This window comes from Talpa europaea (genome assembly GCF_964194135.1).
Source record: "Talpa europaea genome assembly, chromosome: 7".
Lineage (NCBI taxonomy): Eukaryota > Metazoa > Chordata > Mammalia > Eulipotyphla > Talpidae > Talpa > Talpa europaea.
In genome coordinates, this window is record NC_140074.1 from 121113355 (window position 1) to 121179141 (window position 65787).

General features: G+C 49.4%; 7 protein-coding genes across 7 annotated transcripts; 4 read left to right on the top strand and 3 right to left on the bottom strand.

Moving 5' to 3' along the window:
* Window positions 1-2445: 2445 nt before the first annotated feature.
* LOC311174286 (alanyl-tRNA editing protein Aarsd1) lies at window positions 2446-11614 on the bottom strand. The gene is made up of 12 exons (XM_084238535.1): window positions 11570-11614; window positions 11305-11436; window positions 9561-9720; window positions 8803-8860; window positions 7397-7553; window positions 7187-7303; window positions 6839-6969; window positions 6448-6514; window positions 6181-6272; window positions 5680-5734; window positions 4604-4698; window positions 2446-2618 (listed from the first exon to the last, which is right to left on the bottom strand). Exons 1-12 carry the CDS (start codon window positions 11606-11608, stop codon window positions 2483-2485), a joined length of 1239 nt encoding a protein of 412 aa, XP_084094661.1. The 5' UTR covers window positions 11609-11614; the 3' UTR covers window positions 2446-2482.
* A 3228-nt stretch (window positions 11615-14842) lies between these two features.
* On the bottom strand, window positions 14843-18940 carry PTGES3L (prostaglandin E synthase 3 like; the record flags this gene model as incomplete). The annotated part of the gene is made up of 7 exons (XM_084238011.1): window positions 14843-14878; window positions 15375-15428; window positions 16702-16791; window positions 18081-18179; window positions 18285-18351; window positions 18451-18564; window positions 18933-18940. The coding sequence occupies 7 exons, from the start codon at window positions 18938-18940 to the stop codon at window positions 14843-14845; spliced, it is 468 nt and encodes a 155-aa protein (XP_084094137.1).
* A 490-nt stretch (window positions 18941-19430) lies between these two features.
* RUNDC1 (RUN domain containing 1) lies at window positions 19431-27136 on the top strand (the record flags this gene model as incomplete). The annotated part of the gene is made up of 5 exons (XM_084236212.1): window positions 19431-19931; window positions 23620-23778; window positions 25168-25366; window positions 25793-25912; window positions 26271-27136. The coding sequence occupies 5 exons, from the start codon at window positions 19431-19433 to the stop codon at window positions 27134-27136; spliced, it is 1845 nt and encodes a 614-aa protein (XP_084092338.1).
* A 4483-nt stretch (window positions 27137-31619) lies between these two features.
* On the top strand, window positions 31620-34264 carry RPL27 (ribosomal protein L27; the record flags this gene model as incomplete). The annotated part of the gene is made up of 4 exons (XM_084237251.1): window positions 31620-31700; window positions 32695-32864; window positions 33976-34086; window positions 34191-34264. 4 exons carry the CDS (start codon window positions 31620-31622, stop codon window positions 34237-34239), a joined length of 411 nt encoding a protein of 136 aa, XP_084093377.1. The 3' UTR covers window positions 34240-34264.
* Window positions 34265-37532: 3268 nt separating this feature from the next.
* IFI35 (interferon induced protein 35) lies at window positions 37533-47551 on the top strand. Its single transcript, XM_084239419.1, has 7 exons — window positions 37533-37667; window positions 45737-45835; window positions 46195-46342; window positions 46412-46518; window positions 46616-46802; window positions 46897-47003; window positions 47226-47551. The coding sequence occupies exons 1-7, from the start codon at window positions 37647-37649 to the stop codon at window positions 47403-47405; spliced, it is 849 nt and encodes a 282-aa protein (XP_084095545.1). The 5' UTR covers window positions 37533-37646; the 3' UTR covers window positions 47406-47551.
* A 1631-nt stretch (window positions 47552-49182) lies between these two features.
* VAT1 (vesicle amine transport 1) lies at window positions 49183-55162 on the bottom strand (the record flags this gene model as incomplete). Its single annotated transcript, XM_084236213.1, has 6 exons — window positions 49183-49266; window positions 49411-49652; window positions 50193-50282; window positions 50379-50549; window positions 50932-51139; window positions 54755-55162. 6 exons carry the CDS (start codon window positions 55160-55162, stop codon window positions 49183-49185), a joined length of 1203 nt encoding a protein of 400 aa, XP_084092339.1.
* Window positions 55163-56975: 1813 nt separating this feature from the next.
* Window positions 56976-60308, top strand: RND2 (Rho family GTPase 2; the record flags this gene model as incomplete). The annotated part of the gene is made up of 5 exons (XM_084236503.1): window positions 56976-57077; window positions 57540-57627; window positions 58387-58496; window positions 59200-59334; window positions 59512-60308. The coding sequence occupies 5 exons, from the start codon at window positions 56976-56978 to the stop codon at window positions 59764-59766; spliced, it is 690 nt and encodes a 229-aa protein (XP_084092629.1). The 3' UTR covers window positions 59767-60308.
* Between the last annotated feature and the right edge of the window lie 5479 nt (window positions 60309-65787).

Consider the following 65787-nt stretch of genomic DNA (forward strand, 5'->3'; position numbering starts at 1 on the left):
GAAAATATTTGTGGAAGAAGTGAATTCTGTGATTGTTTATTATAAGTACAAGTCAACAACAACACAAGTCAGATGGTATGAAAGAAGAGGGACCTTTATTTTCACAGAAGAGAATGTTGATTCCTCCCCCTCTTCTGAAACATTTGACTTGGAGATTGATGATTGAAGACACACAGAGGTGTTGACCAGCAAGTCTTGGCCTCAGGGCCTGGCAAGAGAGACAAGTCTGTCCCAGTGAGCACCTGGACACAGGCCCAGCTCAGTTAACCAAGACCTGCTCTTGTTCCTGAGGGTTGAGAGCTGGCACTCTGTCAACAGTCATGCACAGACAGTGCAGACCTTTCTAGAGACAGAAACATCTCCATCATTCTTTCCTAAATAGCCCTGGTTGCCCCCCATCAAGGGCACTTTAGTCACAGCTTGGATGGAATTCAGGAAAGGAATAGCAGACAAGAAACTTACAGCAGGAGTTTTTCATTAGGATGTATTGAGCCTGTTTTCCCTGAGGGGCCCTAGGTTTATTTAAGTTCTTATTAAGGACAAGCCCTGGCATTTTAGCCTAGCCTGGCTGACTTACCGGTTTCCACTCAGGACTGGGTGGGACCACAGGACATTCAGGCACCGCACCGTGCTGGATTCCGTCTGTGTCCTGCTCTGCGTCTGTGTATGACTGACATCCCTGTCTTTCACACTGACTGTTACTCTCACCTTGGTGCCAGTCACAGCATCTGTGTCTTCAGCATTTTGAGGTACTTAAGTACTCAGACTATCTTAGGTAGCAAGCAGGAGCCCCCCTCTCACTCTTTCTCTGCTCTAAGAGTGACTTAAAGCTATATTCCAGAATATATAATCTATGTATATGTGCAAGTGCTTAAAACAGTTGTATTTGCACCGATTTGTAAAATATTTATTTGGGCCTCCCTGTTGGCATAGGAGTTAAGTCGCAGCGCTATTACCTCTACTGCCCAAGTTCCATCCTCAGGCCAGAGAACTGACCCACATAGCACAGCAGACCACTCCTGCCTCACCCGCTGCTCTCCTCAGCAGTGTATTTCACTAGATCCACCTGTTCTGCTCCCCACTTTGTCTCTGGTGAATCCTCTCACCACCCCCCACAACACCTCTGGCCTATACCCCAGTTCTACGCATAAAAATCTTTAAAAACATTATTCTTCTGTTTGTGCTCATGTAATTAATAAATAATTAAACACATCCTGCTTTATTTTCTGGTGAACCTCAAAAGACAATCAACCCCATCCCTGCACACAAACTATTCCTCTCCGGGGACGTTGGATTAGGGCTCCTTTGACAGGTGTGAATGACAGCATCAGCTTACCAACAGCTGATTTACTGAATAAACGTCTCCTCTCAAAGACTGAAAAGGATGATCAAATTTCCTAGTTTTTCAGACTGCATTTTTACTCATAGACCCCAAACTTTCTGCAGGTATGAGGCCACATAATGTCCTCAGGAGACCCAGGACTCAACTCCAGGTTTGACTCCAAGGGCCAGCACACCAAACCTTATACCTGACACGGCCCGTGAGGGAAAAATGCAGAGGCTGTTCAGGACAATCTGCCTCCATTTTGCTCATGGTACACTGAAAACATGCTTATTAAATATGAAGTTAATGTTTTGAATAACCACCTGGGAAGCTTATTACACTATGGTGCTAATTATGTGCCCCCTGGCACCTAACTTCCTGGAACCGTCTCATCCATAAAGTAAGGTGGTTACCACTGAGTGTAGACTTGTCTGCTTTATGTATTTTGAGGCTACAAGGTTCGTACAAATTTAAAATTCTCTTCCTCTTGTCCTTACACATCTGCAGATTCCTCTGCGTTAGTCTTGCATGGCATCCTTTTCCAGACTTTTCCAGCCTCAGTAAGAGACTTGGAGCATCTTTCCACTTTATATTTTTGTGGCCTCTTCACCTATTTGCAAAATCATTGATACTCTTTGGTTCTGACGCACAAGACTAGAGGATGAAAATAAGGGGGAGGGCCTCCCCTGGTGGTGCAGTGGTTGAGTGCTGGGCTGCGAGGCTGGCAAGGGTCCCACAAAAAAAAAAAAAAAGGAAAGAAAAAGAAAAAAAATAAAAGGGGGAAAAAACACAAAAGGAGGTATTTTTTCTTTTACCAATTGTAAAGGGATGAATCTAAGCCTGGGCCAAGCCTCCAGCCTGACTGGCACTCTCCTTAGCAGCTGTGTTTCTGCTGGAAGAAAAGCTTTCTGTCGAATGAACTGGCAAACTTCATTGACATAACTCCCTCACAGAGTTACAGTTACTGGGGCCAAATTAGAAAACTATTCACACTTACTGCATAAGCATACTGAAATGCACTCTATAAATCAGCCATATAAATAAATATACGTGGCACCACGACCATCCAAGTCAAACTACTTTATTGTCCAAGGGACTCTTCTGTGGGCCTAGAAGCCCCATTCTCAATGACAGAGCACCAGGGAGGCACCCAGGCCCTCACTCCTCAGCGCTCTGTGTGCTGATGTAGTCCTGGAGCAGCGCCTGCACTTCTGCTCGCCGGCTCATCTTGGTGGCCTTGCCCTGGAATCGGCCTTTCTTCCCTGCTCCTTTGCCTTCCAGGACCTCAGCCACCCTGGGGAGCAGAGACAGTCAGGGAGAGAATCTTTGAGGGAAAAGCTCTAAAAAACCAAGGGTAGCCCTGAGTCTTTCCAGGGAAAGGAAGCTTCCAGAAAACTCTTCTAAAAAAATACATGCACAGGGCCTCCCTTGTGGCACTCACATGATGCAGCAGACCTCTCCTGTCTCACCTGCTGCTCCCCTCAGCAGTGTATTTCAGTCAGTCTGCCTGTTCTGCTCCCCACTGTCTCTGGTGAATCCTCTCACCCCCTGCATCTCTGGCCTGTACCCCAGCTCTTGTATGCATAAATAAATAAATCTTTAAAAAAAAAAAAAAAGGCAGGGAAATCTTCAAAAAAACCCACAAAACTTGAACAGGTGCACAAAGCTGTAAGTGCAAGTTTACTTCAAGACTGAGTAACTGGGGGCCCTCCTGGTGGCCTAGGGGTTAGATCTCAACACTATCACTGCTATGGCCTGAGTTTGATCCCCAGCCAGGGGACTAACCCACATATGGTACAGCAGACCTCTCCTCTCTCACCTGCTGCTCCCCTCAGCAGTGTATTTCAGTAAAATTCACATGTTCTCCCCACTCTGTCTCTGGTGAATCCTCTATACCCCCTGCACCTGTGGCCTGCACCCAGTTCTTCTACAAAAAATAAAAAATAATAAAGATTTTTTTAAAAAAATTAAATAAATGGAGACAACAGAAGTGTCTAGAAATGAGGAGCAAGCTTAATTATGGAGGTTTCAGAGAGCAGAGTGAGTAGATGCTAGGGCCAAGGGACTGCAGATATGCCTGTGGGGAGCAAGGTCTGACAGCTGGGAGAGGCTGTGGCTAACTGGAGAGGGCAACCAGTGCTCAGCAAATGCAGCGACTGCTAGGTGGGCCCAGGGTTGCCAGAGGCTGCCGTTCCTCCCCCTCTTCTTTGAGAAAAGCTAGCATTCTATATATATTTTTATGCAAAGATCTAATTTTAAAATATAGACGCTAATTTTGAAAATTTAAAATAGTACACAGGCCCAACCAGTCTATAGGCCGCATCTGGATGCCTGTCAGGACTCTCCACTTTAGTACTTACTTTCCCTTCGGTATTTTATAATGAACACATAGTCATTAGAGCCAATTAGGACTCTGAAAACCCTTATCTCACAGAAAATATGGGGAACTGCACCTCCATGTCTAATGCAAAGTAAGAGACACTAAACAACATAAGGGTAAAGAAATTAATCAAAGATCTAGTTTTGCGCCTCCCCGGTGGCGCAGCAGATTGACCACAGCGCTGTGAAGGTGCCCACGGCCTCTGCAGTGTGGGTTCGATTCCCAGCCAGCCACGGAGATTCCCACATGGCGTGGCAGACCTCTCCCGTTGCGCCCACTGTTCCCTTAGCAGTGGATTTCGGTTGTCTGCCTGTTCTGTTCCTCACTCTCTCTCTCTGGTGACTCCTCTCACCCTCTCGCACCTCTGGCCTATACCCCAGCTCTTGTATAAAAATAAATAATCTTTAAAAAAAAAAAAAAAGTCTAGTTTTGCATCACAACTATGTTGATGCCTTTTTAAAGGTATCTCAAAAGTCTCACTTATTTCCCCACCATTTGTCTGTGTCTCTCTGTTTTACTGGTACTTTTAGCACCAGCTTCATCTGCCCACTAATAACTTAGCACCTGTATTCATATACCACGTATGAATCTAAATTTCTAAAAATAAATACATAAAAACAGAACACAGTCCAACAGAAAGTTTATAAGACCAGAGCCTTTTGCAGAGCCTCGCTTCTGCCTCTTAACTGTGAGATCTCAGGCGCAGGTGCTGTCCTTCATCTTTATAACTGGGAACAATGGTGATGAGCATTACCTCTGCCCAGCCCACCTCTGCTGCCAGCGATGAGAATGAGATGGCAGGCATGGTGGCCCGCTCCACCGGGAAAGGGCTGTAGCAATAGGTCAGGCTGACAGATGCTTCCCTCCCACCCCATACGAGGCAGACCACGGAAGATTACCTGGGTCCCAGGGTCTCCACAGCCTCCGCTGGCCCTGCCAGTAAGAAAAGCCCAGCCCCTTTCTCATCGCCCACAGTTAAGAACAGGAGGGTCTCCTAGGAGGTAAGACGAGGAGATGAGGCCTGATCCCTCAGGATTTGGATTCAACCCTCCTAAACTCTGCACTCTCCCCAGATTTTCCTCCCTAAACCATTAATTGTTCCTAATGAATAACATAGCCACGCTACTCTGGGCCACCAGGGCAGGAACTGAGCATGATGAGAGCAACTTTGGTTAAACATTAAGAAGCAGAAGGCGCTGACCACGGTCAGGCCTAATAGGCCTTTCACGATCTGACTCCCACCAACCTCTGCCCCCTGGCCACCACCTGTCCCCACATGCCCTGTGCCAGCCATTGCCTAAGACTCTGCACTTCCCCATCCCTGACCACCTTCACACCCTCGTCTGTCAGTGATGGCTAAGGAGTCATCAAGGTCCTTCCCTCAGTGCCTCCGCCCTTTCAGGCAACATGTTCCTCCCCATCTAACTCTTATCACCCTGAATCAGAAATGTCAACATCCACATTTACCGCCCAGCCTAGGGAATAGGCTCCATAATCAGTGCTCTCCACAAAATAAAGGAAAGAGATATACACGCTGGTGGACCCAAAGTGTTTTCTCGAGTAAATGTGAGAGAGACCTGGAAATCACTCTGTTCCAGACCATTAGGATAGGGAAGGCCAGCTGAAGTGAGCAAAAAAGGAAAATGGAAATGATGACATTCCAAGAGTCTGGCCAACCCCCTGTTATTTAAATATCAGGCACTCGTCACTCATCAACTGATGATTGGGAGGAGTCCTAGCTCTGGTCAAAGGTTCTTCAAAGCTGGTAAATGATACAGCCCCAGAAAAATCAACACCGTAGACTTAGCTTCACACCTAAAACAGAGACTGGTTCACAGGTTCACTTGAGAAAACAGTCCAGAATGAGTTTCCAGTCCCTACTCTTCATGTGCTCTGTGGGGGCACTTCCACTGACCAAATGGCCCTCACTTAGGTCTCTACCCCGGGTGGAAAGAGAATCTCACATTCCTCTTACCTCTGATCCAATCTCATTGGCAATGATATTCATGAACTCAGAATCACCCTCCTTCCTACAATGAAGGACACACACATGAAATCAGGTGGAATGGGAGCTGGAAACCACAGGAAGCCCAGGTTCTCATCGTGAGGCTGATCGCACTGCTACCTGGTCGTGTATCCCAGACTCTCTTAGCAAAAAGAGTGTGCTGGCTGAGGGCAGGCCTGCTAGACAGCCTCAGCAATTTCTTACAAGCTCTGCAATTGTTCCTGTCTCCCTTAAACAGGATTCACCCAGATAAGTAAAGATCTGTTAGATGGTGAAACAGGTGAAGGAAGATACTAATGAAAGCTACAGTTTTATGGTGAAGATGTTTCCATAAACATGGAAACTGACAGTGATAGATTTCTTAGGTTCTATGCAGCCTCAGGGATGCCAGTGAGCAACTCGCCTGCCACTATGCGCTGCAGGCAGAGGAGAGACAGCACTCTCAGCCAACGCTGCTGCCTCGTCTCTCACCTGTGCAAGGTGACCACGCCTCCCCAGTCAGGGCTGTTCCTCAGGCTGTGGGCAACGTGCACAGCAAGGTCCCGGAGAAGATTCAGGTTGTTCTGCAACAGATGCCGTGACTCAGTAAAAAAAGACAAGAGAGAACACCATCTTCCCTCAACTTCACTCTCCCAGCTCCCCTCCCCTCCCCTGACAAAGAACACTTCTGGTTAGGCAGAAGCCCAAGTTCAGGACCCTATCCCAGCCAGAACCTCTGCCCTCCCTGGAGTAAGTCACCTTCTGCAGGAGCTTGGCGGAGTTCTGTAGCTTTTTCACCGCTTCCACATGATCGTCTGCGCCACACCTACAGGAGAAAGGTCTATGGAGAGCTGCCCAGCTTCCCAACTGCTTTTTGGGGTGGGGGATAAATCAATGATGCCCTTCGCAACAGTGAGTCTCCCCCAAAATGGGGACTTGGGAACATAACAAAGAGGCCTCTCAGGCAACTGGGGGGGAGGACAGAATGGAATAAACCATTTTTTGTGAGTCTCATTTACTATTCAGTGCTTTATCACTTATGGCTATATTACCACCACCACCACCCCAATCATTCTGTGTATCCAACAGTATAAAAGTTAAGCCCTGGGCATCTGGGATCTGAGAAACAGCCGGCCTCAAGCACACATACTTAAGCAAACCAGTCAAAGCTTTTTCAGTTCCATGACTTTTCTCCATCCACCTCAGCACCCGGTTCCCAGCCAGAAAGATCAGGTTGGTTTTGTTCTTTTTCCCCTTCTCGGTGCCCAGAATTTTAATGACCTAGAAGAGGCAAGGAGGTAACACACGCACCACATAAACTGCAAGTGGTCCTGGATCTGAGGGCTAGAGCCACCTAGACCTCCTCCCAGCAAAGAAGCAATAATGGGGTGAGTTCACTCAGTCTGCCTCAGATGTCCTCCTCTGTCATTCCCAGTCTTGTCATGACCCCCACCCCCCACCCCTGCCCCCAGCCACTCAGCAGTCCTTCCTCACCTACCTGAAGGTCACTGAGGTTGCTCACGTGGGTACCACAACACATATTGGAGTCAACGCTCTTGATGGTGACAACTCGAATGGGCCCAGCATGATCATCTGGCAGGCCCCGGCCCCTGACCTAGGACACAGGGAAGGGAGAAGGGCTGTCTGAATTTTGATGAGGGGCCCTCGGGTCATTCCACAGGAGCTGCGCTGCTGGCTCACCCCTCACCTGCTCCACCTCAGGGTCATCCAGGCTCAGCTCTCGCACGTTCACAGGCAGTCGATCTCGGATTCTCTCATTGACACTCTGCTCAATGGCAGTGACTTGCTCTGCTGTCACAGAGGGGCTGTCGAGCTCAATCACACATCGGAGTCGCCCTAACTCCCTGCCAGGGAAGGAGAGGGGTCACCGGATGCTGATGACAATAATAAGAAAGGTCACAAACAACACTCATGTAAATTATCTTATTTTAGCCTCACAAAAATTCCTCAAGGTAGGAGTGGTCACTTCTGCTTTTTAATGGAAGATATTAAAGAACATGATCAAGGTTGTACCACCGGGATTCACCCCCTAGTGGCGCAGGCCATGCTACTCATGCTTTCTGACAAGGTCCGGGCATGGGGGAAATTCCTGAAAAGTTGGGAAGCTCGGAAGCTGGCTCCTGCTACTTCCTTTCATTTGTTTATGGCAGTTATTGAAACCATGGAAATTTTCTATAAGCTTTAGAATAACACAATGAGTGTTGGCATTCATGCCAGCTTCAGTAGTTTGAGAAATGTACCTTCCAACATGATTGATAATGAAACAATTTCCAATATTTCTCCAAGTCCTCCAATTTGTAATTCAGTTACCATGAGTAACACTGAGTTCTTTAACAAGCCAAACTTGATAGAACTATTGGAACTGAGCCCAGTAAAAGTCCCCACTAGAGAAGGCCCTGAGGTGCCCCGGGAGGCAAAATGGTCTGAGAGAAACACACCACATACTGTTCCCATGGTACTGGGACCCTTTGGTTCTATATAGAAAATAGGAAGCTGCCCTCAATCTCACCATGCCTGCTTAATCTTTTAGCTTGACGCATAAATCACATTGTGTACAGCACCTATTTCTATTTTTTTAATAATGTACATCACCTAGGGAAATAATGTAACCAACTTAATGTAACCAAGTAACCAAGTTAATCATAGACTGGGAAAATTCAGAAAGGGCTGTGCATTGATTGATGATCAAAAATAAATTCTAAAACAATATAAAAGTAAAATCACATGATTGCATGATATAATGATCAAATAACAATTTCTGATGTATAAATAAAATCAGCAGGAGATACTTGCATCTCACCAAGTGTGTGTGTCTCCTCATTTCCCTATACCCTTACCCCTCAGATTCGTCTATGCAGTCTCGTCCTGCAGGGACCCTGACACGACATTTTGCCGGAGCTGGCTTCTGGCACCCTAAATCTTTGGGCTCCAAATTCCATGCTCTGTCTCAGCAAGGGCAGATATCCTACCATCCCATCATCAAGGGGGGCAGGGGAACACAGCACATTTTGAACACTACCCTTCCTTTTATTCTCCTACTCCCTGGTAGTCATGAATCCATGCCCGAGAGTCAGTCTTATGCCTTCTACTCACCACGATGTTGTCTTCAGCCCAAATAAGTTGTCTGCAATAGCTGTGATGAGATGCTGCCCTGAGCAGAGAGAGCAAGAGACAGAGGCGGCTGAGAAGACAGCTACATGCTCACCCAGTGAGATCACCACAGACCGCCCCTTGCTGATGACCTGCTAGGCGCTGAGTAACACATTTGAAAGAGATTGTACTGAAAATCCTCATGAGAATTCTGCAAAAGGCTTTATGATGCCATTTCACATATAAGGAAACTGAAGCCTAGAGAGATCAAATAACTTGCCAAGGCAATGTAGCTTATCAGAGGCAGGATTTGTACTCAAGTTCAATATGCTGCATTCATTCATTCATTCAACAACTATTTGTCAAGAGCATAGCACATGCACAGTATGGGACCTGGCATTAGAGATGCAGCTTTATCCCTGACTGATGTCAGGGAGGAGGAAGAAGAGGAGGAGAAACTAACCATGAAGGTGAAGGGAACAAGACAGCCAAAGGAGGAAGAAATAAGCAAATATGTTCAAGGAATCCAGAGGAGCCAGCAGGAGCAGAGTGCAGTGAGCAAGAGGAAGGGACCAGAGGTTGTTCCAACATTAATTATTCACCTTGCTTTTGTAACATTGATCATATCCTGCCTGAAGAAGCTCATTCTGAATATGTCTGTCTTTTCCAAAAGGTTAACACCTAGAGAATCCAATTCATGTCTCACATGGCAACTCACACATGGCAACTGTCCCTCCTGTCCCTCCCCCAGCCCCACCTACCCGAGTGCTGCTGCATGTGATCAAATCTCCGCTCCCAGTCCACCCGGACCTGGACCTCACTCCCAGGGTCCAGGGGGGTCTGTGTGAAATGATCAGCCTGGGCCCCCCGCCGGGTCACTCTCAGGACGGAGATATCATTGATTGTACCGCGGTCATCAGGCTTGAGAAAGAAGTAAAGGGAATCAATGTTGGGAGGCTAGGCTCACTCTAACGCTTGGTCCCCCTCAAAGACCCTCTAGGGAAAGTGTGGGAGAAATACCCAGAACTTGAGATTCCCTAAAGGAGAAGAGGCAATGCCAAGTGAGGTGGGTTCACTTTGGTCCTTGAGAGGACCACTCACTGAGTTAGTTTAGATTCTTATCTTTTAGCAGTCTCTAAAATCATCTTCATTTTCCTCCCTCCCTTGATCCTCTGCACTGCTACTAGCATCAGATTAAAAAATATTCATTCATATTTAAAAACTAACAAGGGTCAACTGCTTGCACAACACTATGCCAGCCCAAAAATATCATGTAAGCAAGACATGGCCCCTCATGAAACTTAAGAGTCTGGAGAAGCAAGCAAGCACATAACTGCAATATGACCTACATCATAGCATAATAGAAAAAGCACATTATTCCAGAGGAGTGCAAAGAAAAGAGAAACAGCCTTGAGGAATCAACGAAGACTTCCTGAAAGAAGTGATGGGTAACATCTTGTATGGATACTTGAGGTCACAGGTTTTCCTTCAGAGATCAGGAAACCTCCATGCTTAGGAAAATCACTTTAATAATGATGACACTGGTATGAAATTGAAGCTTTCTCATTATATAACTTACTGAACACATTCTCTCATGTGACTTCTTTGCCCAAGTACCACCGCAGCTCACCACAGCTTCCTGAATGAAATCCACAGAACTTAAGACATCCACCAAGGCCTTCCGAACCTGCCTCCACTTAGCTTTCCCAGGGAATCTTCAGTCTGTCATCACCAGGCACCACACACTCCAACTCTATCAGACTGTAGTTACCCAGGCTTGTCAGATTCTTTCAGGCTTCCTTGATTGTGCCATTACCTCTGCTGGAAAAGCCTCTCCCATAATGCCCACTTTTGGTGTTATCCTCCTCTTCCATGTACACATTGGGCCTAGTCCCTACCCCATCACAGCACTGATACATGTCCTCTGTTCTGCTATTATCATTCACCTATCTCACCTGAACTCCTTCTCAAGGGAATCTTTATCAATCCCGTTAAACACCCTAAGGTAATTCTCACCACAGGGCCTTTGCACATGCTATTCTCAGGGCCTGGAATACTTCTCTCTCACCCACCAGCACCACCAGACATCTGCAATGGCTTGTTCATTCATTTAACTAAATCTCTACGGGGGTAACTTGCCTCCTGGAAAGCACCCCATCACTGCCCCTCAAGCTTCACTTTTCTTTATATTACTTCTCATACCTGGCGTACTATTCATGCATTCACGGGGTCGTCTATCTTCTCCAATAAACACTCGATGTAGAGACACTCTCGCTCGCCCCTATTCTTGGAGCCTGTAAATATTATCTAGTATACGTTATGGCTAGACAAGCACTTATTGATAAACATTTGCTAAATGAGCAAATGTAGTAAACTTAACTAACTCCCGTTCTGCATTCCTTACGGCTGGGGTCAGAGCAGCAGGAGAGTATTTTCCATCGGGGCAGAAAGGAATGAGGAGCTTCCAGAGAAGAGCTTGAAGCAGGCGAGTGACAGGCCCCGTACCTGCCCGCCGCCCTCCGGGAAAAGCAGCGTGTCTTCCAGCACCACATGGAAGCCGCGCAGCACCTCCTTCTTGCCGGCGCTTCCTTCGGTCTGCAGCTCGGCGGGCCGGCAGGAGAGCACGGTGGTGGTGAACTGCGCACGGGAGAGAGCGTGAGCCCGAGCCCGGCCCGCGGCGCCCCGGAACGCACCCCCGCCAGCAGCGCCCTCCTCCCCGCACCGCCCCGTCCGCTCGGCACGACCAGGCCCCGCGCCCCGCCGGCCGCACCTCCCGGGCGTAGCTGTCCCGCTGACACCGAAACGCCATCGCGTGCGTCTCCCGGGACGCCCGGCTCCGCGCACTGAGACGCCAGGGGGCGGACGGCGGCCGGCGCGGGACAATCCTGGGCGCGCGCGCGCCTTCGCGCAGAAGCAGGGGGGCGAGACTTGGGGTGTGGTTTGGACACATCTATTGAAAATGCGACTTGCAGACTTGCCGGGTCTTTTTGGCCACTGTTACGAGGCTTTGAAAAGGACTAGAAGACGTAGAAAATAAAGCTTTAGCCTGGACGCGTCGAGGCACTTAGTGTAGCCCCCTGGGGCTCCAGGGGTGAATTTATTCCAGCCCCGGGGACTGCGGCTGGCTGGAGGAGGGGGTGGGACCGACTCGGAGGCACAGCAGCGCTCCCCTTTAGAAATGTAATGCAAGCCACGCGTTAGTGATATATTAAATGTAATGCAAGCGTTAGTGATATATTAAAACCAACATACCCAGGATATTATTTCATCATGTAATAGGCATTTAAAAATTAGTATTTTTCCCCTCTCCCGTACAAAATCTACAAAACCTGATGTGTATTTTACATCTCAGTTCGTGCTGGCCACGTTTCAAGTACTCAGTAACCACAGGTGGCCAGTGTAGATAAAGAAAACAGACGTTAACTGCAATCAGTGTAGATAAAGGAAACAGAAGTTAAGTGCAATCAGCGCCATATAAGGTTAAACGGATTAAAAATTTAAAGTCACCTTCTGCTCTATTAAGATAACTAATAAAAAAATAAGATAACTAATAAAAAGCTTGAGGATTCCAATAGACTTTTTCATATTTTCAGCAGTAATGCAGAGCAAATACCCTGTGTTATGTAACACGCTCCACTTGGAACTCAGGTTATCAGAGGTATTTAGATTTATGATGAAAAGTAAATACATTAAATGGAATAATATAAATAGCCTCACATAATGTTAGGCCAGGTTTTGCTGCCAAGTGAGTTTTGGTATCAATATGTTTTAAGTCAGTTTTCAGAACTTCAGTTTTCAGAATTGAGGATAAGGGGACATATGTTATACACGTTCAAGCCCCAACTTTTCTGCTTATTTTGTGACAATGTTTGATCAACCATGAAGACAAGACCTACTTAATTTATAAGGCTGACATCAGGTTTAAGCATTTAAATGAGATAATATGCAAATACTTAGTAAACTAAATCATGAAACAAATATATAACTTTGTATTATCCATTTTTCTTAAAGGGCTAATGTCAAAATGGGGAAAGACAGAGCACACATTAAAAGGAACACGAATCACTAATAAAAACAAACAGTGAACACTAATTAAAACCAAATTAAGGTACATTTTTTTATCTGGGCAAATATCTAAAAAGTTTCTGAGAACGGAGCACTTTCATTGTTGGTGGGAGTGAGAACTGGTACAATTTTAAACTGGTACAATTTTATCTAAGAGCAACTTGGAAAAGCTATCAAAGTGTTTAACTATATCTACTCTACCTAGCAATTCCACTTCTAGAATTTACCCCCCAGATGTTCTTGCCAAATATGTAAAGATCTACATTTCCAAATGCTCATTGTAGCACTGTTTGAAAATTGAAGAAGACTAAAAACAACCTAAATGTCCCTCGATAAGGAAACAGTTAAGTTATGGAAAATGTATTCAATGAAATGTCATGTAACAATGCAAACAAACGTTAGATCTGTTTATATTGATTTGGAAAGATTGCCAACAATATATTAAGTGAAAACTTGCAAGGTGTAAGGTGTACACAGCAAACCCACAGACACTGCATTTTCTTATGTGTTCAATTTTAACATCTATACTACAAAAAATACACGATGCTGCATGTTTCTATGCCATAAGTATAGTTTTATATATTAGATAATTATATAATAACACATATAACTATACAAATTAAAATTATATAATAGGTACTATGAAAATTATATTGTATATAATATGTATATAAATATTTATGTAGTTATATAATATTTTTGGAGAAACAGTTAATACTAGTTATCCCTATGAGGGAACAGATGCAAATTTTACTTTAAACATTTACCTTTCTATACTGTTTTAATATTTTAAACTCTGTCCACATATAAACTTACATCAATTTTAAAGCTGAATTTTTTTTTAAGATGTATTTATTTATTTATTTAATTTATTTGTTTATACAAGCACTGGGTACAGTCAGAAGCGCGGGAGGGTGAGAGAATTCGCCAGAGCAGGGAGCAGAGCAGGCAGATTGACGAAGTACACTGCTGAGGGGAGCAGCGGGCAGCAGGAGAGGTCTGCGTGCCATGCGGGACCCTCCTCCGGTGGCCGGGGAGCAGCTGGGGATCGAACCGGCGCTGTAGAGGCTGCGGGCAGCTTCGCAACCCAGCGCTCAACCGCTGCGCCACCAGGGAGGCCCTAAAGCTGAATTTTTTAACAAATGTAAATGCTTTATCATGGTTCAAGGGCAAACTTCAAGTATTGCATTTTGTTTAAGTCATAGTCTCTTGTACATATTGGGCACTTTAAAAATGTATGTGGAGGAATGGGATAGCTGATGAATGGAAGAGTAAACAGACATAAGTATTAAGCTATATAACAATAAGCTTTAAAAGTGCATAGAGCAGGAAGCTGAGGTAGTTTTCTAGTGTTTATAAAGATGCAGTTATTAGCCATATAGTGAAGGTCTAGGTTCTGCTGTGAGAAATAGGAACACAGATTTGGGGAAATCACCCAGCATGGTTACAAAGCCTGCTCCCAATGTTTGTCTTCTTCCAACCTCAAGAACGAGGACCCAGATCTCTGATAACCACCCAGCCTTCCCCTTCAAAGGAACTCTAGAGAAAGAAGAAACTTGCCTCCTATAACTTGCCTTATCTATCTGTAAGAAGGAAAGAGACAGAGAACAGTTCCCAGAGATTTATTATAATCGATAGGTTGCTTCTTTGGCTTTTGCTCTATCAGGTCCACACGCATGCTGAAATACTACAGAGAGCCCTGCTGAGGGGCTCAAACACAGAGCTTACAGCCAGTAGGGAGGGAGTCAGCACCTACCAGTTTACTCCTCTCCTATGCTGTCATCTGATGCAGCAGACATAGTCAAGTGCTTAGGAAGAAGAAATAAATCATGAAGGAGGACCCTGAATACAGAGCTTCTAGGAAAGTTCAGAGGACCCTGGTGCACAGCCAAAGAGCTGCCAAAGACTCAGGCCATAGCTTTTCATGGAGCCTGGAACAGAGCCACAGCTTCCTTCCCATCTCCGCTGTCACAGAAAATTAACTGCTTGTTGCTTCAGCACTGTCAGAATCATCCTAGGGGGAAAAAAAGATAACAGAACCTATGCAATCTGCAAATAGTGAATAATTGTGTTCACAAATACTGCTCACTCCTTCATGCTCTCCAAGTTTTATTTTGGGATTTCCTCAATCACACAACTTCTTGGGAGGCTAATAAAGAAGGATTTATTTAAACTTTGGATAATAAAAGAAAGCCCTGGTCCTCAACAAACAGTACTGCATCGTACACCATTTAGTTTCAGAATTTAAATTAATGCTACTGCTTCTTACAACTGTAAAGCTATTCAATAGGGTCTGTTCTAGGATGGAGAAGTAGTGAGGAGATGAGAAGGAGGGTCTTGCTGGGGTTTTCTAAAGCGTAGAGAAACATTTCACCTCCTCTGTCAAAGTGAAAGTGGGTAAACATGCACTGAGAATTACTGCATGCTAGATACTAGGCCAGGAGCCTTTCTGGCACTTATTTTTAAGGGCCAAAAGAAAATTGAAGGGTTGACAGGTAGACTTTACTTACATCCAGGTCATCCATGGCAGGGGGAGGTTTCTTGGTGCTGACCTTCTGCAAAAGCTAGTGGGGAATGAAAAATAATCACAAGACAAGAAGGCCAAGGGAAGAAGCAACCAGCATATTGATGGACCACAGGAGAATATCCCAGCCAGACAAATGCCCCATCGTTAAGCCTCTAATACATCACTGGACAGAACGGAGAAAAGCAAATTTATCCCCTTTTTAAAAAGGAATTTATACATACAAACAGAACACCCTCCTTACTAATCCAGGTTGAGGTCTCTTAGTGTTTTTGCCATTTGAATAAACAGTCACTGAAATTCTGGAACCAAATAATGTATGACTAGGTGCAATTTACAGGGATTCAGTGATTTATTTTATTTTTTTAAAAGATTTATTTATTTATGCCTACAAGAACTGGGGTGTAGGCCAGAGGTTTGAGGGGTGAGAAGATTCACCAGAGACAGAGTGGGGAACAGAACAGGCAAAGCAACTGAAATCCACTGCTGAGGGGAGCAGTGGATGAGATAGGAGAGGTCTGCTGCATGATGTAGGTTAGCTCCCTGGCTAGAGATTGAACTCATGTTGTAGTGGCTGCTGATAGCTTGATAGCACTGAGACTTTAACCCCTGTTAAAGGAAGGCCCCTGATTTATTTTATGATGTTATTTTTATACTGCTTAGTTTGAGTTTCCTATAAATTTGTCTGGCTGAGGCACACAGGCACATATGCACAGGTCTGTGCGTGTGCGTGCGCATGCACTCACACACACACACAAGAATTACAAAAAAGTAGGAAAAATCTTTCCCAATTTTTTTTCAAAACACAGGCTCAATTCTGTGAACAGTGAATGAATTTATGTATATAATTTCAATAACAGAATATCCATTTTTCTCATCCCTACTAAATAAACAGTGCACAAAACATGTCAAGAATATCAGCACCCAGCCTCCCTGGTGGTGCGGGTGGTTGAGCACAGCACTGTGAAGCTGTCCACAGCCTCTGCAGTGCCGGTTCAATTCCTGCCAGCTGAGGAGATACCCACATGGCACAGCAGACCTCTCCTGTCATGCCCGCTGCTCCCCTCAGCAGTGTGTTTTGGTTGGTCTGCCTATCTGTTCCCCACGCTGTGTCTGGTGACACACCCTCCCGCACATCTGGCCTGTGCCCTGGTTCTTGTATAAATAAATAAATCTTAAAAAAAAAAAAAAAGAATATCAGCACCAATGAGTGGCCTGTCTGGAGAGTTCCTATATGTCTGCCTGGCCCTGATGACAATCCTCTGTGCAGGGAGACACAGAGAATGATCTCGAAGGGCAGAAAATGGCATTACCTCTGCATAATGTTCCACCTGAGCAAGCTCCATCTCTTCATCTCCTTCCCAGTCTCTCCAATTATCAAAGTCCACATTCAACCACACTGGCTGCAAGAGAAGCACAGAGAGTCAGAGACCAGGAGGGCAGCAGCAAATGCACACAGAAGAGTGTGGATGTGTGTAGAAGAGCACGCATGGGGAAGAAGGCCAGTGGGTGCCCAGTCTTCCCAACAGCACCCCTTTGACTAACCACCCTGTGGACTATCATGTCATTATCATCCACAGAGATTGATCAGGAACCTACTAGATGCCAAGCACAATGTCATTGTAAGGGATGGAAAAGCATAGAATTCTGCCCTCCAGGAGCAGATTACAAAGGAGATGTATAACCGGAGAGATAACTATGTCATAAAGCATGATAGGAATCAACCAAGCGATATTCAAATGCCTGAAATCCAGAGAGAACATTGCTAAGAGAATCAATTGATCTTAAAAGTTCTCATCACAAGAAAAAAAAATTTTTGTACCTGTGTATGGTGACAGATGTTAACGAGACTTACTGTGGTGATCGTGTAGTCGTACACCTGAAACTAATATTATGTCAACTATACCTCAATAAAAATAAATGAACAAAATAAAAGCAAATAAAACTCAAATTACAAAACCAAAGAGTGAAGGCAATAGTGAAAAGACTAAAGTAAGGTGGAACGTGTGCCCCATTTATAGGTCCAGTGCTAGGCATGCGGGAATTTAAACCAGTGTGGGCAGAACCTCCATTTTCTTGGGGTAGCTGATATTCTGGAAATTTTTTTTTTTTTTTTTTTTGTGGACCCTTGCTGGTGGCCGGGGAATGAACTGGCGCTGCAGAGGCTGTGGGCAGCCTCGCAGCCCAGCGCTCAACTGCTGGGGAGGCCCTATTCTGGATTTTTTTAGTGACATCTCTACATTTTTAATACGTCAGCAACTAATCAAAAAAAAAATGTCAGTAATCGGTCAAAATAATTTTTAACATTAGGAAGATTGTTGAAACAAATGTGAGAGCCAAAGTCAACCAGCAGGCATCAGTGCTCAACCTTTAGGGAAAAAGAAGCCACTGGACGGTCCTAAGTGGGAAAGTGACAGGGTCAAGCCTGCGATTTAGACAGAACATGCTGAAGGCAATACAGACGGTGGGCAGGTGGTGGGGCTGAAAATATGCACCAAACTTCACCCAGGGATAGAGGTGGTCTGAATTAGGAAGAGATGAAGTAATAGGTTCAAGATTATATAAGAGGTGAATGAAATAGGCAGGACATGGGGAATGACTGGGTGTTGGTGGGAAAGGTAGCAAGGATGATTCTCAGACTTCCATTGAGACCTGGGCACATAGATAAAGAACACAAGAGTGAGTTTCCCACCTTGTAATCCTCTTTGGTGAGCCGGGGCCAGGCCACCTTTTCCTTCCATTTCCTCACAAAGCAAGTAATGGAGCGGCTAGAGCGCTTATCCTGGGAGTCCTGTCAAATAAAAAGCCTCATTCACAGGGTCTGGGGTTTACAATGAATCTCACTTCCCTGGGCCAACTTTCCCATCCATACCTTACTCTCCCACCTCATTCTTACCTTGCAGTTCACCTTGGCATAGAACTCAATCTCATTGTACAATTCCACCCCATCGGCATTCTTGCAGCTGATGAAATAAGACAGCTGAGGAGACTCTGGGAGCTGAGTGTTGGGGGCACTGGGAGAAAGAAAGGGTCTCCAGGCTCTCCAGAGGGGAGGCCCTTACCTGAACACAATGCGGTGGTCTTCGATGAGCACATGGACATCGGTGCTGTCCTCGACACAAAATTCCATGAACACATACTTTGGCCTGTCGTACCAGAGGGTCCGGGCATGCTGCCTGAAGAGGAGTTGCGGTGGGACTTCATAGGGGTGGCAGAGGCAAGACTGAGGGCATTTGGGGAAAGTGGAAGGAGGGGAAAATACAGGGACGTTTTATGCTACGGCCCTGCCAAAGTGGAGCTAAAAGACACAGAAGGAGGTGAAGGGGAGTGATGAGTGGGTGTGTGCAGTGAGGTTGAACCTAGCGAGAATCGAAAGAGCCTAGAGATGCAGGGGGTTATCACCATTCAAGTTACACTCCCCCTTCACCGTCCCAAAGTTAGAGACGTGAGCTTGGGGGTTCCCATGGGCCCTCGTAGGTCCTGGAGTGCCCTGGAAATGTGGGACAGGGAATCTCCAGGGAAAAGGACGACTGGAAAGACTTACTGTGCCATGGCGTCTCCCGCTGTCCTGTGGCGTTAGGCGTCAGAGGGCCACTATCTTTAGATTCTGGGGACGTCCCCAGCAGCTGCCTCTCCTTATATGGCAAGGGGAAGTGTTCAGGGGAAAGAGGATCGTGTTCCCAAAGCCAGGGGGTCCGCTCTCTGGAGGAACTCTGGGGAGAATAATCCCTGAAGCCCTTCGCATCCCCGGGGTCTCCAGAAACGCACACAGTAGGCGACTGATGTGCTGGACCTGGGCAGGCTACTAGGCGCGGTAAGGTGGAACTCTGTTTCTCCAAAGTTTATTACACTCAGCGCCTGATTCACAGTAGGCGCTTAATAGAAACGTATTGGCCCGAATTAAATCCTCTGGGAAGACCCGCCCCGATGACGTCTGAACCCCGCCCCCGCCCCGCCCCCGCCCCGCCCGCCTTCCCGGGCGGCGCGCCGTTGCCATGGCAGCAAGGGGGCGCGGCTGACGTGCGGCGGCGTTTCCGGGAAGATGGCGGCCGTCGGAGCGGCTGCGGAGCCGGTAACTGTGGCGGCAGCCGTTGTGCCAAAGGCGAAGAACGAAGAGGAGGAGGAGGAGGAAGAGTCGCTGCCGCCGTGCGAGGCGGTGCGCTGGGCCCCCGTGGGGGCGGTGGCGGAGGCCGGGCCCGGGACGGCCGCGTTCTCGGAAGAGGCGGCCGCCGAGGAGGCCGGCGCGGCCCCGGGGTCCCCGCCGGACTCGCCGGCTCGGACGGTGCGGCGGCTGCGGGCCGAGCGGCGGCGCCTGGACTCGGCGCTGCTGGCGCTGTCTTCGCACTTCGCTCAGGTGCAGTTCCGCCTGCGCCAGGTGGTGCGCGGGGCGCCGGCCGAGCAGCAGCGCCTCCTGCGCGAGCTCGAAGACTTCGCCTTCCGAGGCTGCCCCCACGTCCTGGGTTACGGGGCGCCCGGGGACTCCGCGGGCGACGAGGGCGACGAGCTGCCGGGGGACTGGCCGCGGTTGCGCGGCGAAGACCAGGTGAGCCGCTGGGGCCGGGTCTCAGGGATGTGAGAATTGGGCGGCTGGGTGGAGAGCGACAGTGGGAAGCGGACGGCGCAGGTGAGTCCTCGCGTCCCAGACTGGCGAGCAGACCGGAGGCTGGTTGGTGTGCGGAGCCTGTGCGGGGCCTGTGCGGGGCCTGTGCGGGGCCTGTGCAGGGCGAGCGCGCCCCGGGAACCTGAGGGTGAGGAGTGTGCAAAGAGAGATGCAAGTGTGATCATGTGAGGAGCGCGCAGAGGTCAGCAAAAGAAGTATTGGGGACCTCCCTGGTGGCGCAGGTGGTTGAGCGCGGCGCTGTGAAGCTGTCCGCAGCCTCTTCAGTGCGGGTTCGATCCCGGCCGACCAGGGAGATACCTATATGGCGCGGCAGACCTCCCCTGTCTCGCCCGCTGCTCCCCTCAGTAGTGTATTTCAGTAGATCCGCCTCTCCTGCTCCCCACTCTATCTCTGGTAAACCCTTTCACATACACCCCCAACCTCTGGCCTGCACCCCAGTTCTTGTATAAATAAATCAAATTTTTTTAAAGATTTATTTATTTATTTATACATACAAGCACTGAGTACAGTCAGAAGCGCGGGAGGGTGAGAGAATTCACCAGAGCCAGAGTGGGGAGCAGAGCAGGCAGAAGGACCGAGGCACACTGCTGAGGGGAGCAGCGGGCGGCAGGAGAGGTCTGCGCGCCATGTGGGACCCTCCTCCGGTGGCCGGGGAGCAGCCGGGGATGGAACCGGCGCTGCAGAGGCTGCTGGCAGCCTCGCAACCCAGCGCTCAACCGCTGAGCCACCGGGGAGGCTCAATAAAAAAAAAGGGGGGGGAGTATTGAGAGGGCTGCTCCACTCACCTTGCTGGCACCTCTTAAAACACCTAAGTCCTGAACCCATCTGCTAGAGCACCCCCTCCTGGGGATTGGGAAAGTTGGTGAGTAAATTGTCTCAATACTAACTAGACCTCTGAAGAATTGTTATGGAATTGTTATGGAAACCATAGCAATTTAGCTTTGATCCTGTCTGTGCCTTTCTGGACTCAAACGAAAGTGTTTAACCTCTAGACCTCTCGTTGGGTGAGAACTTTGGTAAACAGTGGGATCCCATAGTGATTGAAAGAGTCTATGAGTTTCCTAAGGTTGGTATTTTAAAACTTCTTTCCCATCCTGCTTAATAACTACATATTCTAAATGTGGTCCCTCTGGTAACTGTAGTAAGATAGATCCAGTTAGCCTACACTGGTAAGTAATGAAGATTGGTATACCATAGGAAGGGAACATTTCCTTACAATTTTTCTGTCTCTGAAAGGGCAGAGATTGCTTGTCCATCGCTTGTTGGAGATGTTGAAAAGATGTGCTGTCTTTTTTCCACCTTTTTATTCTTCAAGTTACAAATCACATATGGCTTTCTTCCCACTTAGATTTGTTTTAACCAAAAAAACTTATCGGTAGCAGATATTGACTCATTTATTTTAATCTGAACAAACAGAAATTTTCCCTAGTTCTTTTCCCTGGACTGGTTAAACAACTTCCTCTAGTCAGAGTTCATTATTTAAAATGTGGGTTTTGGGCCTCCCAGGTGGCGCAGTGGTTGAGCGCTGAGCTGTGTAGCTGCCCACAGCCTCTGCAGCGCTGGTTCAATCCCTGGCCGCGGCAAGGGTCCCACATGGCACGCAGACCTCTCCTGCCGCCCGCTGCTCCCCTCAGCAGTGTGCTTTGGTCCTTCTGCCTGCTCTGCTCCTGCTCTGGCTCTGATGAATTCTCTCACCCTCCTGCACATTTGACTGTACCCAGTGCTTGTATAAATAAATAAATAAAATATTTAAAAAAAAAAAATGTGGGTTTTTTTTTTTTTTTTTGCCCCCCCGGTGGTGCAGTGGTTGAGCACTGGGTTGCGAAGCTGCCCGCAGCCTCTGCAGCACTGGTTCGATCCCCGGCCACCGGAGGAGGGTCCCACATGGCGTGCAGACCTCTCCTGTCTCCCACTGCTCCCCTCAGCAGTGTACTTTGGTCCTTCTGCCTGCTCTGCTCCCCGCTCTGGCTCTGGTGAATTCTCTCACCCTCCCGCGCTTCTGACTGTACCCAGTGCTTGTATAAATAAATAAATAAATAAATAAAAAATAAATCCTTAAAATAAATAAATAAATAAAAATAAAATGTGGATTTTTTTAAAAAGATTTATTTATTCATACAAGAGCTGGGGTACAGGCCAGAGGTATGGGGGTGAGAGGACTCACCAGAGACAGAGTGGGGACTAGAACAGGAAGATCAACTGAAATATACTGCTGAGGGGAGCAGCAGACAAGCAAGAGAGGTCTGCTGCGCCATGTGGGTAGCTCCCTGGCCGGGGATCAAATTTGTGCTGCAGTGGTGATAAACAACTTCATATGTTGCGCCCTAAATCCTTGCGCCACCAGGGAGGTCCTAGAATGTGTTTTCTTAACTGATTCATTCAGTGATATATCACAAAGAGTGAGAACTTACCCATTGCCAGGCATTGTCCTAGGCATTGGGGCTACAATGTCAAGGTCCTTGCCCTTAAGGACTTACTAATTGGGGGAGACACAATTCTAAGCAAATCCTATTTATAATGTGACATGAATTAGAGTGAAAGTGTGTACAAAGTACAGAGGAGGAAATGATCAGTTCTGCTTGAGGAAACCTTTGCTTATGGGATAACTAGGCTTTCACTAACTGGAGAGGGACAGGGTTCTTTAAAAAAAAAAAGCCAAGACATTAAGAAAGGATTGACTTGCTTTCATGTTGAGCAAAGATAAAGCAATTGAACTCTTTTTAAATAGCTTGAACAAAAAGTTAATTTGTTGTTTTTCATTTGTTCTCTCTCATACCTTGCTTCTGGAGGGCTTGGTAAGTACCATTTTGTGGTTAAATTTAATATCCTATAGATTTCTAGTTTAAAATGAAACTTACACACTGCAGATGATCTGCTGGCCTTGGCAAGGAAGAACCAATGTTTCAGAATATATTGGCAAGACTGAACTACCTGGAAGGAATTTTAGTAATTTTAATGGGGAAACTACCTGGTGGCCAACAGTGGAAAAAGGAATCACTGGTCAGGGATTTTTCTTTTTTAAAACATTGTTACCTTCCCACCCCACCTATTACTTGCTTTTAGTTACTCCAGACATCCTGCTATTACTCTTTAGATTTTGCTAAGTCTGTAATAAATGAGAAAGGCTTTTGAATCTTAAGAAAACTGATTATAAGTTATAAAGCCTTTCTCTACACTGTCACCTCCAGATTTTCTTATACAATTTGACTGCAGAAAGTATTCAGGGGATTTTCTGTGGAAATTGCCTGTGGAGGCTGGAATGTTTAATTCCTAGGAGACTGACTTGACTGAGATAAATTGCCTCAATCCTAACTAAACCACTGAAAAATAAGCCGTTTTAACAAAGGCTTATTAATATCCTATTGTATTCATAGCCTGTTCATATCCCTCTTCCAGTGAGTACAGAAATTCTTTCTTAAAGAAAACATTTAATAAATCGCCTTGGATGAATTAGTTATTATTTTTGGATCTGTCTTATGAATTCTATATTTCATTTGGATTATCTGGAAACATTTTTATTTTACTAGTTGTCATTGGCTTGAGAAAATTCTTAATGTACCCTGAATCTTCCTTTTCCTGTGAAATAGACCTAAGTATTTTCTTGTCTTAGAGTGAGCAGGAGAAACGGGAACGACTGGAAACCCAAAGAGAGAAGCAGAAGGAACTGATACTGCAGCTCAAAACCCAGCTAGATGATCTGGAAACATTTGCCTATCAAGAAGGCAGTTACGACTCCCTGCCACAGTCCGTGGTCTTGGAAAGACAGAGGGTGAGCAGACATCTGAAGTGCCTCCACCACTACCTGAGATTATCTTGCCCCTTCCAGTGAAAATCCTCTTTCTGGCCCAAATCAGGGGACCAGTCTTTATTCACACACGGAAATACAAGTTCCAAAGCTTTGTAATAGGATTGCATGCTTTCTTTTTGGTGTTTATTAATAAGCATAATAGTAGTAATGCATAATAATAATTTCTTTCATGTGGTCATTAAAACAGTTCTACTTGGGGGCCTCCCTGTTGGCGCAAGGGGTTAAGTCTCAGCACTATCAGGTTATCGGCAGCCACTGCAGCACAAGTGGGTCCCCAGCCAGAGAGCTAACCCACATGGCACAGTAGACCTCTCCTGTCTCACCCGCTGCTCCCCTCAGCAGTTATTTCAGTCAGTCCACCTGTTCTGCTCCCTACTCTGTCTCTGGTGAATCCTCTCACCCCCTTTTTCCTCTACCCCGCATCTCTGGCCTATACTCCAGCTCTTGTATGCATAAATAAATAAATCTTTAAAAAAAAAAAACCAAAACACAGTTCTACTTGGACACATCTTTCAATGTAAATTAGCTTTTTTCTGCCGCCTACCGCCAGTTAGTAAATATTCAGGCCTCCAAACTGATTGAATGCAGTCACATTGTTACGTGTCACTTAAGACAAGGATGCATCGTTAGGCAATTTTATCGATGTGCGTATGTCATAGAATGTAGTACACAGACCTGAATGGTGTAGCTTGCTACCCATCTAGACTATGTGGTATATAACCTATGGGAACCATCGCTGTATATGAGGTTAACAGTGCATAACTGTACTATATGTATCTTGAGACAGGCAAATCTGCTGGTATAAATGTAGTCACAGTCTCCCCTACATGTTTCTCTCCCTGGAATGTGGCTGTTTTTTTGACTGGCTGGAGTTACATTATTTGGATTTCAGATTGTTCCTAATAATGTGAATAGGGTATTTTGTCTGTAATGTGCCTTGATGTTTCATAGAGATTTTTCTTTAGTTGCCTCAAGGCAAGAAGGGATGAGAAGGACCAGAAACTAAGGTAAATCCAAATTCTCTTGGAGGCCTTGGGGAAAGCCAAACATGAAGCTTTCTGGGTAGTCAGTCACTTTGGATTATTCACATTGTTGTTCTCCTGAGGCAAAGCTGCCAGACCTGATAGAAACTTTGCAGTGAGAGGAGCTATTTCTGTCTGAGACCAAGGAAGGGTTCTTGTCACTCTAAGAAGGATTGGTGCCCTCAGTTTGGTCAGCAATTATATTTCTCACAATTTCAGGCATTCCATGTGTCTTTAATTTCAAGGTAGAAAGCATACTAGTTAAGTATGCTCCCAGCCCTCTCATTGAAAATCCAGAGGGTGTGCTCATTATTTGTGGTCTTGCTAGGTGATCATAGATGAGTTAATAAAGAAATTGGACATGAACCTGAATGAGGACCTCAGTTCACTGTCTACGGAAGAGCTGCGCCAGCGCGTGGATGCAGCTGTGGCTCAGATCGTCAACCCTGCCCGAGTTAAAGAACAGTTGGTGGAGCAGCTGAAAACTCAGATCCGAGACCTCGAGATGTTCATCAACTTCATCCAAGGTTCAGAGGAGGGAATGGAAAGGAAGGGTGGGCAGATGTCATATTAGATGTATTCTGAGTACTAATACCTAAAGGCGCCAGTTTTGATGTGCTGATTATTTAAGGAACCGGCATGGTAGAGTGGAAAGAACATGGATTTTAGAGGCGGAGAGTTTAAAATCCTAGCTCTGCCTTTTGCTGGCTGTGTGTCCTTGGGCTGGTTACTAACCTCTTTAGTCCCATTCTCCTCATCCACAAAATGATGACTCATGCTTCATTCATTCAGTAAATATTAAGCCAGCTACTTGTACTAGTCACTATTCTACACAATTAAGGTACAATTTGTAAAAGTCTTTTTGGGTGGTAAGCCTACTAAATATTTTTCCTTGAAATATCTGCCATAAAGTGGTTGGATAAGCATCTCTTCTTTGTAAATTCTGATTCCAGATGAAGTGGGAAGCCCCTTGCAGACAGAGAATGGACACTGTGAATGCAAGGCCAGTGGACAGATGGGGAATGGCTCCACAAGAGCTGGCAGCAGCAGACTGCCTCCAGGAAACAGCAAACGTAAGTACAACTTCTAGAAGAGCAAGTGGTGACCCAAGTTTTGGGGCGTTGGGGAGAAGTGGAGAGTGGAAAATGCTAACAGTACAGGGTGTTTTAGGGGGTGATAGTTGCACAATTCATGAATATACTAAAAACGCTTGAATTGTATTACGTGGATGAATTGATGGCATAGGAATTATGTCTCAATGCAGCTGTTATTAGCCCAAAAGGAAGCAAGTGCAGCTACATCCTAGGTAGTTTTTGGCTTCATGTGAGACTCATATTGTAGCTCAGAAGCAAGTCTTGGTCTCAGTTTGTGACTTCTTGAATGCATCTCCGTGCCTTTACTCTCACTGATAAGTCATTGTGTTCTAAATAGTAAAGGCAGAAGATGTGAAGAGAGTTCGGGAGACGGGACTGCACCTGATGCGGCGGGCACTGGCCGTGCTCCAGATCTTTGCTGTTAGCCAGTTTGGTTGTGCTACGGGCCAGATCCCACAAACCCTGTGGCAGCGGGGCCAGGCCGACAGAGACTACTCTCCCTTGTTGAAGAGGCTGGAGGTATCAGTGGACAGAGTGAAGCAGCTGGCTTTGAAGCACCAACCACATGACCACGTCATCACCTCTGCCAACCTCCATGACCTCTCTCTGGGAGGTAAGGATGAGCTGACCATGGCCGTGAGAAAGGAGCTGACAGTGGCCGTGAGGGACCTGCTGGCCCATGGACTGTACGCCCCCTCACCAGGGATGAGCCTGGTCATGGCTCCCATTGCTTGCTTGCTGCCAGCCTTCTCCTCCACCCCTGAGACCATGCACCCCTGGGAGCTCTTTGTAAAGTACTACCACGCAAAGAATGGCCGCGCTTACGTGGAGTCCCCGGCCCGGAAGCTCTCCCAGTCCTTTGCCCTGCCTGTTATGGGAGGCACCATTGTGACCCCCAAGCAGAGCCTGCTGACAGCCATCCATATGGTGCTGACAGAGCACGACCCTTTTAAGCGAAGTGCAGACTCAGAGTTGAAGGCCTTGGTGTGCATGGCACTCAATGAGCAGCGTCTGGTGTCCTGGGTGAACCTCATCTGTAAATCAGGGTCACTCATTGAGCCCCACTACCAGCCCTGGAGCTACATGGCACACACAGGCTTTGAGAGCGCCCTCAATCTGCTTAGTCGCCTCAGCAGCCTCAAGTTCAGCCTCCCTGTAGACCTGGCTGTGCGCCAGCTCAAGAACATCAAAGATGCCTTTTGATGGGAATGCCCTGGCCCTAGACCAGCACCTTGCTCAGTAGGATGATGGCTAGTCTTCTAGGATAGGAGCAAGGAGTTTGAGAGGGCTAAAGACTCTTTCCCTGCCAAATAACTGCAATGCTTCTTTTCCTCACCGACTTAGCAGCCCAGACAGATAAGCTAGAGACCCTTTTTTTAAAAGGGTCTGCCCTGGCATGTACACAACAGTGTATAGGTGGGCACACGTTTGAGTTAACCCACCAATGTGTCGGATCATATGTGATATTAGGAAAGCCCAGTTACTCTCTCCCTGGCAGTGAATGGCAGTGGGAATGAGTTCATCCTAGGAGATATCCAGCTTGAGGTTCCTGTTATTTCAGAGCCATCTTCCTTCACTTGAGACGGGCTTGAGAGAATCCAAAGGCCAGTATTTCCCTTCCTCTTACAAATAGTGATGCCCCTTTCTTCTTGACAACAGGGTCAGGGGAGCCTGTGTATATTCCATAGCTGCCTCTAAATAAAACTTGGAATGGAAATATCTATGAACAGGTTTTCTAAGGGAGTTAACCACAACTTGATTTTAATATGAGCCCTTTTTTATGTAAAGGTGAGAACTGAAATGTGTTCCTCATAAGGTAGTCTCCTCCTCACGGCACAGACATGTCTTTTGGCATTGGAGGTGGTTGTTTGTGAGGAATAAGAACCATTACCGGGTGCCATGTCCTCTGGCAAGTAATCTCTTCTCTGCACCTCAATGGATTCTGATATCATCCTTTCAGAAGGAACAGTGTTAGAGGTAAACTCCTTGAGAGAACCCTTGCCACCAGAGGCCAGCGTGGAGAGGAATATACCCCAGTGACCAACAGCAACTCCTCCCAGGGGTGAGACTCACCAGGCACCGCTTGTCCTGAAGGCTGGATGATGGAGAAAGTCTGGTCATTGACTCGGTACTACAGCTGGAGTGGGAACTACAGCAGATCACTGTTGACAGGCACAGGGCTAAGCATTTCAGTGGAAAACTGATGCTAGGCTGGTCCTATGTGGTCTATAGGGTTTTAGCCTTTTTTGTTCATGTGTCACTCAGCTTGCACACTGCTCTGGGGCTGACCAAAGATCAGCAAAGTGTATCACTTTCTGGAAAACCAAGTGGATTCCCATCACTACTGATTCAGCGTTGTTTAATGTATTCAATTGCCAGCTGCACTTTGCGTCTGCACTATTAATAAAGTGCATTTTAACTTATTTTTTCAACAACCTGTTATTTATGTATTATTGATAATTTACTAGAATTAGTCCTCCTATGTGAAACAGGATAAGTGTAAAATGTTGTGAACAATGATATATCTGTGGTTGCCAATAAAATCATAGTATTTTGTGTAGCTTCTCTGCAAAAACCTTCAAGACCGTTAGCTTTGGTTTAAAAGTCTGTCTGGGTATTATCAGCTCATCTGATCAAGATCAGTATTTCCTTAAGTTATGTCTGGCTCCTGACCTTTCTGTCTCTTCTCTGATCTCTGCCCTGGATCAACTCAACTTTGTTGGCATTTATATTTCCTCTTGAACAAATTCACTGAAAACTGCCATTGGCATTGCCGCCCCTCTCACCCAGGCTTACAGTGCCGTCACCATGGCAAATCTACAAAACATTGTTAAAGCCTTCTAAGGTGGTCTGCATTCATTCTTTCATCCTTGGGTGCCTACCAACTCCTGGCCAGGCTAGATGCTAAGGAAAATGGTAAAACATACTCGGCCCTCAAGGAACATGATCTAGCTAAGAAGACACCCAACACCTGGCAATTTAGGTTAGCCTATTAACACACACATGCTGGGTCCCATCCCCAGAGTAAATTCAGTAGCACAGGGGTGGGGCCGGAGAATTTGCATTTCTAACACGTTCCCATGTTTGTTATGCTGCTGGTCTGGGAACCACAGTGATCCAAACTAATCGAGCTGCGCTCTATAATCAAGGTAAGTGTGGGTTGGTTTGCTAAGGGGACCAGGGAAGGAAGAGATTCTGTCTGGGAGAATTCTGGAGTCCTTGAAGGGTAGGTAGGATTTGGATGGAACTTTCATCTAGCTACAGTGAAGGAGGGGAGAATAAGTACACATGCAACAAGCTGAGTAGAGACCCCAGAGCTCAGAGGAGGTTGGGTCTTTGTGGATTTGAGCGGGCTAGAACCCGGAGAGGTACACAAGGAGTGTGAAGTCAGGAGCTTGTGCTGAAGGGAAGAAGTGAGAGAGTTCAAACTTTAGTATAGCAAGCCAGTGAAGGAGTTCAAGCAGTAAAGTGGTGAATGTGGAGCTGTATTTAGGGACATTTTTCAAAATAAGATCTATAGATCTTACCACTGTACTTCAGACCTAAATCGGAGTATCTTGGTTGGAGATGCATCTTTAATTAGCCTCCCAAGCAATTATGACCCATTCGAAAGTATGAGGAGAAACGACAAGAAAAAGCTGAAATTGCATAAGTTAGGGAGCAGGCAGGGGAAAAAAGGGAAGATTTAAAAGACAAGGCAAAATTCACAGAATTTAGTTACTAATTTGATTTGAAAAGTGTTAGTAGGTGAGAAGAGTACAAGGCCGTAAGATTTAGGATTTGGTTTCTGTGTTCCCAGAAAGAAACAGCAAAGAGGCAGAAGTAGATAAGAGGAATAATGGAAGACCTTAGAGATGGTAATGAACAGAGCAGTGTGATGTATGGGAAAAGCACTGGGTTGAGAATGGGGAGACCTTGTTCTGTGCACCCATTCCGTGACTTTTCTGCCCTAGAATTCATCTTTGAGAGGTCAGGATGATCTCTGAGGTCACTTCCAACTGTAAAATGCCATGCCAAATTAAACCAGAAAATATTTTAATTGAATGTAGACATATAAATACATAGTATGATAAACCACTGGAGTGGAGTTTCTGAGGGCTGCAGGGAAAATTGATGCCTGGAGAACCTTAAGAAAAAAACTTGATGAAACCCTCATTTTCCCCTTATCTTGCCTGAGATTAGTTTTGTTCAGTAAGCAAAAACTCTAATATTTCTTTCTCCTAAACTGAAAAGATGTGCAAGGAACTACCTAAGTCATTTCCATAAATAGTTAATTTAAAAAAATTTTAGGTTCAAATAATTCCATTTGAGAGCCAGCTATACCTGGGTTCAGGCATAGATTCAAGTCCTATCTATGCAACTGATCAGTGACCCTTACCTAATTTATCCTTTCTGAACTTCAATCTCCTCAAGCCTAAATGGGAGGAACATAATACCAGATATATAGAGTTGTGTGAATTAAATAACCTGTCGACTTAAAAGTTGGGCCTCCCCTGGTGGCGCAGGTGGTTGAGCGCCGCGCTGTGAAACTGTCTGCAGCCTCTGCAGCGCCGGTTCCATGCCGGCCAGCGAGGGTCCCACATGGAGGGCAGACCTCTCCGCCCCTCAGCAGTGTATTTCAGTCAGCCTGACTGTTCTGCTTCCCACTCTGTCTCTGGTGAATCCTCTCACCCTCCCACGCATCTGGCCTGTACCCCGGTTCTTGTATAAATAAATAAATCTTTAAAAATATATATGTAAAAGTGCCTGGCACACAGTAGGTGTTCAATTTAGTAACAGGTGTAAAAGTATGGGTTCAAAAGTTGAACTGCTTTGATTCTGAGCCCCAGGTCCACCATTTACCAGTTTGGCACAGGTAAACCTCTGTGCCGGCCCTTAACTGTTCCTTTTAGTCTACGATGTCAATGTCGGGGGCTAGTGCCCTTGTTTGGTTAATACTCGTCTTTCCCTCCTTAGGGCTAGCCACCCGTGCACACTGCTGACACTAACATATGTACTATTTTGTTCCCAGTTTTGTTTCTGAAACGGAAAACTAACACTGAACCCCCACCCACGCCCCCCTTGCGTAAGCGAAGAGAGCTGCTACCACCAAGCGGGCAGCGGGGCCGCAGTGTGAAAAGACCGCTGCCAAATAGGCCTCCCTAGCTCTTCCACCCGCGCGTGCGCGGCAGGATTAACTACGCTTGTCTACTGCGGGAGCTGTTGATAAAGTTTGATTTGAATAAACGGGCTGCCAGGCCCTGCTTTCTCCCTTAAGCTTCTTCCGCCCTCAATACAGACGCTGAGTGCTCACGAGAAGCTTGGCGAGACTTACGGGGGCGGAGCCGGAAGTGACATCACCGCTCCCCGGGGTGAAAGGTTAGCGGAAGTGCTGGTCTTTCCTTTTTGCTGTAGGCCCGAGTGGTTGCTGCTGGTAAGTAGACTTGGGCAGGGTCTCCCAATCCATCGCCATCCGCGGCCTGGGCGTCGAGTCCAGGGGTGCGTCGTGCGCTTTCGGTTCCTCGGTCTCTGGCGGCTTCGGAGTGGACACTGTCCTGCGATCAGGGTCCCGCGGGCGACGTGGACTAAAACGCCCGTGAGCGCAGCCTGAAGTTCCGCGCCCAGAGTCTGGACTTGCGGTCAGGCGTCGGCTCCCGGGGCTTTGGCCCTACGGATTCTTAGCGGCCCTTTCTCCTTCTCTGCAGAAATGGGCAAGTTCATGAAACCCGGGAAGGTGGTGCTGGTCTTGGCCGGACGCTACTCCGGACGCAAAGCGGTCATTGTGAAGGTATCGGCCTCAAGAGCCTCTGCGCCCGTGCGCCTCGGGAATCGGGCGGGTTTCAGAAGGTTGGCAAGCCTCCTGGTGCGGGGGCTTTTGCCACTGAGCATTGGGGGAGGGCGGTGAATGCAGGAAGGCTTTAGGGAGAGGAATATGCAAAATAACAAAGGTGCCTTGAAACGGGCACCAGTCACGTACGCGTCCGGTACCAAAGAGACTTTAAGTTGCATCCAGCGTGTACTGAATGTTTGCTTGGTGCCTCGTCTACTGCCTTACGTGTTGTCATCCAATTCTTGCTGTAACCGTAAGGGGATTCCCTTCCACTGCTGAGGTTCAGCGAGGTTCGGTAGTTGACCTGAATCAAGCAGGTAGGAGGTGCAGCGCCTGGGATTCTGCTAAAAGAGATTATTTCCAGTCAAAATGGTCGCTTAGCATTTCAGCCCTTCACTATTTGCCTTCGCCTTACGATTCGTGGTATCTTGACCTCGCCATGGTCTTTCACATTATAGCACCACTGCTTTGACTGGGTGACACCAGGCTACACCTGTTTTCCTCCATCTACCTACCTGTCAGAATCTGGAGTGAGGCTGAAGTTCTGGAACCGTGCCTCTGCCCCTTACTAGCAGTGCACCTGTGCAGGAAGTTACAAATGTCAAATGCTGACAACCGATGCTTGGCATATATCAAGCACACTCCATAAATGTTAACATTTGTTAATATTTCTAAAATCTCTTGCCCCACAAGAACCTTTCTGAATTTTTCTTGATGGACTATGTAATGCCCTTGTTTTTACTATTTTTGGGGCATCTGCGAGCACCTAGTGTCTAGTTTGTGTGGCTTTCTCTTTTATAATAGTGGGTCTCAGAGAGCAGGGGGGGTGGGGGAGGGAAGGTGGGTATTTTTATTTTTTAAGAGACTGTCATTTCTATACTTGCCCTATCTGTATCTGCACAAGGTATGAGAGACTCTTGGTTAATAACAAATACAATTCTTGCTCATTCAGAACATTGATGATGGCACCGCAGACCGCCCTTACAGCCACGCTCTGGTGGCTGGAATTGATCGCTATCCCCGCAAAGTGACAGCTGCCATGGGCAAGAAGAAAATTGCCAAAAGGTCAAAGATCAAGTCTTTTGTGAAAGTGTATAACTACAATCACCTCATGCCCACCAGGTGAGCATTTTGAGAATGGGACTGGAAGTGCTTCTTTCTTCCTCTTTCCACGGTTGAATAAGGAGACAGCCTTGCAGCCATTCCAATGAGAAAGGAACATCATTTTCATTTTGTCACTTACAAAGTGGCTGTGGTCTCTGAATCTTAGTCTCTTTTTTCCATCCACAGTAAACATAGGCACGGTATCTAGTCTGTCGCCTTCCAGAGTTCCACTCACCAGGATAGTTATTACAAGCTTCCAAGAATAGTTGGTAAATGAATGAAAGCAAGTCTCCCCTAATTCCACTCAGCTGCTGAGCCACTTTTAGCCTTTCATAATATTGTGCAGTACATACACAGTCTTGGTACTAGAGAAGTTTTAGAAGGAAAAACAAGATTGGAAAATCCTGAACAAAAATACCCAAAACCCAGCAGCATAGCCCTTAATATTTGCTACCAGGATTGTGTGTAAAGATGCAGAGCTGTTTCCGGGTTCTGGAAAGCGGTGAGACAGTTTGTGTGTTCGTGTTTTTTTTTTTTGTTGTTGTTGTTGTGTGGGTTTTTTGTTTGTTATTTTAAGATTTATGCATAGAAGAACTGGGGTGTAGGCGGGGGTTGAGAGGATTCACCAGAGACAAGAGTGGGGAGAACAGGCTGATTGACTGAAATACACTGCTGAGGGGAGCAGTGGGAGAGACAGGACAGATCTGCTGTGCCATTTGTGGGTCAGCTCCCTGGCTAGGGATCAAACTCAGGCCACAATGGCAGTAGCATGATAGTCCTGAAACTTAACCCCTACGCCACCAGGGATAGCTGCCCAATTTTTGCATCAGTCGTGATGAGATTGACCCTGCCTGAGTCTGAACAGAAAGCTAGCCAGTTAACCGTGGTCATAAAGAGGTACTTCTTGCCTAGAAACAATGGTTATAGAAAATTAAGCATGAATTGTGTTTCCAATTGCTAGAATCTATGGAAATGGGTATTACAATTGAAGGTTTGAAAAATATCCTCAGGACTTTGGCATAGCTTTTGATGATTGCTCCTGGTGCCCCCCAATGTCCCAGGAGTACTTAGGGGCTATGTGAAAGTCCTGGCATGTGGACTGGTCCTATCTCCCTGTCATTGTCCCCAGGTACTCTGTGGATATCCCCTTGGACAAAACTGTTGTCAACAAGGATGTCTTCAGAGATCCTGCTCTTAAACGCAAGGCCCGACGAGAGGCCAAGGTCAAATTTGAGGAGAGGTAAGTAGGTTTAGGTGGTGGGTGTTGGGGTATGGCTTCACTATTTTCCATGAAGGGAATTTTGTTGTTCCTGTCCTCATTGGTGTCCTTTTTTTCCTCTCTAGGTACAAGACTGGCAAGAACAAATGGTTCTTCCAGAAGCTGCGATTTTAAATGTTTTGCTTTGGTCATTACAGATAACAAAAAAAAAAAAAAAAATGTGTCTGCCTGCTACTTGTATTATTACACTAGGAAAGAACATTCATGATAGATGGTGGGTGCAGGACTGTGGGGAAATATATATGCTAAATCTCCCTTTGTGAGATGTGGACTTTCTGTCTTACCCTGACAACCCTTTCATGGCCCAGCTGCCCTCTAGGTACTAAAGTGTGATCTAATGAACTTTGCCAAAAAGGGCTATTCCTGACATTTTTTGGTGTAGGGTTAGTTGGCATTCCTGGCTTCAACTCCTGCAACCTTGAGGACCTGAGCCACTCCCTGCCATCCCTGACTGTGACAGCCAAAGGCCCCTCTGAGCGGGTACTGGTTGTTTTGGCTTACAAACCCCTAACCTGGGGTTTGTTAAATCAGAGACCCATCTCCTGCAAGTTAGAGTTAGTAGGATTTCTGTCAAGTCAGTGATGAGGACTACACTAGAGATCTACAGGCAGCAGACTGGTGAGGGGTGTGATTAAGAGGGCTTGGGCCCTGAGTTGTGACACCACTGTTGGCAGGAAAGGCATTTGGCCTCTCAGGATAGCTAACTGAGGTAAGCTCTCTGGCTTACCTTATTAAAATGCATCCCTAACTGCCCCAAAGACAATTCTATAACCACCTCAGGAGCTCATTTTCCTGGAGTGTGGTCCATAGTTTTCATTGGAGACTCAAGGTCCTGTGACCCCAAAGTAAAGCAATTCTGAAGGCTCTGGACAGAAGCAGGATTCCATTTGCTAATCTTTGCACTTCACACACTTCCTCCTGTGATGATGAGAGGAAAGTGAGAAAGGGACATTGTAATAAAAAATCTGGACTAGGTAAAAACAGAAAACATGTTCTATGCTTCATGTTTTTATGTTTAACTTCTCACACTTCCGTATTGGGTATCTATTGAGATAGGCTCCTGTTTGTTTGTTTGTTTGTTTTTTTAATAGAGGCATGTTCTATTTATTTGTTTTGTTTATACATGCACTGGGTACGGTCAGAAGCGCGGGAGGGTGAGAGAATTCACCAGAACCAGAGCAGGGAGCAGAGCAGGCAGAAGGACCGAAGTACACTGCTGAGGGGAGCAGTGGGCAGCAGGAGAGGTCTGCACACCAAGCGGGACCCTCCTCCGGTGGCCAGGGAGCAGCTGGGGATCGAACCAGTGCTACAGAGGCCGTGGGCAGCTTTGCAACTCAGCGCTCAACCGCTGCACCACCGGGGAGGCCCAAGATAGGCTCCTGTTAAGTAGCTTACCTATTTAGTCACAAGTGGAACTAAATATAAGTGTTCCTTCAACTAAATATCTGAATTTTTGCCATCCTATCTCATCCTCACCTCCTAGCAGTGTGGCCTTTGGCAAATTTCTATGCTGTGCTTCAGAAGTTTAGGATCTCCTCTATAAAATGAAAAAAAACCAACTCCCTGGGGTTTTATTTTTTTTTTTTTTAAAGAGGCATGTTTATTTTTTTATTTGTTTTGTTTATACATGCACTGGGTACAGTCAGAAGCGCGGGAGGGTGAGAGAATTCACCAGAGCCAGAGTGGGGAGCAGAACAGACAGAGGGACCGAGGTACACTGCTGAGGGGAGCAGCGGGCGGCAGGAGAGGTCTGCGCGCCATGTGGGATCCTCCTCCGGTGGCCGGGGAGCAGCCGGGGATCGAACCGGCCGGGAGCAGCCGGGGATCGAACCGGCGCTGCAGAGGCCACGGGCAGCTTCGCAACCCAGCGCTCAACCGCTGTGCGCCACTGGGGAGGCCCCCTCCCTGGGGTTTTAAAGATTGAGTAAACCTGGGTCTCCCTGGTGATGCAGGGGTTAAAGTCTCAGCACTTCAAGCTATCACCAGCTTCTGAGGCACAATTGCAGCCCCCATCCAGGGAGCTAACCCATATGGTGTAGCAGACCTCTCCTGTTTTGCCTGCTGCTCCCCTCAGCAGAGTATTTCAGTAGATTCGCCTGTCCTGCTCCCCACTTTCTCTGGTGAATCCTCTTACCCTCCACACTTCTGGTCTACACCTCAATTCTTGTATGTATAAATAAAATCTTAAAAATGCATTGAGTTGGGGCCTCCCTCATGCACAAGGGATTAAGCACAGCACTGTGAAGTTATCTGCAGCATGAGTTCCATCACCTGCCTGCCAGGGAGCTACCCACATGGTGCAGCAGACCTCTCCTGTCTTACCCGCTGCTCCCCTCAGCAGTGTATTTCAGTCAGTCTGCCTGTTCTGTTCCCCACTCTGTCTCTGGTGAATCCTCTCACCCCCTGCCTGTTTTTTTGTTTGTTTTGTTTATACATGCACTGGGTACAACCCTCTGGCCTGTTCCGCAGTTCTTGTAAGTAAATAAATCTTTAATATATATATAGGGCCTCCCTGGTGGCGCAAAGGGATTAAGCACAGCACTGTGAAGTTATCTGCAGCACGAGTTCGATCACTGCCTGCCAGAGAGAAACCCACATGGCAAGGCAGACCTCTCCTGTCTTGCCCACTGCTCCCCTCAGCAGTGTATTTCTGTCAATCTGCCTGTTCTGTTCCCCACTCTGTTTCTGGTGATCCTCTCACCTCCCGCATCTCTGGCCTGTACCCCAGCTCTTGTGTGCATAAATAAATCTTTTTATCAACAAGCAACTATAAACCAGAGACACACTGGGTAGGGGGGAGGGAGGGGCGGGGAAAGGAAGGACTAGAGTCAAAATAAGGGGGGAGGTGCAATTGTATGGGGAATATAACCAAAATGAAAATACATTGTGCAAAGATGAAAAAAGATGTAAGAATTAAATAAAATAAAATTTAAATTTAAAAAATAATCTTTTTTAAAATATATGTATGTGTATATACACACACATATAGTTAACCTGTAAAGCATTGGGCACTTAACACAATTACCTGTAAAGCAATCAGTATTGGGCACTTAACACAATTACCAACAAGTGGTGGAGGGGCTTTATCTGCCTTGATGTTATTTCTCATGCAACTGGTAATGTCTGCCTGAACCCAGCATCTTTCTAGGCTCTTGGGAAACACCCATTAACAAAAGCAGACAAAATTCTACCAATGGATTTGTGCGGAGCCTGATAGACTGAGAATGAAGGGCAACAGGAGCCTGCTTTCACTTTGCAATTGCTTCTAGTATAGCTTATCCTGCGTGAGGCCTCAAAGCTATGAAGGCCCCTCCCAGGGGAGGGGATATCATCTAGGGTGGGTGTGAACACTGAAGGCAGAGTTCTCAGAAATGAAAGTGCAAGTAAAGAGCTGGTTGTGAACGGTGGGGCTCAGAAGTGTGTACACCAACAGGCCTCAGAAGGTAGTTTAGTTTTGGTGGACCCTGCCACTTTGTGCCCAGCCCTGAAGCCTTGGCTCTTTCCAACTGGACCCCAGGCCCATGGCAATGGCCCAAGAAGTCGTAAGTGAGGAGGAATGTGTTTGGGGTGGGAGCTGCAGAGGAGCGCTCTTGCTTTGAGGCTGGGTGTCTGCTGGTGTCTTGAGGTCTAACGGACAAGTCTCTCCCTGCTCATCTCAGATCTACTGACGTTCTGGGGACAAACTGCTAGGATTTCCTCCCCGCTTCGGAGTTGCTCCCTAGTCATTGCCTCAAAGGCAGGTCTATAACCTGCACCACAGGAGCTCCATTAATTCCTTGTGTGAATGTGCATTTTTCGGAGAGAGAATTCAGTTTCATTAGCTATTCAAAGGGTTCTGTGACCCCAAAACTTTCAGGATTTTTCTTTTAAAAAAAAAAATTTATTTATGCATACAAGAACTGGGGTGTAGGCCAGAAGTGTAGGGGGTGAGAGGATTTACCAGAGACAGAGTGGGGAGCAGAACAGGCAGACACACTGAAATACACCGCTGAGGGGAGCAGTAGGCAAGACAGGAGAGGTCTGCTGCCATGTGGGAGGCTCCCTGGCCAGCTCTGGCTCAAACTAGTGCTGCAGTGGTTGGCGAAAGCTTGATAGTGCTGTCTTTAACCCCTGTGCCACCAGGAAGGCCCACGAGGATTATTACTGTAGTCTTGTTTACAATAGGAAAAAAAAAAGCAATTGACATGATCAAAATAGAAGACTAGCTAAATAAACATAAAATATTATGTAGCAATTAAAGGACTAATGAAGAACATTTAACAACATAGAAAATGACTCATAAATTCAAAAAGCAAAATATAAAAGTTTATATTATAAAGTATAACTCCTGCTCTAATTAAAATTTTAACTTTACGATTTTAATTCATAAGGATATTTATTAATGCATAAAGCCACATAAAAAGCTCTGGAAAGACAGACACCAAAATGTTATTATTGTGTCTCAATAATGAACTTGGTGTGTTTTTTTTTTTTTTGGAAATATAGTTAAAAAGTTTCCTGAACCCACATTTCTTTCTTCCTTTTTAACATGTAAACATCCTTAGGGGAGTAGTTTTAGCAAAGAGGTAGTAGGAGTGTGGTGGGGGGGTGAACTAAGATTGTCCTGGGAACTGGGGTTCTGAAAGGTTGATAATATTAACAACAAACAGGTATTGCATGGGTCACTTGCTATCTGTCAAGCTCTGTTATAGATAAGAAAATGGGACTCAGCCAGGGCCAAATCAGAACGTGGATTTGGAACCAGGCAGGCTGACTCGAGCATGTGGTCTTTTAGGGACAAATGAAAATTTTCCAATGAGGAGCCCACATGTATGTAACAGGTCCGGTAGCATCAGGGAGGGAAAATATAAAGGAACTGAAGAGGGGATGAGGCTCATTCACCCAACAGCTCTCTGTTGAGTGACTGGTACATGCCAGGCCCGGTGCTGGGGTCAATGCCAACAGGCTAAATGGGGGACCAGTTCTCACAGAAGTTCGTTTAGTATGAGTAAAGTGTTCATGGGTCAGGAAAGGGGGGACTGCAGTAGACAGGAGGAAGTTAAAGGGGTTAAAGTCTCAGTGCTATCAAGTTATCACTAGTCAATGCAACATGAGTTCCATCCCTGGCCAGGGAGCTGACCCATATGGTGCAGCAGACCTCTCCTGTCTCACCCGTGTGATTCAGTCGATCTGCCTAATCTGCTCCCCACTTTGTCTCTGGTGAATCCTCTTAACCCCCGCATCTCTGGCCTCATCCCAGTTCTTGTATGCATAAATTAAAAAAAATTTTTTTTAAATAATAATAATCCTTGTATGTGAACTTCTGACCATTTCCTTTGATAAATAGGACTTTTTCTGCTGCCTCAGTCTCAGTGATCATTCTCAATCCTCTTACCCGGCCTGTTAGCCACTGTGTTGGCACCACTACTAGCTCCTCCACCTTGAAATATGGTCTCCCTCTTGCTCTCCCCGAATCTCACTAGCCACTCCCCTGCATTCTCCTTGGCTACTTCTTCCTTGTTCCTCTTGACCTCTTAGTGTGGGATGCCCCAGAAAGCCCCTGGTCTCTTCTCTGTCTACACCCTCTCCCTTGCGGATCTCATTTAGTTTTGTGACATTATCTATCTCCCCTATTTGGCTAATTCCTGGCCAGGGCCTGTTCCCTGAATGCTAGCTCAGCAGAGGCAGCCCTACTGGGATGTCAAACAGGCACTTCACACCTAATACATCCAAAACAAACCCCTAATTTTCTGCCCCAAATTCCTTCCTCTCACAGTCTTCCCCATCTCAGCAGGTTGCAATTTTCTCCTCTACCTGCTCAGGTTAAAAGGCTTCGAGTCATCCTAGGCCCCTTTCTTCCACGCCTTATTACTAATCCATCAACAGCTTCAATCTATCTAGACTCTTAACTCCCCCCTTGCACTCCACTGCTCCCACCTGGACCAAGCCACCAACATCACTCACCTGGATGAAGCAGTAGCCTCCGAGGTAGTCTCCTGCTTCTGCTCCTTCCCTGCATCAGTCTGTTCACCCCAGTCAAGTAAACCTGTAAACATTTAAGCCTGAATTGACCCCCCCACCTCACTTTGCATAAAAGACCTTGCATGATCTGACCCAGTTTCCTGTGTAACTTCACCTCCAACCACTCTCCCTGCCCTCCTTCTCCCCCACGGCAAATACTCACATGCTCAGGTACACCTGACAAGCTCCCACCTCAGGGCCTTTGCATTTGTTATTCCTTCTGCATCGGATCTGCCCCCCACCCCCGCCCCATGGCTTGCTCATGCCTTGCAAGTATATGATGAAATATCTCTCAGCAAGCCCTACCTTGATCACCTCGACTTAAAGCTGTACTTTAACATGCCCATCCTTCCTTCCCCTGCTTTGTCTTTAGCTCTTAGCATTAACATTGTAGACTTCACTTATCCTGTTCATTGTCTGGCTTGTAGACCACAAACCCCACAAGAAAGCTTTGTCTGTTGTGCTCACTGTAAGTTCCAGAGCCCAAAACAGGGCCTTGGCTCCTGGGGGAAGCCCGAAAGCTAATTGTTGCATGAGTGAGTGAATAAGCAAGTGAGCAAGTAGCCTTCCCGGAGCCCCTGTTTTCTTTGGCTTGCTTCATTCTCCTTTGTGTCTCTGACACTACACAATCCTGACTCTGGCAGTGCTAATCTCTAACCACTCCTCCTTTTCCTTCTCTGCATGCTTTTGTCTCTCCTGACCCCTGACTACATATTCTCAAAAATCACATTTTTAAGGCTCTGTCCCTCAGAGAGTTCTTCCATCCTCTTGGCTTTGATTTCAGCCATTACCACATGCTATTCTAACCCAGAGTTCTACCTCGCAAGTCCTGTCCCCGCCCCTTGTGTCTTTAACAGTTTTGGGTCTGACTTACCTTGGTTCACTTGTTAACCTTAATGAACTTAAGTTTCCTCACCTATAAAATGGGGATTAGGGCCTCCCTGGTGGCTCAGGGGTTAAAGTCTCAACATTATCGAGCTATGGACAGACACTGGCCTGAGTTGAAATCCCAGCCCTGGAGCTAACCTACATGGTGCAGCAGACCTCTCCTGTCTTGCCCGCTTATAGGGTCAGGACTACAATAGTGCAGGTTTTCTATGATCCAGCAGACCGGGTAAAGGAGTCAGAGTCCTCAGTGGTTTTTGCAGGTCTTTTATTTAGATTTACCAGGCATATGGCAGGCAGGGATGCTGGGGGGCCGGGAGGCTGGCAGACCTCCCAGCCCCCAGCAAGTCTTCACGCTGGGCTCTCCGACCTTCTCTCTCTCCCTCAGCTTCTGCTGCTGCTTTCTCGGCTTCTCTTTTGACTTCTACTGGTGTCCCCGTGATGCCGCCCTTAAAAGCACAGTCTTAGCCTAGGTGGATCCCATCTACCTATGCCCACACCCTACTCCAGGTGCCCACCATCAGGCATGCATTCAGACTGCAAGGATCCATCATCTATCCTGATGGCGGGAGGGCAGAAAAGCCTGACATTTTTTCCTTACCCTACACCGCTGCTCCCCTCAGCAGTGTATTTCAGTCAGTCTGCCTGTTCTGCTCCCCACTCTGTCTCTGGTGAATCCTCTCGCCCGCGTACCTCCGCCTACACCCCAGTTCTTGTATGCATAAATAAAATAAATCTTTAGAAAAATAAAATAAAATGGGGATGTAGGGGCAGGAATGGACACGGAGCAGGATCTCTATGATCCCATGCAGACCGGGTAAAGGAGGAGTCAGAGTCCTCAGTGGCTTTGCAGGTCTTTTATTTAGATTTACCAGGCATATGGCAGGCAGCGGTGCTGGGGGGCCCGGAGGCTGGCAGTCCTCCCAGCCCCCAGCAAATCCTCACTCTATCTGGGCTCTCTGGCGCTCTCTCTGCTTCCATTCTTCTTCTCTCGGCTTCTGTTCGTTCTTGGCTTCTGCTGGTGTCCCCATGATGCCGCCCTTATAAACTCAGTCTCTCAGCCCAGGTGTACCCACTTCAGGTGCCCGCCATCAGGCATGCATTCAGGACCACAGGGTTCCCTCATCTATCCTAATGGCGGGAGGGCAGAAAAACCTGATACTTTTTCCTTACCCTACAGGGGATTATTAGAAAACATTTAATATAGCACTTATTATATGCCAATACTATTGTTCCAGACAAAATTTCATAAATGTGTGGAAATTGCCTTCCTGTCCATTTTACAGATGAGGAAGTCAAGGCACAGAACTTTAACTAATTTGCAGTTTGTTAGAGGATGTGAGCCTGGAGGTTTTGCTCTGGAGTTTGTGCTCTTGACCATTATGCTAAACTGCCTCCCAATACTCTCCTTTGAGAACATAGATGACATGAGATTTGATCTTAAGGGGTGGTGAGGTTCTAAACTCGAGAAGTAAGGCAGAAAGGTGCATGTGGTCAAAATCAACCTTAAATCAACCCCCAGAATATCCAGATTTTAGTGTCACATCAGCCTGAGCTCACTGTAGAGTGGATCACAGTTGAGGCATTGGCTTGCATTTGGATACCATGTTATCATGTCATGTAAATATGTAGCTTGTGTAGTTGAATTCAAGTAAGGAACTACAACCAGCCTTAGTCCTGTAAGAGAGGAGGTTCAGTTGGGAAGTGAAGACAGGACAATTGTGATATGACACAATGAGAAGGCACCCAGCTGTGCCTGGTACTTAGCAGGCCCTCAATCACCACCTGCTCTCTTCCCTTGGTTGTTGGGTAGGTGGCATTGTACCAAACCCTCCACACCTACATCTGCCAACTTGCATTCTCTATTTTAACACAGTCACAGAGCCACAGAGTCTGGAGGCTTTTCCTTACAAAATACACTCCTCCTTGGTGCCCATAGCCAGAGGCCCAGGTCCACTCCATTCACTGAGTGAGAATTAGAGCCACCTCAGAGTAAGGATTTGTATTCCTCATTCCATGGTTTCCACTGTTCTGTTCACCGTTCTATCATTGCCAGATTGATCTCTTTCAAATACCATGTCGATTACCTCACTTCCCCTTTTAGAAAACTTCACTAGCTCCTCACTTCCTATTGATATCAAATCTAAACTCTCCTGCATGAAAGATTCTTTTAAAAATTCTATTTTTTAAAATGGTTTATTTATGCATACAAGAACTGGGATGTAGGCTAGAGGTGTGGGGGTGAGAGGATTCACCAGAGACAGAGTGGGGAGCAGACCAGGCAGATCTACTGAAATACACTGCTGAGGGGAGCAGCGGGCAAGACAGGAGAGGTCTGCTGCACCATGGGGGTCAGCTCCCTGGCCAGGAATCGCACTCAGGCCGCAGTGGCTGGCAATAGCTTGATAGCACTGAGATTTTAACCCCTGCACCACCAGGGAGACCCTAAAAATTCTATTTACTAAGCTTTTATTTTGTATTAAATTATTAAATAGCACTGACAATTAGAATTTCAATTAAGTGTAATTAGATCAAGCTGAAGTTAGAAGACAGACTGAGGACTAAACCTAGCTTACTAATGTATTTCACTTTTCATATACTTTTCATTTTAATATACTTTTCAAAGTGAGCCATGTTTTTCAAATAAATATACAAATAAAATTTGTAAATTTGAAATAAAATTTCAAATAAAAATAATTTCCCTTGGGCCTCCCTGGTGGCGCAGCGGTTGAGCGCTGGGTTGCGAAGCTGTCCGCAGCCTCTGCAGTGCTAGTTCAATCCCCGGCTGCTCCCTGACCACCGGAGGAAGGTCCCGCATGGCGCGCAGACCTCCCCTGCCGCCCGCTGCTCCCCTCAGCAGTGTCCTTCGGTCCTTCTCCCTGCTCTGCTCCCCGCTCTGGCTCTGGTGAATTCTCTCACCCTCCCGCGCTTCTGACTGTACCCAGTGCTTGTATAAATAACTAAATAAATCTTTAAAAAAAAATGATTTCCCTTTAAATGGGGAAGATATAGGATACTGGAACCACATTCTTATGGAAAAAAACTTCGTTAGAGCTGAGAGAAGTTTGATACTTCAGCAGGGTTATGCCCTTTCCAGTTTGTCAGAGTCCCCACCATTCCTTAATGTGTTACTCTGGCTCTCTTGACTCACTGATATCATCACACTGGCACTTAAAGGCACTAAGTTTGCAACCTCTGATTTAGAGACATATAAATAGGTACCTTTCTCACTGCTCATAAACCAGCATAATTTGGTCAAGTCCTAGTTTTCCTCTGCTTAATATAGAATGAACTCACACTGATTTTCAGTGCCCTCTGAAATACATTCCCATACCTTTATAAATTCATTCATTCAACGAACACAGTTGCTAAATTACTGTTTTGTGCTAGGGACTCTGCTCAACACCAGGGATACAGATGACCATGGAAACCCCTCTTCCCAGTGAGCTCACTTCTCTGAGCTGACCTTATTTATCAGGCTTCCCAGCTACAGGGTGAACTCTGCTAGCTAAGGTCTGCTCCATTCCACAAACAAAGGTGCATTTATTCGTATCCCTGTATCATTTCCCTGCCCGTGGTGTCAGTTCTCTCTGGACTCTTCCAAATCACACCAGCCTGAAAGGCCTCTTGGTACAGAGGAAAGGGTGGCAGTCAAGGAACAAGTTGGGAAATGTGGGGAAAATTACTCCCCCACTCTAGGCTTGATTACGGTGAATCACAGATGAGCAGCGTGGAGTCAGATTGCCTAGGGCTGAATGGCAGTCACTTAACCTCTCTGAGCTTTGGTTTTCTCATCTATAAAACAAAGATGAGAGTATTTATGTCCTAGGATTCTTTTGAGGATTGAGTCACATTATTCATAGAAAGGGCTTAGTACAGTGCCTGGTGTATGGTAAGTGTGTACTAAATGTTAACTAATAGTTATGACTAACACTAATAGTCACGACTGACAGCTCTAAGCCCCACTCCTCTTTTTTTTTTTTTTTAATTTTCTAGAGGCATGTCTTATTTATTTATTTATTTATTATTTGTTTGTTTGTTTTGGTTTATACATGCACTGGGTACAGTCAGAAGCGCGGGAGGGTGAGAGAATTCACCAGAGCCAGAGCGGGGAGCAGAGCAGGCAGAAGGACCGAGGTACACTGCTGAGAGGAGCAGCGGGCGGCAGGAGAGGTCTGCGTGCCATGTGGGACCCTCCTCTGGTGGCCGGGGAGCAGCCGGGGATCGAACCGGCTGCAGAGGCTGCAGGCAGCTTCGCAACCCAGCGCTCAACCGCTGCGCCACCAGGGAGGTCCAGCCCCACTCCTCTTGGCATCCCCTCGGACTGTCCCTCCACTCTACTGCCCGGGGTCATGTGATCGGCCACTACTTTGAGTACAGTTGTCCAGACCTGAGGGCTGGAGCCTCGTCTTCCACTACCCTGTGTGAGTGCCCAGCACCTTGCAGCAGTAGCTCAATGTTTGTTAAACTCCAGGTCTGCAATGATAAGCCAGGCATGGCTGCTGCAAAGACGCCTGCCCTTCAGAGAATGGCTGAGATGGAGACAGTCAAGCCCTCAGTCAAGCGGGCCAGGACCAACTCAGAGCAGAGTAAAGGGATTGACTTGTTCTTGGAATGAACATCAAGTCTAGTCTGGGGAATCGAGAATTGGGGCCCTCTTCCCCTGGGCTCATTCATTCTCTGGAAAGGGAGAGGAATGTCTGTTTGTACTCCCTTGCTCTAATAGACCCTCAGTAGCCTTCGGGAGGAGCAGACCAGACTAAAGATGAGGTTGCAGGAGCTGCAGCAGCTGAGAATGAAACTTAGGGACTCCTCCCAAGACAAGGTAAGCTGGAAAAGGGGTTATGGTCTGGTAGAAACAACGGGGCAGCTTGTAGTTTCACTTCTGAGTGCCATTCCTTGCTGCGAGACCTTGAGTGTGATACTTGAACTCTTGAACCTGCCTATACTCATCTGTGGAGTTACCTACCTTGCAGGTTAAGGTACTAAGATCTCGTATGTGAAGTGTCAGTGCAGGCTTGACCTGCATACAGCCACGCACATAGGCAGCTCATTTCAATGAATGTATCTACTCTTGGTTCTCAGCACCAATCTCAGGAAACTGGGGACACTTTCCTCCTGGGAAACAGTGGGGAGCTCTTCCACCCTTGAAGACTGCTTCAGTCTCCCTTTCCTTACCTCTAGATCCTATTCGCAATGCCTGAAGTGCCCCTGGTGTTCCAGGGACACACTCATCAGGGTGGGGAAGCACCGAAATCTTCGGTTTCTAACCTGAGGATCTGTTATCCTCTGCCTGGAGGCTCTGCTCTGGTGACCTTTGATGATCCCCAAGGTGAGCCCAGGGAAGCCTGAGGAGGGAGGCTGGAAGGTTCCCAGCACTGACCCTTACACCCCCACCCAGTGGCTAAAAGGGTGCTGCAACAAAAGATGTATAAGATCGACATGGAAGAATGCCGGCTGCGGTTGCAGGTCCAGCCCTTGGAGCTGCCTGTCGTGACCACCATCAAGGTGAGAGTGCCAGGTCCTGGATTGCACATGGGGTACCATGCACCTGGGCATAGGGGTGTGGGGCTGTGCAAGGACCACTCCCTCTTGTCTCCCCCAGGTGTCCAGCCAGATGGATGGCCAGAGAGTGCTGGTCAGTGGGTTTCCTGCGGGGCTTAAGCTGAGTGAGGAGGAGCTGCTGGACAAGTTAGAGATCTTCTTTGGCAAGGCCAGGAATGGGGGTGGTGATGTGGAGACTCGGGAACTGCTACAAGGAGGTGTCATGCTGGGCTTCGCTGAAGAGAAAGGTAAGTGCTCGGAAAATGGTCAAGGCACAGATGCGTCAAGCTACAGGAGAGGAGAACCCTTGAGGGTAAAGGTCCACCCTCCCTGTTCCTGCAGTGGCCCAGCACCTATGCCAGATTGGCCAGTTCACAGTGCCACTGGGTGGGCAGCAGGTCCCTCTGAGAGTCTCTCCCTACATGAGTGGGAAGATCCAGAAGGCCGAGGTAAGTAGGAAGGGGGAGGGAGGATGGAGGCTGGACCAGGTACCCTGACTTTGCCAGAAACTTTCCCAAGGAAGAATCAGAGCCCCAAGCCTCACAAACTTCCCAACCAGCCTCTCCACCCCTCCTGCCCCTTCCTGAGCTCCCATGGTCGTCACCTGCCCTGACCTCTGTTCCTAGCCTGATGCCCGAAAGCCTTGGCCCATCTCCCTGCTCCTTTTCCAGATGAGGAATCAGTCAGTGCCCCAGTCTGTGCTGGTGTTGAACATTCCCGACATCCTCGATGGCCCGGAGCTACACGACATCCTGAAGATCCACTTCCAGAAGCCCACCCGCGGGGGTGGGGAGGTGGAGGCCCTGGCCGTAGTGACCCCAGGACAGCGGGGCCTGGCGGTCTTCACCTAGTCGGACTAGAAGTTGCCCTTCTCATCACCCCCACCCCCCTGCCGAGCTTCTCACAAGGGGCTGCGGTTGGGTGCCCATGTACCAGGGAGATCTTGCTGGTCGACTGTGAGCAGGGATTATGAGTTGTGAAATGCTGAACAGTAAAAGTGCCCACATGGCGTGATCGTCTTCCTCATTTCATTTCATGAAAGGAAACAACTGGGCAGGGAAGGTGGCTGGGGGTTGGGAAGAAACCCTAAGCTTCCACTATCAGCGCTGGCCTTTTAGGAGCGCTCACCTTCCCCAACACTTAGGTAACAGGCAGGACCCAGGGTTTGGCTTTTTATTGACACAAACACAAAGGCAGCTCCGGTAATGGGGTGGGGTACACAAAAGCAGAAATCAAACCTCAGCTGTTCAGGCCTCATTTAGAAAATGAAGAGGTTGTGCCCCTCCCCTGCCTCCCACTGGCAATTGCTGGGGCAATACCTCTCCCTAATTCCAGCTCAAAGAGCAGAGGGAGTCTCTCCCCTACCCCAGGAAGCCTCCACTTTGGTTCCAGCAGCCCAGGTCCTAAACAACCCCACCCCCTTACTGCCCTGCTCCATCTCCCCACCCATGTAAACAAAGTTTGGGGCTGAGTTTGAAAAGCCACCTTCCTGCTCTAGGAAGGCAGTGGGCCTCCCTTGACTACACGGGGAATGTGCTTTGAGTTTTACTTTGGTCCCAAAACAAAAACAGACAGCACTGCCTCTCATAGCTCTGGTTGGTAAAAGCCACACTTATCTGCAAGGCTGAGAAAGCTCCCCCAGCCTCTTCCTCCCCAACCCCATAGAGAAATAACAGCCCCAGAGACAGGACATGGCACAGACCCCAGAGGGCCAGGGGCTGGCCCCCACCCATTGGCACACACTCAGAATTTTGGCAGTGTTGTGGGACTGGGGAGCAGCAAAGCCCCAGCCCCACCAGAACAAGGAAGGCACTGGGGCATACAGAGGTGGAGGAGGAGGTACGAGGCAGGGAACCCCCACATACACAAGCACAGGTTTTCCGCTGGTAAGGCACTGAGAACAAATCCAGAGAACTCAGTGAAGGGGAGGGGTGTCTGTGTTCCTCCCACAGAATCATGACCTCAGGGGAGCAGGTCTGATTCCCACCCTTGCTGTAAGAGGCAACCTTGGTTAAGAGTGGCAGGAAATCCAGAGGTGGAAGAAGCCCAATTGTGCTTAAGAAGTTGGGGATAGAAGACGAGGCCATGCAACGAGGCAACAAGAGTTCAGAGGTGGGTGCTGGTCGACCTGGGTTGAAGGGACACTAGGGCAAGACAGGCACATGCAGGACTCACACAGATTGGCCCCACATCCTGAGCTGACATTTCAATTCTTTGGGGAGGTGGTGGGGCAGGGGCAGGAGGGGAGATGGGGCAGAGGCGGAAGCACACAGAACAGGACAGGGAGGGACTGGCTAACCTTGGCACAAAAGCAGCACAGCAGGCCTGGGGAAAGGGTGGGGGCAGGAAGCAGCGGCCTCCCTCTGTCCCTCCCTGTCCCCTTGGCAGGGCCCAGACATCCAAGTGGTCACTTCCCAACCTCTTAAGAGGGCAGGAAGGGGAGAGGGGGCAGCCCTGACTAAAGAGAAAGAACAGGGTAGGGGAGTGATTACCACAGAGACCTTGGGGTAGGCGGGAGAGAGGGCAGAGCATCACCATAGAGGATGAAATGCAAGTGTCTGGTGGCCCCCAGCACACGGCTTCCCAGCTTCTCCCTCCCCAGGTCCCAAAGGTCTCCTAGGCCCCATCCTAGTTCTCCTTCTCTGGCCCAGGCACCAGGAGGACTTTGCCCACGTTCTTCTTCTCCTGCATCTGCTTCATGGCATCCACCACCTGGAGAGGAAGAAAAACACTGCTCCCAGTGCTGCCCAGCCCTCCTCTGCCTAGGAATCCTGCTCTGGGACCCTAGTCTTCAAGGTCTTCAGGTCCCCCCAGGACCCCAGTCTTCAGGTCCCCCCATGGAGTCATCACACTCACCTTCTCAAAGGGCCACACGGAGTCAATGTGGGGTTTGATGTGGCCCTGGTTATAGAGAGTCAGGAGGCGGGCCACCACGCCACTGACCAGCTCCACCTCGCCCTCCAGGTAGCCCAAGTGGAAGCCACACACAGCGCGGTTAGCTGGCAACAGCTGCAAGGCTGTCACGCTGAACTGATTCCACCACGTACGGGCCAGCGCCATGAGGTTCCTCTTGGGGCCCGTCAGCAGATTGGCCATTCCTGTGGGACAGGAGAAAGGCCACATCCTTGGGTGTCTGCACCAAGCTTGTCTGCCCCTGCGGGCCCTAGAGTTATCCACACCAGCCCCGGGGAGGGAGAGGACAATCTCCCAGCTACTGGCTGCCAGGCCCAAACTGACTCCAACTGACTCCAAAATTCCTCTATCCTTTATTTCTTACATAAAACACAGATTTTTTTTTTTAACAAACAGATTCTACATACTCTGCTTGCCCAAGAAGCCAGGTGAGTAGAACAGAAGGCAGACTGGTTGATTTTGCCTCAGGAATACTCCCCACACAGGAGCACAGAGAGAACACATGATTTGCATGGAAAGTTGTGAAAGAGAATGACAGTAGCTGGTACCCAGGAGGCAGCCCTCTCCAGTGCCACCCCAACACTGATGCTCTCTGCAGAACACCTGAGTCCCTGCCCAAAAGTTCAAAAGTTCTTCATTAAAAAGTTCTGGGCCTCTAAGTCCCAGCCCTTAGACCTACTCTGCTTCCCTAACTTCCCCTCCCCATACCTCCCCCGCTTACTTACCATAGGTCACTACTTTGCCCATGGGTTTGAGGAGGTTGTAGCCCTTGGCAGTATCTGAGCCACCCAGAGGGTCCATGACGATGTCCACTCCTGTCACAGAGCAGGGGATCCAAGAACAGCATTAAGCTCCACAGATCTGGAGAACCCCTCTCAGCCCTGAACCATCCTACACTTTCCCTGACCTACCTTTGGGGGAGATCTTCTTGATCTCATCCACATAGTCAGTTGTATGGTAGTCGATGGGGTGTGTGACCCCGTTCTCCTTCAGCACCTCATGCTTGCTGGCTGAGGCCGTTCCGAACACTGTCACATTCTCCACTGTACGGCACAGCTGCACAGCGGCCATTCCCACACCCCCTGCGGCAAGACACTGGTGAGTAGGGAGTATGGAGTCACCCAGCCATTTCAGCCTCTCAAGGCCCCAGCCCATCACCTTCATTTTGTCTGGGCTCATTTGAGACTTTCTCCCCTCATCCCATGTCCAATTTCCATGATCGAGAGTTGGGGGGAAGAGCAATCGGGGAGGAGGGTGATGGGTGAGGACACGTTGCTATGGCTAGCACACCAGGCTGGACCTGGTGCCTGAATGTTACCACGGCAACACTGCAGAGGCCTCTGGCACCACAGACCTAGGCAGCCTGGTGTTGCCATGACAACAGTCCAGACAGGCTGCAGGGAAGGGGCCTGGAAGGAAATCTGGGTGGGGTAAGGAGGAGGGATAAAGGGAAGGGCCTGTCACCTGCAGCCATGTGTACTAAGACACTGTGGCCAGGCCGAAGGTTGCCGAAGTCAAAAAGGACCATGTAAGCTGTGACATAATTGACCAGCAAGGCAGCAGCTTCCTCAAAGGTCATGGCCTCCGGCATCAGGAAGGTCTGGGCTGAGGGCACAGTCACCTCCTCCTGCCACATGCCCGACCGGATCAACACCATCACCCGGTCCCCTACCTTGAAGAATGGAAGAAGAGTGTCATTCATTTATTCATTAACCCACAAATGATTTATGACCTATAACAAGACCCTCTCCCTGGCCATGAAGCAGCTATAGAAGCAGCAGTAGTTACAGCAATAAGAATAATACATCATCCAAAACAATAACAACCTAGCTTTACTAAGTGCTTGCAACGGGTCAGGTCCTACTGCAAGCGCTTTATACACAGAAACTCTATTAATTGTTACACCAGCTTTTTGAGACAGATACCACCCTTATCTCCATTTTGCATGTATACTTCACTATTGTGTAAGATCCCTGAATGCAAGAAGCCTACAGTTAGGGCAGCATGAAGTGTTGTTGAAGAAAGCAGACTGCTTCAGTTTAAAAAAAGAGGCTCCAAAAAGGAAAAAAAAAAAAAATGGGCTCCACTATTTACTGGCGGTGTAACCTTGAGCAAAAAAACCTACTTAACCTTTTTTTTTTTTTTTAATATTTATTTTGTAGAAGAACTGGGATGCAGGCCAGAGGTGCGGGGGGCGGGTGGGGGGGTTGGGGGGGGTGAGAGGATTCACCAGAGACAAGAGCGGGGAACAGAAGAGGCAGATTGACTGAAATACACTGCTGAGGGGAGCAGTGGGTGAGTCAGGAGAGGTCTGCTGCGCCATATGTGGGTTAACTCCCTGTCCTGGGATGGAACTCAGTTCTCATTGGGGATCGCCCTGAGCATTAACCCCTACGCCACCAGGGAGACCCTTTACCTTTTTGACTCTCTTTGTTTTTCTATTTGTAAAATAGGGGAGTTACAAGGATTAAATGGCAGAAAAACCAATCATTCAGTGATTTTTCAGCCCAATACCTAGAACATGGTGAAAACTTGGAAGTGTTAGGTAATAATAGTAATCATAATAATGACACTAACAAGGAGGGGAAGTCACTGGCCTAGTAACTGAAAGAAGAGGGCAGTATGTTGTAAGTACCATGCCAAAGCATAGACAAAGGTCCCTGAGCCATTAGGGCTGGGTACAGTCACCTCTTGAAAGTTGAGCCAGCGGGCCTCCCTGGTGGCGCAAGGGATTAAGCACTGCACTGTGAGGCAATCTGCAGCCTCTGCAGCACGAGTTCGATCCCCGGGCGGCCAAGGGGCAACCCACATGGCCCAGCACCCCTCTCCTGACTCGCCCTCTGCTCCCCTCAGCAGTGTACTTCGGTCAATCTGCCTGTTCTGTTCCCCACTGTCTCTGGGGAATCCTCTCACCCCCCCCCCCCACATCTCTGGGCTGTACCCTAGTTCTTGTATGCATAAATAAATAAATCTTTAAAAAAAAAAAAGGGGGGGGCCTTCCCTGGTGGCCCAGGCAGTTCAGCGCCACACTGTGAAGCTGTCCACAGCCTCTGCAGCGCCGGTTCCATTCCAGCACCGGTTTGATTCCGGCTGGCGGGCGAGGGTCCCACATGGTGCAGCAGACCTCTCCTGTCTCACCCGCTGCTCCCCTCAGCAGTGTATTTCATTAGTCCGCCTGTTCTGTTCCCTGCTCTGTCTCTGGTGAGTCCTCTCACCCTCCCGCAAATCTGGCCTGTACCCCGATTCTTGTATACATAAACAAATACATAAATCTTTAAAAAGAAAGAAAACTGAGCCAGCACTGGGGACCCAGAAAACACCCTCCCCCAGAGATGGGAGGAAGGCTGGTGGACCAGGAGAGCCACCAGACCCACCCACCGACCAGGAAAAGGCATTTTTCCCTTCTCTGAGTTCATGAGTCTCCTATTTGGAGAGAAAGGGGGCAAAGGAAACAGAATCTTTTCCTCTAGCTTAGCAACTGGAGCCACAGGGGAGGGCACAGAAAAGGCCTCTCCTCACTCTATAAAGAACATGGAGTGGGAGATGTGGGTGCTGCTCCAGGACAACCTGGGTCAGTCTTGTTCCCTGCCAGGAATGATGGGATTTCTGTATATTAACAATACTAGGGATGCACAGGGACAGGGGATGGCACTCCCACAGGTACACTTTTCATGTCCTCACGCACCTATACTCTGCTGACCAGGACTGAGGGCAGGCTGGGATCTTTCCCTGAAGGCCCTGGCTTCAAATGAGGTCTGGCAAATGGAAGCCCTCCACCGCAGAACTCAGGACTAACAGACTCAGAAACAACCAAGGAGAGTTGGAAAACACAGCTCAGGTCAAGGCCCATCCCAGATTTGCCCCAGAACATGGTTCACTTACCCAAGTAAATGCCCACCCCCCAGCCCATCACAGGGCAGGGCCATGACCCCTCCCCAACCCAGATATCAGGAGGGAGCTAGGGAGAGAGGGAAGGCCCTACCCACAGAATCCAGCCTCTTACATCAGATTTGTGCCCTGGACAGGATATCCTGTATTTACTGAGCGGAAAGTATGGGGAGGGAGGTCAGGTGGGTGGCCTTCAGCAGTAACATGAACTACAGTAACTCCCTGCTCAGCCCACCCGAACACAAAATTCCTCTTAGCACCGTCCCAAGAGTGGGATTATTTAGAAGTCAGGGAACAGAGATAAATTCAGGGACAAGCCCTTTAAGAAGGGGCTGTTTGCATGTACAAGAAAATCCAAGAATTCCAGCTCTGGGATCTGGGATTGGCAGGTCCAGCAAAACAAGCCTGTGTCTGAGAGGCCTCTCTGACAGGGGCCTGAATTGAAAAGAAACCCCTAAACAAATGACGTAGTGGCAAAGGCCTCACCCCAGGTCTCAAAAGTTGGTCATTTGGAACTCTGGGGTGTCCGGGGTTGTGGCCAAGATTAATGATAACCAAAAGGAGAAAAGGACTGGTAGATCTGGGCCAACCTGTTCACGACGCCACACCCCCACCCCACACCCCCACCCGGGCCCCAGTGGGCACCATCCTGGTTTCTGGGCAGGGGTCTGTCTTCTGACAGGAAGGCAGAGGCAGTTCTGCCGGAACATTCCCCAGGGCAGGCCTGGGTCAGGGCCCGCTGGCTGAGTCACAGGAGGAGGAGGCGATATTGCAGTCACGGGAGAGCCCAAGACAAAGATCCAGAGACCCAATCCCGCCTCCCCCACCCAAACACCAGACTCGCAACGTAAGGGGGGCCGGGGAGCGGGGAGGCCCCTTCCTCGGCGATGGGCGTGCCTCGCCGGCCCTGCTCTGGGAGGGGCCGCCACACACCCCCACAGGCCACGGGGCTGCATGTGACTAGGGCTCTGGCACCGCCATGCGCCCCCGCCCAACTTCGACTACCGCTCGAGAGCCGCGGGTAAGGGGCACCAGCCGTGGCGCCACCATTACCCGCGGCGTGTTGGGTGGATGGGGGCACAGGTGCGGGCTCAGCCAGGTGGCGGGGGGCCTGTGTGCGCATGCGCGCAGCCGCCTCATTGTTCCCCGCCCGTCCGCACCGCCGCTGCGGGGCGAGGGTGACAATTAACATGTTTGCGGAGGCGCCGGCAACTCCATCTCCGCCCCTCTCCCCCGAGCACGAGCGCAGATCCCCAGGAGCCTCCGAACACGCGCTCCTGCCCGCGCCCGACCGCCCGGGCCGGTACCAGAACCCGACCCGGCCACACCCCCGGCGCCGGCCCACCCGGTGCCCCCGCCCGGCCGCGCCTGTCCCCGCCCGGCCGCGCGGCCCGCTCACCTTGCGGTCGTCCACCCCCTCGCCCACGGCGATCACGACGCCCGCGCCCTCCATGCCCGGAGTGATGGGCAGCGGCGGCAGCCGGTCGTACAGCCCCTGCCGGGCCATCAGGTCGGCGAAGTTGAGCCCGCAGGCCCGGACGCGCAGCGTCAGCTGGCCGGGCCCGGGGGCCGGGGGCGCGGCCGGCCGGCTCTGCAGCTTCACCTTGTCGTAGCCGCCGAAGCCGGTGAGCACCAGGCAGCGCAGCGGCGGCGACGCGGGGGCGGCGGCCTCCCCGGAGGCCGGGGGCGGCGGCGCGTCGGCGGCGGCCTCGGCTTTGGGGGGCGGCGCAGAGGCGTCTTCCACCCGCCCGGTCTCAGCCGTTGCCACCGCGGTGGCGGCCTCCGCTGCCTCTCTCTCCGCGGACATGGCTGGGAGTCCCGACGTGCGCGCACAGCTGGGCCGAGGTGCACAGCTGGGGAGGGCGGGGCCGCGTCCGAAAGCGCCGGAGACTGCGGACTCTGAGCCGGGCGGGGCCGGGGGCGGGGCCTCGTGGGGGCGGAGCCTCGCGCGCTCACTTAAAGGGCCAGGGCCGACGTGGGGCTGCGGCTGGAGCTCGAGCGTGGAGACCAGAAACACCTGGGGACTGACGAGGGCGAGGGCATGCTTGGGTCGTGCAAACTGCGATTTAATTTAGCCACTTATTCATAATAAGCCTTATGCAGATTTAAAAAACATGTTAAGAGATAGTCTGAAGAACGATCCCAAAATCTGGGCCTGCTTCAGGTTTTCGGGAGTCAGCCACCTGTGAACTGGAACCCACCCAGGTTGTTCCTCAAGCTCGGACTCTACCCACAGGTGGGCCAGGGGCAGAAATCAGACCTTTCCGTGTGGACTTGCAGTAGCTAACTTAAAGCAGAAGACCGAGTCTTTAGAACTTCCCATTTGCCTTTAGCTGTGAAAGCGTTACGCCTCAGTTTTCTCATTTGTGAAGTGATGATTGGCGTTGATTGCTCTGGTTATCTTTACAAGGTAAAGGTAAAATTAAATCGAGTGCCTTGATTTGAAGATGAGCTTTTAAATGGTAAAAGATGGGCCTCCCTGGTGGTGCAAACGGTTAAGACGCAATCTATGAAGGTATCTGCAGCCAATGCAGCACGAGTTCCATCCCCGGCCAGGGAGCTGACCCACATGGCGCAGCAGACCTCTCCTGATTTGTCCGCTGCTTCCCCTCAGCTGTGTATTTCGGTAGATCTGCCTGTTTTGTTCCCCACTCTGTCTCTGGTGGATCCTCTCACCCCCCACACCTCTGGCCTGTACCCCAGTTCTTGTATGTATAATTAAATAAATCTTAAAAAATCAAATATTTAAATAAAGGTAAAATATGGAATGGAGATGCAAGCCTGAAATGTTTTTAGAACTTGTCTCCGGTTCCAGCAAGTCTATCACATAGACAGTTCTAGCTGCTGCTGCTTCCTCCCCATCTCGGTCTCCCTGAAGCATCCACCAGAGGACGCAGCTCCGTCAAAACATTCCACCCTGCCCTCGGCTGGAGAAACTCAGTCCACACTACCCTGTAGTCCAGACCCGCCGTTAAATCACTGCAACTCCAGACTAGGCCATTCGTTGCCATGGAGACGAAAAGCCATGATGTCATCATTGTCCTGGTGGATGTGATGAAGTCCATACCTCAAATCCCCAAGAACCCCGCCGGGACATGAGCGTGGAGATGGGGGACAGAACCAAAAAGACTCCCTCCTTCCCCTACACCCCTGGCCCCTCCCGCCCTGGAAGCGGCGGCTGCCCCCGCGCGCGCCCTGGCACCCCGCGTGGGCGCGCCGAGGCCCGGGCCCGCCGGGCGCCGCTCCGCCTGCGCTCAGAACCTGGCCCGAACCCCGCCCCCCACTTTCTCCAAGAAAGTCAAATTCACCGAAGAGCCCCCAAGCCGAGGGGCCCCCTACATCACTCCTGCGCCCTAAAATCCGGTCCCCTCTCCTCGGTCCCCGGCCCCGCCCCGCCCCGCCCCTGGCCCCGCCCCCCAGCCCCGGGCCCCGCCCCTCGATGCGCGGCGGGAGGCGGGGCCGGGGGCGCGGCCGCCGGCGGGGGGCGGGGCGGGGGCAGGCCCCGGGCGGGGCTCGGCGCGGGCCCGCGAGATGCCGGTGGCGGCCGCCCGAGCGGCTGCAGCTGCGGCAGCGGGGCCCGGGAGGGGGGCTGCGCCGGGGGCCGGCGCGTAGCCGGCACTATGGAGGGGCAGAGCGGCCGCTGCAAGATCGTGGTGGTAGGCGACGCGGAGTGCGGCAAGACGGCGCTGCTGCAGGTGTTCGCCAAGGACGCCTACCCCGGGGTGAGCGCCCCGCGTCCCAGAGGCGGCGCTGAGGCCGCGGGGGTGGGCGGCCGGGGCCCGGGGGACGGACGGGTCCGAGCGCTGGGGTAGCCAGGGACAAGAGTGAGGGGCTGCAGGCGTTGGGGCTCTGGAGGGACTGCAGAAGATTGGGGCGGGAGGAATTGGGGAGCAGGGTGAGATGAATGGGCTTTGGGAGAATCCGAGGATCCCGGAGGGGGCGCTAGGGGAATGGAAGGAGTCCTGATCTTCGGAGACGGGGAGGACGAGGGGCTAAGGGGACCTGGAAAGGGTCTGGGAGCCGGGCAGAGATTCTGCGGAGGCAGCAGCTCCCGGCTGCCCGCTTTGCCCAACACCAGACCAACTTGTGTCCAGGGGCTGGGCTGGACGGGGTGCGGGGGTGAGGAGGGCATTTGTCTGGGGTGAAGGCTGGAGGAGCTCATCTTGACCCATCCGTGTCTGCAGAGTTATGTCCCCACCGTGTTTGAGAACTACACCGCGAGCTTTGAGATCGACAAGCGCCGCATTGAGCTCAACATGTGGGACACTTCAGGTAGCCAAGTCCCTGGGGTCACCCTGACTTCCAAGACCTGGACCCTTACTCTGCCTTTGGCTAGACTCTGAGGATCTAGGTTAGCTCAGCCTATCCAATTCTAGGAGGAAGGAAAATCAAATTTCTGCTGTAAGTCAGGGAAACTGAGGGAGAGCTTGCCAAGACACATAGAAACGACCTCCTGGAGGAGAAAGCCCAGTGTCCATCCCCTCAGCTGGATTCTGCCTACCTGGGAAAGTTGAGAAGGAATGGCTTTTACGTTGAAACATGTTCCTTAGGAGATGGGACTAGATTTTGGAAAGACATTTAGAAGCTCTTGGAGGGGGAGGAACTGCTTCTCTAGATTTAACTAGAAATCTCAGATCAGTCCCAAGAGGGTGGGAGAGCTTTGCTGTTCCCCTCCATCCCCCCCCCAAAAAAAAATGGAGGAGGATTTTTATTTTTACTTGGCTTCCCTGGAGGACTTTGGAAGATGTCTGTCAAAGCCCAGATAGCACATGCAAAATTTTGTGAGAATGTGTGTCTTCTCAAAGACACAGAAACGATTAAGAAATACTTTTTAGAGTAATCCCTAGGGAAGCAGAGAACTGTTTCCTGCCTTCTGCTCCCTTCCATGGACTCCCTGATGGGTATTAATAACTACTCTTTTCCATGATCTGTTCCTGGCATCCCTTGACCAGGATTGCTAAGTCTCCCATTCCCTTCCAGGCCTCCCACCCACTCAGGACCCTCGTGTGTTCCCTCTCTGTTTTCTTTCAGGTTCCTCTTACTATGATAATGTCCGGCCCCTGGCCTATCCTGATTCAGACGCTGTGCTCATCTGCTTCGACATTAGCCGACCAGAAACTCTGGACAGTGTCCTCAAGAAGGTTGGGACCCTGGGGAAACAGAGCAGCTAGACTGAAGGGGACCAGAAACTGTGGACCTGACACAGAGTAGGCAGGAGGAGGAAGTGGGGCATGGCCATTAGCCATGTGTGAAGCTTTTATCTTCCCCTGTTCTCCTACCCTCTGTATCCTGGAAATAAACTCTCACTGCTGGATAGGCATCTGGGTAGTTGAAGGGTGATCTGGGCGAAGTAAGTACTCAAGGGATTCCTTATTCACTCTGTCCACCTTGGATGCGGGAGCCCCATACAGGGGACAGGGATACTGCTCCAGGACCCTGGAAATCCCTGGGGTCTCCAATCCGGAACTCTCTTTCCATGAGAAAAGCCCTGGCGAAAGGACCTAAGTCAGCTAAGGCAGTCATGGTTCCATGGTGGGGGAGGGGAGGTCAGAATTGATCTTCCCAGAAACAAATCTGGGAAAGGTGGTGGGCATGGGAAGGTTAGAGGCTGGCAGACCCTGCATGAAGCAGGGCCCCCAAGCCTACAGCCCCACCCCTGTCCTCTCCTCCCTCTCCTAGCACCCCATCTTGCCTTCAACCCAAGCCCACTATTCCCATCTCTTCTCATGGGAGAGTCCAGAGGGGGTGCAGGTTTCTGCATGTGGTGAGAAGGGGCATACTCCTGTGTGAAACAGGGGTTCACACAGAGCCTCCTACTCTTCCATAACGATTTCTTCTCCCTAGTGGCAAGGTGAGACTCAGGAGTTTTGCCCCAATGCCAAGGTTGTGCTGGTTGGCTGTAAACTGGACATGCGGACGGACCTGGCCACACTGAGGGAACTGTCCAAGCAGAGGCTTATCCCTGTTACACATGAGCAGGTGGGCACCCTTGACCCCTGACCTAGTCTCAGCCGAGAACTGCCCCTTTTAATCTCTGATTTAAAAACACCCACTTGGCTCTTCCCTTGCCCTGGCCTCTGACCTGACCCCTTGCCTCCCTATCCTTGCTGTGCTGCAGGCTAAGCCCATAACTTCCTCTGTCCACTTCCCTTCTAGGGCACTGTGCTGGCCAAGCAGGTGGGGGCCGTGTCCTATGTGGAGTGCTCCTCCCGGTCCTCCGAGCGCAGCGTCAGGGACGTCTTCCATGTGGCCACAGTGGCTTCCCTTGGCCGTGGCCATAGGCAGCTTCGCCGTACCGACTCACGCCGGGGACTCCAGAGATCCGCCCAGCTGGCAGGACGGCCAGACCGGGGGACCGTGGCCGAAGGCGAGATACACAAGGATCGTGCCAAGAGCTGCAACCTCATGTGAGGGCCCAGGGTGGGGCAGTGTGAGGAGGGGCGGTGGAGGGCACACGTGTTCCCCTGCCTGTACTGGGGCTTCTGACCTCCTGATTCTGACTTCAGGGCGGGCCTAGTGAGCGATCCTGAGCAGGGAGCTGCAAGCAGAGGGTGCCAGCATTCCTCACATCTTCATCCCCCTCCTCTCTACAGGAAGTTGAGAGAGCTAGCAGGGCTGGCATCTGGGCCAGGAGCTGGGATGGGCAGAGGGGGTTGGGGAAACTGGCATCAAGCAGTGACCTTGACTGTCTCAGAATGTGAAAGGTGCCTTCCTTCCCCTGGTGACACAGCCCGGTCCTGGCTTCCTTCCCTAAGGAAAGTGTCCGTGCTCTGACCTTCCCTTTTTTTCTCTCCTCTCACTTCTCCAGCTGTTCTCACTCATCCTAACCTCCAGGCAACATGCACTAAATTACAAGCAAATTGAGAAGCCCCTCCCTGTCTATACCCACCAACTCTAGCTCCTCCCCTCCCCTCCCCAACAGTCCCCAATAAAGCCCTTGTCCTTGGAAAACGGCTCTGGCTTTAGTTTGTTGCTTCTTAAAAAAAAAAACAAAAACCCACAATCTACCAATCTCTAGCAGCAGGAGGGAAAGTTAGTCATCAAGAACTTTCCTATCTGTGTCCACAGAGATAGGGAGCAGAGGAAGGACCTGTGGGCCAGGTCAGCAATGTCTTTTTAGGAGCCATAGGTTGGGGGCTGAGACATCTTGGGAATATTCATCTCAGTTCAGGGGCCAGACAACCCTAAGGCCATCGCTGTGCTATTCATTATGCCACTCAGCTGCCCCACACACACTCACCCCGTGTAGGGTGGGGTCTATGGAAGTGGTCCAGGCCTCTCATTCACCACCCCTACCTCATCTCTCCCCACTTGGAATCTGCAGGTGCCCTGGGATTTGTGGGGGTGGGGAGGGCATCAGGAACCTTCACTCCCAGAAGTCAACCCTGTGCCCAGGGAAGATTCCCAAGAGGACAGTAGTTTGATTGTGGGGGTCTCCTCAGAGCAGGGGCTCTTGCCCTTTCCATCCCAAATGGGATTATGGAGGGAGCATCAGCTGTGAGTTTAGGGTCATCCTCCACCCCACCCCCTAGAGAAGGAAAGCTGGTGGAGGGGCTGGTGGGAGCACTTGTTTTCAGGAAAGACAGAGCTGGTCTGTTTTCTTGGGAGTCTGGTTTCACATTGTCCTGTATTCCCTCTCTGGCTCTGGTCCCACTGGCCTCTTTTCGGTGACATTCTCCCCCAAGAACCATCTCTGGCCCTCCCCTACCCCAGTCCCAGTCATCATTTCCAGACACACTGTGGGAGAGAACACAGACCTTCCCCTCCCATCTGCTGGGACCCTCCAGGAACCCCCATTTCACAGCCTGTCCCTCATTCAGCAGATACATACTGAACACCAACTGTGTGCCAGGCACGGGCTGGGGATTCTGAAAGGACCAGTCTGTGCTCTGGAGGACAGCCCAGTGGGGGAAAGAGGTAACCCAGGTGTGAAGGTGCCTGGCTGGGGAGCGACTTGTGTTCTTGGGAACCAGTCCTCTGGGCCCGGTCCTGAGGGTGAGGAGTTTGCCAGGCAGTGAAGATGTAGGAAGCCCTCTGGGCAGAGGGGATGGCATGTGCACACATGTGGAGATGAGAAGGAGCAGGCAGTGTGGCCTGCCTTAGTGGGGAGGGCACAAGACAAGCTGGGAAGTTACATTGAGGCCACTGCGGGGCCCACAGAGGTACCAGGATTTCATTCTGAGGATGAGAGGAACCACCAGGATTTCAAGCAGAGAATGAAGTGACCAGATTTGGTTTTCAGGTAGATGGCTATCTGGATGAGGTGACACAGGCTGGAGCTCCTAGAGGTGTCATTTCAAATAGTTTGTCCTTTCACTATGTCTACAGCCCGGTCTCAGGACAGGAAATCCCACCCACTCCTGGCTCATCAGATACCCCTTTCCGTTCCTCTCCTGCAGGACCCTGTCCTGGCCCATCTCAGTCTCAAGAATTCTAGGACAGGGCCTCCCCTGGTGGCGCAGCAGTTAAGCACTGGGTTGCGAGGCTGCCTGCAGCCTCTGCAGTGCCGGTTCGATGCCCGGCCACCGGCAAGGTCCCACCAAAAAAAAAAAAAAAAAAAGAATTCTAGGACAGCTTCAAACCCACTGGCCATCCCATACTCACAGAGACCTGGTTAGGGACTGCCTCTGGGACTCACCCCCCTCAAAGGCCCTGAGTCTTGGATTAAGGGTGCCAGAAAGGGCCAGCGCTCCCAGACAGCTAGGTGGCTCAGTGGATTGTCAAAGGGCTGACCCTTCATACCTTTCACTTGGGATTTGGGGTCAAGTGACTTCTCTTTTCCACATTGGATTTTGGCTAAAAGCAGGCTCAGGCCTGTAGCCTCCAAAGTGCAGTTTTTTATGCCCCCTCTCCTCTTCCCACCTCCCGCTCCTCTGCTCAGCGCTCAGGGAATGCAAATGCATTTCAATATCCGCCTAAAGCAAACATAATTAGGAAGATAAATCAGTTGGAGGAGCCCCCAAAGTTTAATACATTTCCAATACCACTGGGATCAAATTTCAGTCCCCCCTGAAGTCTGGGTTGCTAAGCATTTTATTTCTGGAGAGGGGGTGGGTGGGGGGAAGGATGGAGCTGCTCCTTGATCCTCAAAGGTCCCTGCAGGCTGGAGGGAGGGGACCTTAAAACCCCAACCCCTTGCAGATGCTGGAGTCAGACCCAGCATCCTCCTCCACAGCTGTTTCCCCCACAAATTAGACACCCTTTGGGAAACAATGTAGCCTCGTTAATCATTTAATGAAATAAACAACTAATCACAAGTGATGCTGCCAGTGCTTCTTAACCTCCACAATCAGCCTGCCCAGGAGGGAGGAGAGGGAAGGGTGGGCACCTCTGTGCGTGTGGGCATATGTGTGTGGAGGGGGGGTTCACTTCAGTCTAACCCCTGAAACTTTACCAATACTGGGTCATCCATCCCCTTGGGACTCAGGCCTTCCCAGGAGGGACAGTCATGAAGAGCTTGGGATGCAGAGGCAGAGGTTGGGGGGGCCTGGGTCCCAGCTCTGCTGCTTCCTCCCTGGGGAGCCTTTAGGGATGCCCTGCACCTATTTGAACCTCAATTTTCACATCTGGAAAAAGGAACGGGCCACATCTACCTGTGGTTGAGGAAGATTCAGAGAGAAGGGCTTTAGAAAGGGGGCTAAGCTGAGTCAAGCTTGATTCTTTACAGTTTAGACACATTGGCTGCCTGTGAAAGGTGGCAGTCCTTTGGTACTCATTTTTTTGAACTCCCCCAATTTTTTTTTTAAGATTATTTATTTATATAAGCACTGGGTACAGTCGAAGCGCGGGAGGGTGAGAGAATTCACCAGAGTCAGAGCGGGGAACAGAACAGGCAGATTGATGAAGTACACTGCTGAGGGGAGCAGCGGGCCGCAGGAGAGGTCTGCGTGCCATGTGGGACCCTCACCCGGCAGCCAGGGATCGAACCCACACTGCAGAGGCTGTGGACAGCTTCGCAACCCAGCGCTCAACTGCTGCACTACCAGGGAGGCCCTGAACTCCCCCACTTTTTTTTTTTTTTTAATAGAGGCATGTTTTATTTATTTATTAGTTAGTTAGTTTGTTTGTTTTGTTTATACATGCACTGGGTACAGTCAGATTGCGGGAGGGTGAGAGAATTCACCAGAGCCAGAGCGGGGAGCAGAGCAGGCAGAAGGACCGAAGTACACTGCTGAGGGGAGCAGCGGGCGGCAGGAGAGGTCTGCGCGCCATGTGGGACCCTCTTCCGGTGGCCGGGGAGCAGCCGGGGATCGAACCGGCGCAGCAGAGGCCGCGGGCAGCTTCGCAACCCAGCGCTCAACCGCTGCGCCACCTGGGAGGCCCTGAACTCCCCCACTTTTTTTGAAGACTCCGGGTGAGAGGCTCCTGGTGTAATAGTGACCCTACTCCAAATGCAGGTGGATGGGTCCTGAAGGTTGCGAGAGGCAGAGTGGCCCTGTGTCCCCCGTGGATATCAGGGCCCTGGTAGGGGAGGTGCAGCTCTCTCCCCTCCCTCCACTCTTCCCCAGAAAAGGGGTTCAACTCTACTGCTTATTCCTCCTCTCCCAACAAAGGAGTTTCTTCCACACAGCGCAGCCCTGCTCCCGCCTTCCCTCTTCCAGCTGGGTTCCCAAGTCTCCCTCCATCTCCAGGTTAATCCTCTCGTCCCTCTCCTCAAGGCTGACATGAGGGTCAGAGAAAGGGGAGGCCTCAGGCCCAGGCTACCCCCTAGCAGCCAGAGAGACAAGAGGGACATGTACATAAGTGCCCCTCCCCCCAAGAAAAATGCCTCTGCTGTTGACTCCTAAATAACAGATGTCTGTCTGCATATTAATGAGATTGGACGAATAATTGGTGAGTTTTTCATTCAGTGTCAGAATGAAGCCGGAGGCCTTATGTTCATGCACACAGACACCCACTCACCCCGATTCTCCCCCCAACCCAGAGCACAATGAGCCAGACACAGATGCTGGCAAGCTTGACCCACAAAAGAAGGGGCAGACAGGGAACTGGGTGAGAGTGTCAGCAGGGGGGTGACCTCCATGGTCTGGGGTCTGGGTCTGTCAGGTTCTCCTGCTGGATCACTGTCTTCCCAGGCTCCCAGGGGCAAAAGCTAGCATTTATTAGATCTTAACCACTATGCAGGAGTACAGAGGAATGTGGAGGCCAGAGGATGGAGAGGACTGGAGGGCAGGGGAGGAAAGGGAGGCAGGTACTGTCCAGGGGGGCCTTGGGTAAGGTTGTGTCTTTCATGAGCCCAGAATTGCAGGCCCTGACTCTGCATTGGGACCCTGCCAGTGTGGCATAGGAAGAACACAGATTTTAGAGTCAGGTAACTACCATTTATTTGCCAGCTGGTGCTCTTTTATGTGTGTGTGTGTAGAAGTACTGGGGTGCAGGCCAGAGGTGTGGAGGGCAGCAGGGATGAGGGGATTCACCAGAGACAGAGTGGGGAGCAGAACAGGCAGACTGATTGAAATACACTGCTGAGGGGAGCAGCGGGAGAGACAGGAGAGGTCTGCTGCCATGTGGGTAGCTCTCTGGCCAGAATCAACTCAGGCCATCATTATGGTGGGCTTTGAGGTGATAGTGCTGAGACTTAACCCCTAGGCCACCAGGGAAGCCCACCAACTTGGTGCCCTTAGGCAAGTTACCCAACCTCTCTGAGCTTTGCACTCTCCTTGTCTCTAAGAACACCTACGTTGCAACATTGAAAGGATGAAATGAGATTAAGTATGTCATGTGTCTCTTTCCAGCGTCTGGTTTATAATAGGCCCCAACACATGTTTGTTCTCTCTACCTATCTCCCAAACACACCAAGACAGTTTCAAATTGCTGTGTCTCCTGGCAGACCCATCCTTGTTAGGGCAGGGGCTAATTAGAAGTTTAGTAATTATCCTGGCTGCCTGGAAACCAGGAGGAAAAGATAGAGATGGGCAAGAACAAGGAAAGAAATAAGATAGACACAGTGGAGAGAACAGATGGAAAACTACGCCTGGAGTAGGAGAGACTACAGACATCCAGAACTGCAAGACCAGAGTAGGGAAAGTACTGCAGACAAGTGAATGAGCTCTGCAAAGAGAGCCTAGATTCTAGCCTGTAGATTCTAGAAGCCCCGGTTCTGCCATAAGTCACTGTTGAACCTTAGCAAGGCTCAAGCCCTCTTCACATCTCAGTCTCCTCATCTGTAAAATCCGAGGGGGTGATTTGCTCTCTAAGACCCCTTCCCATTGTGTGAGAACAAGAGTCTCAGTGGCTGAGGGAGAGGAGCTGCCTCCCCGCCCCGCCCCGTGCTCTAAGGTCCATCAATCACTCTTGCTCTGTCTCCTCTCTCACTTAGTAAATGGAGCTGCTGCGCCAGCAAACAACTGTCCATTGTGTCCTAATGAGGGAAGAGCAGGGAAAACCAATCATTTATGATGCAAATGAGCGGCGGCTGCAGCCACCTCGCTT

What these genes read in the sequence shown, in the direction of transcription:
- LOC311174286 (XM_084238535.1), bottom strand. Translation starts at nt 11,608, where the DNA reads ATGGCGTTTCGGTGTCAGCGGGACAGCTACGCCCGGGAG. An exon ending in TCCCGGAGGGCGGCGGGCAG is followed by an intron (nt 9,721 to 11,304) that starts GTACGGGGCCTG and finishes TTCTTTCTCAAG; the next exon opens with CCTGATGACCGCGGTACAAT. An exon ending in GGCGTGGTCACCTTGCACAG is followed by an intron (nt 5,735 to 6,180) that starts GTGAGAGACGAG and finishes CCTTCATTGTAG; the next exon opens with GAAGGAGGGTGATTCTGAGT.
- IFI35 (XM_084239419.1), top strand. Translation starts at nt 37,647, where the DNA reads ATGGCAATGGCCCAAGAAGTC. An exon ending in TGGCAATGGCCCAAGAAGTC is followed by an intron (nt 37,668 to 45,736) that starts GTAAGTGAGGAG and finishes TTGCTCTAATAG; the next exon opens with ACCCTCAGTAGCCTTCGGGA. An exon ending in GGAAGATCCAGAAGGCCGAG is followed by an intron (nt 47,004 to 47,225) that starts GTAAGTAGGAAG and finishes CTCCTTTTCCAG; the next exon opens with ATGAGGAATCAGTCAGTGCC.